This window comes from Setaria viridis, chromosome 2, assembly GCF_005286985.2.
Source record: "Setaria viridis chromosome 2, Setaria_viridis_v4.0, whole genome shotgun sequence".
Lineage (NCBI taxonomy): Eukaryota > Viridiplantae > Streptophyta > Magnoliopsida > Poales > Poaceae > Setaria > Setaria viridis.
In genome coordinates, this window is record NC_048264.2 from 3,270,843 (window position 1) to 3,322,504 (window position 51,662).

General features: G+C 43.9%; 1 protein-coding gene across 1 annotated transcript; it reads left to right on the forward strand.

Moving 5' to 3' along the window:
• Positions 1 to 4,513: 4,513 nt before the first annotated feature.
• On the forward strand, positions 4,514 to 13,103 carry LOC117842193 (uncharacterized). The gene is made up of 3 exons (XM_034722562.2): positions 4,514 to 4,833; positions 10,692 to 12,147; positions 12,358 to 13,103. Exons 1-3 carry the CDS (start codon positions 4,631 to 4,633, stop codon positions 12,865 to 12,867), a joined length of 2,169 nt encoding a protein of 722 aa, XP_034578453.1. The 5' UTR covers positions 4,514 to 4,630; the 3' UTR covers positions 12,868 to 13,103.
• Positions 13,104 to 51,662: the final 38,559 nt, after the last annotated feature.

Sequence of the window (51,662 nt, forward strand, 5' to 3'; positions counted from 1 at the left end):
ATAGTTTTGTACGGTGTCTATTATATTTTCTTTTAGTGGCCCACAAATTTCTTATGCAATTTTCATATTTCCTAACAATTTTATCAAATCATGAGCAACGTAGTTCCCTACAGTGATGTTGACTAGTTATCCAAATATATTAAAAACCATTGACCATTAGCCACTTGTAAAATAAACTACTCCCTTCGTCCCACAAAGACTGTTCGTTTAGCTTCCAAAACTTGTCCCACAAAGAGTGTTTACGTAACTTCCAGACCATCCAATAAAGACCCTCATAATACCTTCTAGCCCAGTTAACGAATCGATCTACTCATACCATCGATACCCGAGCCAGCACTACAAGAAATAGTAAATTTGCCGAGTGCCGGGGCACTCATTTTGCCGAGTGTAGTTAAACTCTCGTCAAAAATTAACCCTCAGCGAAAAAAAGCTAACAGGGTGGCACGGTGACGGCGAATTTGCTGAGTGCATGATGGAAAAAACACTCGGCAAAGTTTGATTCCAAAACACTCGGCAAAATTTAGACTCGTTGCCGAGTGTCACCCCCAGAACACTCGGCAAAGTTTCTAAACTTTGCTGAGTGTCAACTTCAAAACACTCGGCAACGTTTAGACACTTTGCCGAGTGTCACCCCCATTACACTCGGCAAACAAGCCCGCAACAGTCAGGTTTTTGTGACCACTTTGCCGAGTGTCCAATAGGATACACTCGGCAAAGTCAAAAACACTCGACAAAGATTGTTCCCAGAATAACAGAAACTAGCCTCTTTGCCGAGTGTCATTGACAATACACTCGGCAAAACCTCTCTTTACCGAGTGTTATACTCGGCAAAGTGACCAATACCCCCCTTTTTACTAATATGTCACGTATAATGGATCCCTCTCAATTCACAATAAACCATCACAATTCACAATAAACCATCATCACAGGCATAATCACAAGCATAATTCACAATAACCATTACTAGCATAATTCATAGACATCACAAAGCATAATTCATAGTAAGCATCAAACAAGCCATAAATGCAAGTGCAAGTCACAACTAAGTTTCATACAAGCCACAAATACAAATGCAATCACTGTAGAGGCCCTTGGAACCACTGCGACAAATTCGGGTCCTGAGGCTGATTATTCGAAGCCGCCGATTGATTCTGCACACAGGAGAAGACATGTGTGAGACAAGATTGATATCATTTAAGCTAACTAAGTCATTTGAGCTAACATTTTGAGATAACTAAGTCATTTTGACCCTTGCAAATGCCCATTCCAAGAAAGCATCGGTCTTCTCAATCCATTCATCGGTCAACGAAGTCTAACTAGAGCGGCCCATGTACATCTCCACTCACGGTCATCCATCCTCTAACATACCAGCGAGTAATATAAAAATCACGTTGCATCTACACGTTCCTATACTGTTTGATAGGTGAAGATAGGTCCTAATCCCACCCGAGGATGTATAGGTGGGGTTAGTTTCCATGCTCTACTCTGATCCGAGATAGAATTTCGGCAGCATCTCCCCGCTGTTCTCCAAATACACGTCCTGGAAGGGAGATTGTGTATCCGAAGAACAACAGGGAGATGCTGCCAAAACTTTGTCTCGGATTGGAGTAGAGCATGGAAACTAACCCCACCTACACATCCTCGGGCTGTCCAAAAAACATGGACAATTCGAAACAGATACGGTTATAGATATGCAAAGATCTGCATATTTCTAGCCGTATCTCTTTCGAACAGGAGACGCCTAGCTAGGTTACGCGATATACGAATATCATACGGAAAGAAGAATCTTTTATGACTCACCTTGGTGTCCGGCAAAGTGGCGAGTCGAGGACGGTGCAGTAGCCTCTTCTGGAATAAAAGGAACATATTAGTGTCAAATCTAAATTTCAGCTGCACCTCCCCTGCATGGTGAGGTTTTCAAAACGTGCAACAATGAAATGGCACGATGGCCGATAACCCCATACACACCAAACAACCGGCACGATGGCTGACAACCACATACACATCTTATACCTTGCAAAACGATGGCAGCGGGAGGGCAAGGTGGACGACGGCGGCAGGGCAATGCAGGGAGCAGTGGGAAAAACCTGCAAGTTGATACAGGCATATATTCATTGTTTTAACAAGTTATACAGAGATTGGTCTGAATGCTTCCGGTTATAAACCATTTTCACTTGGATGCAAGAAAAGGAAGCTATCGCATAGTTACTACTATTGTTTCAAAAAAGAGGTCAAGTTTACAATTCCTATTCTATTTCTCTAATCTAATTCCTATTCTATTTCTCTAATCTATTTCTCTAATCTAATTCCTATTCTATTTCTCTAATCCTATTCTATTCTATTTAACGAGGGAGGGCGCTTTACCTGCAGGGGGATGGCCGGCGACCGGGAGGTCGGGGGTGGGGCGCCGGGGGCCAGCGACGGCCGGTGGAGGGGCGTGGCCGGCGAGTGAGGCATCCCGGCGGTGGACCGGGGCCACAGGGTGGCAGTGGTGGCACCCGGGGCAGTGGGCAGCGGTATGGGGCCGCGCGGAGGAGGTGGTGTGGGGCGGCGGGTGAGTTTGGCGTCGTGTGCGTGAGGCTGGCTTGGGGATGCGCGTGGCTAAGTCATATGAAAGATATGCCAAGAGCTCCTGATCTGGGCACTCGGCAAAGGAAAGGTATGCCGTGTGCCCTGATCTGGGACACTCGGCAAAGATTTTTTTTTAATTTTCATAACGGCCTGATGCTACGCACTGGGCCTGTTCGAGAACTTTGCTGAGTGTCCCTGCACGATTGTTGGCAACTATTTATTTTGCCAAGTGTTCTCTAGGTGACACTCGGCAAAACAATAATTTATATTTCATGCTACACCGTCCGCCTTGTTCATAGCGCGTTCTACTTTGTTTGTTACAATGTACTTTGATAATACCCTATCAAATTCACTCAACAATGCTTATTAGATTTTTCTAAGAATATTATTCCATTATTTCATACACTTATAGCTCATATTTAATTTATATCAATTAAAATTCTATACTTACAGTTAATAAATTAAAATTATCAAACGGATCGGAAAAATTCCCAAAATTTGACATAAACCAATCTATGTTTTCTATTGCCTATAAAAAAAGTTTTGAAGTCAAACCCCAATTTGACCGTCACTTTGACTCCAAATCATGTCGGATCCTTCTCAACTTCTTGATTCTTCTTCGGAGATGCTTCCGTTTCTAAGCGTCGTACATGACAAATTGTGCGAAACCTTCTCATTTTTTTCCATAGTCTCCATGTATGATATCATGAGATATTGACAAATATGGTGATTTTCAGACTTTGTTTGCTTTTTTTAGAATTAAAAAAGCATTTAGCCACACGTTCGTGGTTGTATTTCCTGAACAAAATGTTCGAAATTTCTTTTCATTTCCCGGGTAAGGTCCCAAAATGGACTCAATAACATGAATATGATTTTTCCACTCAATTTATTCCATTATTTGAATCACTTGCGGTTCAAATTTGACTTAAACCAACAAATTTCTCTAAATGAAATTAATTAATTAAATATAGCAAACAGACCGAGAAATATACCAAATTTGAACATGTAGTACCACATGTTGTACATGGAGAGTAGAAAAAGTTTGGAGGGTGGAGGATGGAAATTTTTTTTTGCTTTGCCAAGTGCCTATACAAAACAATCGGCAAACTTCTAATTTTGCCGAGTGTCGGGGAAAAATACTCGGCAAACTAATAATTTTGCTGAGTGTCACTAACGGACACTCGGCAAAGGTCTAACGGCCGGCATGCCGTCAGATGGCCGTTGCACGTGCCGGTCACATGACATCGTTTTGCCGAGTGTCAGATTTATGCCGAGTGTCAGGAGGTCATTTGCCGAGTGTCTTATGCAAAACACTCGGCAAACGGCAAACAGGTTTTTTACCGAGTGCATTATGTTTGCCGAGTGTCTTCTTAGAGGCACTCGGTAAATCGCCTATTTGCTGAGTGCCTGATGGAATACACTCGGCATATCTACTGTTTCTGGTAGCGCAGACTCACTACATAAGAAATGCTAGTAGGTCCGACCATATTGCAAGCATGCATGCATAATTAATTCTACTCGGTAATTCATCCGATTAAGACGAGTTATTAGGGGTATTTTGGACTTTTAGTATTGCTACTATCTAGTCTAAAATTTTTCTAAACGATCAATCTCTGTGAGACGGAAGGAGTATGCGGAAATGCTAGAAGTTTCATACAGATGATGTGGCACCCTCAGAAACAACTAACAAAATGAAAGTTGACATTAAAATTGTCCTGAGAGCATATAATTTGCAAATATTTTTGGAGGTGACAGAAGTATACGTAATTCTTGACAGCTTTAATTTGGGATGGCGGATTATTGCATCTCAAAACTTAATTTGGGTGGAAGCTATTGCCACTTGTGCTCCCTCGTCATGTGCTGACATGTACATGTTGTGACAGGCTGACAGCATCTGCTGAACTAACGCGACCCAGAAATGGAGCGGTCAAGCTATCTATTACTCGGGCAGCATGAGCAGTACGAAACCATTGCCAAAGGCAAACCAGACATCGGCCTCCTCCATTATTGCAAACGTTCGTTTGATTTCTTTCAGAGTTTTGACAAAATTTAAGGAACCATGGAAGAGGACGTCGGAAGGCCGGAGGTGCTGATGATCAATCGCTACCTGGGGCTTTGGACCGCCACGGGGAACATTGTAAGCGCTCTGGGATTCCTGGCGTTGATGTGGTCCACCGTCGTGCTCCTCGGAGGCTTCATCGACGATCTCCTGTTCAAGGAGTTCTGGGTCCTCACTGCACTCAGCTTCCTCTTGGCATTCAGGTAATATATATATATATACATTAGCTTTTCTTATAAGTGAACCTGCCATCCAAGTTCTTCGTTTTCCTTCTATGTATTCCTGTCATTGCCGTTGCGTCCGTCAAAACTAGTGTCGCCGTTAATGTCAAATTTTCACTCTAATGGCATATTCTTACCCCTCCGTTGACTGATCGACGTGAGACAGAGATAGATCACCAAAACCCCATATGCAAGTGAGAGACTGAGAGACCAGAGAGGAAGGGAGCGAAGACGGCATGAGCAGGATAGATAGGTGGTGTCAGCGAAACGGCACTAGCGGACCTCAAAAGTCATAATCGAGCGCCAATAAAAATAGAGTACCTGTGCACGAACTCGGCCGCGGCGGATCTAGCTTGAAATCGAGAGACGGCTGGCAAACTTGGCGCCAGCTTACCTCGAAATCAAGTATACATCCGGAATCTTAAAAAACTGAACAGCTCGACATATGTTGCAATAGATAAACATATATGTTGCAACTATTATTTTTGTATATTTCATAATGAATATTGCATGAAACATAGTGTTCAGATTGCGGTGGCAATTTTGTATCCTAGAGTCGAACAACGTAGTTATTTTTTCATGTTGCAAAATGTGATCGTTGATATTGCACTAGGTAATTTTTATTGTTACGTGAAAGCATCCGATGGGAAATTTCCCATCGAATGTGCACTAGCAGCGCCGAAATGTGCCGATCTAGGTACTCTTACCCTCCTTTATATACTCCAGGGGGTGGGATAACTAGTAAGTTACAAGGAGAAGTCCTAGTAGAACTACATAGTATGAGTTGTAGTAGGATTATAAAATTCTGAGTTCATCTTTTTCCTTCCTTGCGGGTACTAGGGATCTATCCACGACAACCCCCGAGCACTTCATAGTCAATCCTCATTGAGTAGTTCTAATACTCTTCGAGTATTTTTTTGGCTGAATCTTCAAAGTGCTTCAAAGATGCCACAAAGCTATTGTGTGCTCAAGCCCTTGATCATCTTGATTTGTAATCTTCATCTTTGGAATATGATATGGAGGGCGATAAAAGTTGTACTCCAAATGGAGTAGCCCCGAGCCTTAGGTTGAATCGATGAATCAAGCTGAGGGTCAATAAAATCTTGAATTTTCTTTTTTTTTTCATCTTGAAAAAATCAATTGTTGGGTGTGTCAGTGTTTTATACCCGACAACCTACCAAAGGGTGTCCCGAGGTAGCAGACTGGTTGGTGGGGATCGTCGGACCTGGAACTTGCAGGTAAAAGCGAGGACACAAGACACAGAATTATACAGGTTCGGGCCGCCAAAGTAGTGTAATACCCTAAGTACTATTTGGGGTATTGTATATTGCGCCCTGCGCTTGGGTGTTGTTTGGTGTTGAGAATTTGGTCCTCTGTTATAGTTCTATGAGGTCTTGGCCTACCGATCAAGGGACCCCTGTCCTCTTTTATATAATCCAAGGGGCGGGATTACTATTTGGTTACAAGGAGGAGTCCTAGTAGGATTATATGATATGAGTCCTAGTACGATTACATAGAAATCCTAGTAGCAGTCCGTCTTCTTCCTTCCTTGCGAGTAATGGTGATCTATCCCTGACAGGGTGTAGCTTATCAACCCCTGAGCCTTGGAATGATTAAATAGTCAATTCAAGGGTCTAGCAAGCTTTAGTCTTCACGCCAATCGTCAGAGTTTTGCGGTGTCCAGCCCCTGAGCTTATGCGCCAGGTCAGCTTAAGGAGCCACGTCGAGTAGTTATTTGGCGCTTAGCCCCCGAGCTTGGAACCTAGCTTAGCCATTGGAAATATTTTGAGTAGTATCTGGGGAGCTAGCGGAGCCACTGGAGATACGCTTGGTGTCATGGAAAGTCATCGCTGAAGCTTGACCTGCACAAAGAGATATATACATTATGTAGTATATTTGTAGAATTTTGAAGATACTATTGAAATGTATTTAGTAATGAATGTAAATGTTGTGTGTCATGCTCTTGTTTTGGCCATATTTCTCTCGAGTAGTTAGCATGTTAAATTTAGAATATTAGTCCCTATTTAGCTACTGCCACTGCATGTGAGATCTTTGTCTCGTGTACGCGTACTCGCACTTCTGCTATGTGTCTGAGATCTTTATCTCGTGTACGCGTCCTAACATTTAGGCATGATAGAAGATCCGAGGCTTTCACGTATTGAGGCATGTTTTCCTCAAGGAGATTAGTGATGACTAATAGGAGACAGCAAAAAATAAGTAGTCGACATTGCAACAAAAAGAGAGCGCGATTGCGCGTAAAGTAGTCGATGAGACTTTTCTACCTTTTGGCAAGAAGAGCGTGCGTTGCTGCGCATAGGATTTGTGCCTCCTTAGGGTGTAGCCACTGCGAGCCTCCAGTACTCAGTGCACCAAACCCGTGGCCATAGCCTCCGTAATTCAATTTACCAAGCCTATGGCACTCAGTTAACATACCCAGGAATAATCGACAAAGTATAGCTCTAGTGGGTAATTCCCGTTGAGAGGTGTACACAAATAAGTACTCAACGCATTGCCCATCATGTGGAAAACAAGCTAGAAAAAATATATGAAATAATCAAAAATGTGACTTAGCTTGATTCGTGGATGATTGTCGATGAAGTCGTGGCGGTCGTCGTGAAGCCGCGACGGTTGTTGATGAAGCTAACTAGTCGGAATTGATTCCGACTAGTTGTTGATTAGTATAGGATTCGACAACCAGAGGCAATTAGCTTAAGATGCATCCTCGGTGACTTTGACTTAGAGACGGAAAAAACGTTGGTATTGTTCCTTCTAATCAAACTTGAGCAACGCATGGAACCACGGAGAATGATCAGTTATAGCAGTGCGACCAATGCTACAGCATTTTGCATGCACACGAGCTGACAACCGATTGATCTCCCACAAGCTTCCCATATCCACTTCGAATTGAAACTCGGTGACTTGCTTCTTGTCGAGTAGATTGATTTTTAAAATGAGGTCCTTCAAGCTCACCCGATGATCTCGAGAATCACCCCTACCTGGCGTGCTAGATGTTGATGTTTTATACTCGGCAACCTACCAAGGGGTATTCTGAGGTAGTAGATTGGTTGGTGGGGGATCATCGAACTTGGAACTTGACAGAAAAAGCGAGGATACAAGATATAGATTCATACAAGTTCGGACCGTCACTGTAGCGTAATACCCTACGTTCTGTTTGGGGTATTGTATATTGCGCCCTGGGTGTTGTTTGGTATTGAATATTTGATCCTCTATTGTGGTTCTGCCAATCTAAGTACCTTGCCCTCCTTTATATACTTCAGGGAACGGGATAACTAGTCGGTTACAAGGATGAGTCCTAGTAGGATTACAGAATTCTAATTAGAGTTCATCTTCTTCCTTCCTTGCGGGTACTAGGGATCTATCCCCGGCTCATAGCATATAGCCTTCATGTTTTTAGACAAAGTTTATATGCATGTCAAAAAAATATTCTTGTAAACCAAAAATATATAGACAATGATAAAACATCGGCCATATGTTGCGTCTGTGGGAAAATAAAGTTACCTGCTTTGGTCTCGACTCCTTGATTTTATGTTGACCTGGCTGGTTTAACTGTTTGCGAATCCATTGTTATCTCCTCTTTTTCGTGTGAGATAAGTTTAAAGTTATATGGACCAAAATGGCTTTTAAAGTTATATAACTAACCTTTAACCTACTCCTGTACAGGGCTGGTTGTCATAGTCGGTATCTTACTATTACTAATTGGAGGCTCCTTTTGAAGCCTTCAGGTGAAGCCACCTAGGATTCCTAGGTGGACAGTCTAGAAAAAAAGAGAAAATCTAGAAATTCTCACAAAAAAGCAAAACATCCGACCATCAATCGATACATTAAAATCATCATAGCCTTTGGATCTATTATGTTTTCTAAACAATTACCCACCTATGCCATTACGTAAATAGCCTAAAGTAACCCCTTAAATCTACATATAAATTACCCACCTCTGCCATTATATAAAATAAACTAAAGTAACCCCCTAATCTTTATCCAAATTACCCACTTATGCCCTTATAAATAATATTTAAAATAACCCCTAATTTGCAATTGAATTGCCTACCACTATTACTTTAAAAACTTAAAGCAACCCCTTAAATTTGCATCTATATTACCCACACATGTCATTATTAAAAATAACATGGGGTAACCTTACGTTTGAATCAAATAACCTTAATTAAAAATGTATAGCAATATATGATTCTAAATTGTCTATAACTTTCACTGTTGGTATACGATACGATGTGTGACACCATTTATAAGGATATAAAGTGATGGGAATATAGATTTCTGTGCTAAAATTGTATCTCAAACTTAGAGTTCATTAAACAAATTCAAGCGCATACTTGCGATGCAAAATGAAAAGTTAAAGATTATAAATGTGGTTGAAAATATTATAGAGTAATTACCAACCATTTATAAGGATATAAAGTGATGAGAATATAGATTTCTATGCTAAAATTGTATCTCAAACTTAGGATTCATTAAACAAATTCAAGCGCATATCTACGATGCAAAGCGAAAAGTTAAAGATTATACATATGGTTGAAAATATTATAGAGTAATAACTAACTAAAATCTATCACAATTGGATGAAGATATTAAGTATATATCTACATAAGTATTGTATTCGAATATTTAACATACGAGAGGTAGCTTATGGTAATAGTTTTGTAGCAATGTAGTCTTATTTTTTTCCATTGGAGACTCCGCATTAGTTCCCACGAGACAAGCTAGAAAAAAGAGATAAATTCTCATAAAAAATTAAAACATCAAACACCAATCCTGTAAACTCTAATAATCATAGCCATTGATCTATTATATTTTCTAAAAAGTTACCCTCCACTGTCATTGTGAAAATATTCGAAAATGAGCTCTAAACCTATATCTAAATTACCGAGCTCAGCTATTATAAAAAATAATCTAAATTAACCCCATAATCTTCATCCAATTTACTAATACACATCATTATAAAGCATAACTTAAAATGTCATTCTAAAATTTTATCTATGTTACCCACATATGTCGTTATTAAAAATAACCTAAAGTAAACACCTAAATATTAATCTAATTATCTTCGTGTGCATCATAAAAAAGTCAAAAAGTAAACTAATATATGATTATAAATTACCTATTTATATCATTATTAATATAAATATACTAAGTTAAAGTATATGCACATGATAAGTACCACCATTTAGACCATTTATACATGTATGCGAGAAATCGATGAAAAATATTAATTTGTATGCTAAACATAATGTATGGAGGATTGGAAGTGTGATACAAAATGGAATAAGTACGAATATGGATGAAAACGTGCATAGAGTAATTATTAATAAAAAATCAATCACAACTGGATAAAGATAAGTACATATCTGTATAAGTATTATGTTGAAGTATTGAAAAATAAGAGAGCAGTAGGTAAACAATTTTGATTATTAGTTAGGAGTTTAATTTTTAAATAATTTTCAAATACAATAGCTTCTAAAAAATATTAGCCCGTGCGGGAGTACGGGTTGATGGACTAGTTTTTGTTAAAAAGGAACTTGAGTAAATTTTACAAGCAGTCCTTAACCTTGTCCTGGATTCTCATCCTGAGCCCGAAACTTCCAAAATGCATAGTAACGGTTCTTGAACTATGTTGTGGCTGTCCTGTCTACCTTCCAACTCCTAAAGAGAAAAAAAAAATGTCTTGTAATTAGCCATGGAGTGGCTGCCGCAAGCAGCTCAGTCCCAATTCTGTGTGACACAATATCCTGAATTTTAATGGTCATATCGATAGACAAAAGACAACCTTAGCTTTTCCCTCGCTGACCCAACATATTACGCAGGATGGCGAAAATTGCTCACGCCGAGCTCACTAAAGAGATTTATTTGGAAGAGCTGGACATCATTGATACTCTCTCGAAACAGAAATGGTTCGAGGCGCACCTGAAGGTTTTAATCGTGCTGCTTGTGGTGCTAGTACTGAAGGGGGTTTTTATCATGTGTTTTTTCTTGCTCTATTATCTTTCGCCATTTGTGAACCTGGGTGTCGCAGTGTGGCGTCTTGTACAACGAGATTATGGCGATGCGGGTGGAGATATTGGCAACAGATCAAAACTGAACGCCGCACTAGACATCTTCTATGGCCTAATTCTGTTCCAGAGTTTATTCGCCGTCTACTACATAGTCATAGAATTGGTGGATGTTGGAACATCACGAACGGAAAAACACTGTGGGCTTGAAGAAAGGCGTGAAGATATCGTTCGCATCTACTTTTCAGAAACAGCTAGGAAGTTTAGGAAGGACGGGGAGCTGCCTGACAATTGGAACTTGATCACATACGGTGTAGAGAAGCTCCAGTCTGCATCTGGGGATGACGACCATCTATGGGGAGCAAGGGTGTTAGACCAGTTGTTCTGTAAGGATAAGTCTGTAAGACAGAAGCTACTGTCTTCCAGGATCTCGGTTCAGAATCTGATCGGCATGATTGGTCTGAGAGGCACAGCTGATAACGTCGAGAACAGAGAGCGTGCCGCAAGGATTGTAGCACACCTTGCCAGTGACCTCAATATAGCTCACTTCCCGGATACACTGCAATGCATCTGTTCCCTACTTGAAAGCTGTAATAAGCAATCTTGTGAGTCACAAGCTACCGGTCCGTCGGAGGAGCCAGAGGACCAAAATGGTGCTGACACAGTACTGCAGATCAAGGACCAAACTGAATATGAATTTGGAGGACCCAAAGAACTGGTTTCTCAAGGCCTGCTGATTCTCGAGGGGCTCACACAGGACGAAGAGAACTGTGCAGAGATAAGCAAACACCGAAGGCTGCTCTCTAAGATCACATCACCACTGAGCAGCCCTGACTTTCTCAACATTGTGCGGGAGGACACAATGGTTGTTCGAATGCTAAGTAAGTCACTCACAGCGTTAAGCAGGATACTTGCCTGCCCTGGAGATGGCGCCACAAGGCTGCGCCAGGAACTTGCGAGTACCACAGAAGCTGTCAGCAATCTGATGGCTATTTTGGAGACTGGCAGTGGAGCTGCCCAAGAACTGCATAGACAAGCCCTGGAGATCCTGACGGAGTTAGCCTTTGATGATTCTTTCAAAAAGCTGGAGTTTAACAAGCTTCTCAAGGCCCTGCTATGCATCTTCCTTGATGAAAATGCCACCAGACTGATAATGGGAAAAGCAGGGGAAGCACTGGCCAGATTGCTTCCCGTTAGCACTGCAAGAGAAAGAGAAGTTAATGTTGCTGATATAATTTCCAAGCAAGAGGCGATCAATCTATTGACCAAGGTAACTAGCTACCTCTGCCTATTTTTGTTTAGAACAAAAGAAAAATTGACAACAACTCTCGCTTCTTCTGCCTCTGCATCATGCTGGATCTTATTTCCAATTCTCAGATGTCAGTTAATTTCTCTTAATTCTGTAGTGTAAAAAACTTGCCACTAGAGATGAGTTGCATCAATATTGCTGATCCATTGCATTAAATCATGTTTGTTACAGGTGCTCGATCAAATATTATCTAGTAAATTGGGAACAAGTGCAGATGCAGTGGAAATTTTTCTGAAAAAACAGCCCCCAGAAAAATCCGAGGAAAGAAACTTTATGGCAGCCATGTTATCCCTCGCCGTGGTGATATGCAACGAAAATGTGATCAGTAGAGAAGATTTTGCTCGATCCACCCCTGAAGATGCAGCACTTGCGGAGAAGCTCAAATACATACTGGAAGTAAACAAGCAATGCACGGCTGAGTCTGAGTGTCTGAGAGTAGTGAAACTTACCTGCCAGATGGTGATAGCTATGATTCAAGCCAAGCCCAGCTGCATCCAATATTTCAATGAACATAATTTCAAGGAAGCACTGACCGAGACTTTGGGAACCATGTCGGAGGTTGATAACTGCATGCTCTTTGCTGGGAATGATCATGAGGTGATCAAGCCAGCGAGGTCTCTCGCTTCTCTAGTGAAAGAAGCACAAGAACTCCTAAAGACAGCACAAAAACAGGGTAATTGATATCTCTGTCTGACAAAGGGGACATCGTTAAGTAAATTATCTTGTTTTTATCAAAGATTTATCTTGGATCGTCTTCTAGGCTATTTGTTTGACAAAATAAAAAACTTGTATTTTTATTCTCATTCCGAGCTCTTTTACGGTGCACAATACTACTTAAAGGATGCGAACATGAAGTTACTCTTGTGAAGTGACTATTCAGTTGGGCAACGGTGCTGCAAAAGATTATTGGGCTTCAAGTTCATTGGTGCGAATGCTCTTAGCGTCAGGCATCAAGCTGTTTTCCACCTTAATTTGATCATTGCTCTCCAGTTTTATTGGGCCTGTCCGTAAGGTGGTAAGACCTGGATGCTTACCCCTGCACTCCAATCTGCAACGCAAGCGAAGAATGGATGCGGGCCCTTTGGTGTTTAAGTAGCAAATGAGCATTTGAAACTGAAACACTAGAAACCTGCACGCTATTCCGCCCAAATTTTAGTTGGGGTTCAACGATCTTGTGGCTTGAAATTTGGTTGCATTGCATAATCTGAAACCCTGCTGGCTTATGTTGACATATATCCTTTTACACACAATATGATATGCATCCAAATAAAACCATGCATGAGCTTACAGGATCTTGTGAATCCTGAATCAACAATGCATTGAGGAAAAGATCATTCGTTGGACGGCTGTCGTCTTTCATACCCACAGGAAAACCACAATGGAGAAATGAATTGCCGACGTCACCATCAAGAAATGGCTGTTCATCTGAGCTTTTTGGCTACAACAAAACACTCCGTCACCTGTCATCTTGATTTCTAAGTAGAATGGTTTATTCGAGTAACATACAAATGGAAGTAGTGTCTTGTTCATCAGTGTGCCAGGCTGACGGCGGCCCTGCGGGCACTCCTATCTATCGATACAAGTTAATGTTGTTTCAGTTCCGATCAGGTAGCATTTGTGGTAAGCATCCATTATCACACTGAAAAATCAGGAACTCCTGTTGGATCACCTAAACAAAATATGAAGTGGTGGGCTTACAGGACGCGAACATGAAGTTACTCTTGTGATGTGACTGTTCAGTTGGGCAACGGTGCTGCAAAAGATTATTGGGCTTCAAGTTCATTGGTGCTCCCGCGCCCAGACTCAGGCGTCCCACCCCTCCGAGCTCTCGATTTCTTGCCGGCAACGAGCGAGCGAGAGAGCAGCGGGAAGGAGAAGAAAAGATGGGACGGTCACCGTGCGTCGCATGTGTTAGATAAGTCTAGTAGCTATATTAGTTTCTTCCTATTTTACCTCTATCTTATCTCTATATGCACCTAATGAACCCCTTTGCAGGCTGTGTGGAATGAGAAAGAGATCGTTTGGGCCAACACCCACCCCTCTCTCTCCCGTGCACCCATGCTCCTCAACTCCGAAACCCTAGCCCGGCGGCCCCACCTCCGGCGCGGCGGCGCACGCTCCCGGCCCAGATCCGGCGGCCGGCCGGACTCCCCTACCCTCCCCGCACGCGGATCCAGCGCGGGAGGCGGCGGATCGGGCGTGGGCGGCGGCGGATCGAGCTGGCGCAGGCGGCGGCAGGCTCGACTTGCGGCGGCGCGGCTCGGTACGGGTGTCAGCGGCGCATGGCAGCGAGCGTGCGGCAAGAGGCGGCTGTGTGCTTGGTTCGGGCGCGCGGCAGGCTCGCGCGTCAGGCCGGGGCGGAGCAGGGCCAGCAGGCGGCGGATCGAGTCGGCGCAGGCGGCGGTTTAGGCGCCGGCGCACAGCAGGCTCGGCGGGCGCGCGAGCGGACGCGTGCGCGAGGCGCACGGGCGGTGGCGCGTGGACCGCGGGCCAGCGCGGGAGGCGCGTGCGGCAGGGAGGCTCGGATCGGGCCAATGCAGCAGCGCAGCTGGTCCAGGGCGACGACGTGCAGCAGGCCAGGGGCGGCGGACGCGTGCACGGAGGCCAGGAGGTGCGGTGGCCAGGGGCGGCGCCGCGCGGCAGGCCAGGGGGCGCGGCGGCCAGCAGCAGTCGCGCAGCAGCAGGCTCGAGCCCGCAGCGGCCAGCAGCAGGCGCGCGAGGCCAGGGGGCGCGGCGGCCAGTAGCAGTCGCGCGTGGCCAGGGGGCAGCGCTGCGGAGGTGCTGGGCTCGCACGAGCGCCGGAGCTGCGCGGCCAGGGGCAGCAGCGGCAGACGCGCGAGTGCAGGAGGCTCGGGCTCGACTGCGTGCGGGCACGCGGCAGCCAAGGGCAGCAGCGAGCGGATGCGGCGGTGAGCAGGAGGTTCGAGGCTTCTTCCCCAACCCCTTCCTCATTTTCCAGGCGAGCATGGCGGGCTCCAGACGCTCCAGGAGAGCACCAGCCGCGGGTGGTGCGGGCGGCGCTGATGCGGGTGGCGCGGGCCCGCAGACGCCGCGACTCAGGTGGCCAGCGTGGTGCCGGTACTTCCAGGCAGCTCTCGGGGCTCCTTCCGTACCTCCTTCCACCACTCACCCACGAGTAGTGCGCGGCGCCGCGGCCGAGGAGGAGCGGTGTGAGGAGGAGGGCGCGGCGGCACGGCGTGCCCTGCGCCAGGAGCAGGAGCAGCGCATTGCGGCTGAGGAGGAGGCCGCATCAGAGCGGCGCCGGGCACGGCGTGTGGCTGCGGTGTGCAAGGAGGAGCAGCGGTCACAGGCCTTGAGGCGAGAGGCTGCGGTGACGGCAGCACGGCTACACAACGTCGAGGTGCGAGATGCGGCTGCAGCTCGAGCAGCACGCGCGGCGGCTTTGAAGGTCACGGCGGCATGTGCAGTCGAGGCAGCCTGCCTAGTGATGGAGGAGGCATAGGCGGCCGCTATTCAGCAGCGTTTGGAGGCCGACCGCCTGCGCGAGGAGGCGGAGGCAACACATAAGATGGCGTGTGGTGATGAGATGGAGCTGAGGCGCGCGGTGCAAGGCGCCGGTGCCGAGGTGCACGGCGACCGTTCTGAGTTGGAGGATGAGGACCGACGGCGAGACATGGGAGTACATTGGTGGGTCCACGATCTGCATCGAGGCACGGACGATGGGTGTCCTCCGAGTAGGAGGAGCTCCGTCCATGACTTCGGCCTCGACTCTGACTACGACTCCGATGTCGGCTCCAGGCGCCGACCCCTGAGGGTCATGAAGACCGTCGTTCGGGAGTCCTTCGGCTGTACACAGTGGCCGATGTTGATGAAGACCAACTACATGGAGTGGTCTTCAGTCATGAAGGTAAAGCTTCAGGTGCGGGACGTGGGATGCGGTCCGGTACGACGATATCGACAGGCACGAGGACTGGCAAGCGCTCGAGGCGTTGCTCGCTGCGGTCCCAATGGAGATTGCAGCGAACCTCTAGGGGAAGAGGACTGCCAAGGCTGCTTGGGACGCTATCACTGTGGCCCGAGTCGGCAGCGACTGCGCCTGCAAGTCCACTCTACAGAAGCTTCGGCAAGAGTGGGATCGTCTGGCTTTCAAGCCAGGTGAGGACATCGACGACTTCGCTCTCCACCCCTCCAGCCTGATGCAGCGGCTGAAGCGGTATGGCGATGACGAGATCAATGAAGAGAAAGCCATGGCAAAGTTCCTGCGCGTCGTCCTGAAGAAGTACTCGCAGCTCGCGATCTCCATCAAGTTGCTGCTAAACATCTCGATGTTGTCGATCGAGGAGCTGACGGGGCGATTCAAGGTGTTCGATGACCCCGACGAGACTTCTTCTGGTGGGGAGATCATCTTTGGCGGTCAGCTGCACCTCACTGAGGAGAGGTGGCTCGCCCGCTAGATGGAGCGGAAGGAGGGGGAGTCTTCGACAGGTGGCCACAAGCGTGGCAAGCAGCGCAAGGCGGAAGGAGGCACCGACGGCGGGGCGCAAGGAGGTGCCTAGGACGGTGCCGCCAGCGAGGTCAAGGCCGCTCAAGACAACACCTGCTACAACTGTGGCAAGACTGGCCACTAGGTCAGGGAGTGCCGCCAGCCAATGCGCGGTCAGGCCCACGTTGCGCAGGCTGTGGGAGGAGGAGGAGGAGCCAGCTCTGTTCCTGGCTCACGGGACGATCGAGCTTCTTCCCACGGCACCGGCCGCGACAGCTCTCCTCCACCTTGACGAGCCATGCGCACATGTCTCCCTCGGCGACAGCAGCAACGATGACAAGATTGACCTGTGGTTCCTGGATAGTGGTGCCTCACACCACATGACCAGGCCTAGGGAGTACTTCTCCAACTTGGATGTCAACGTGCACGGCTCCGTCAAGTTCAGCGACTCTTCGATCGTGGAGATCAAGGGCGTCGGCTCCATTGTCCTCGTCGCCAAGACTGGCGAGCACCGGCTCCTCACCGGTGTGTAGTACATTCCCGCGTTGAGGAACTCGATCATCAGCCTCGGGTAACTAGATGAGAACGGGTTGCACGTGGAGATCGACAACGGAGTGCTCCGCATCTAGGATCGACGCCACCGCCTCCTTGCCAAGGTGGATAGGGGGAAGAACAACCTCTACGTCCTCTACGCGGAGGTGACACAGCTCGGCACCAAGGAGATGGTGCGGGGCAAGATGGTTGACCGTGGCTCAGCTTCGACGTACAACTACTACGTTCATTTTGAGGGAGCTAGGGAATGGGCAGCTCTTCTTTGCTGAGCATGCCTACCCCAGTCCCCGGGCTTCCACGGGTGTCGGGATGGGACGGTACCGGTACCGTGGGTGAGTCTCGCTCTTTCGCAGAGGCTGAGGGACACGCGATCTGACGCATGCAGATGGATGCTGGATAGCAAGTCTGCTTAAGTTTGCTGAGGAAGGAGCGTCAAGGCAATCACATCAACGCTCAGGAGGAGTCTTTAGAATAATATATATTAGTAGTGTCTGTTGTGCCTGTGAGCACTAGTGTCTGTGGGTGGTTCGTGACTACGTACACCTTATCACCAATTATGCTTTCCTTTCTTCTAGACTTAGGGGGAGAATGTTAGATAAGTCTAATAGCTATATTAGTTTCTTCCTATTTTACCCCTACCTTATCTCTATATGTACCTAATGGATCCCTTTGTGGGCTGTGTGGAATGAGAAAGAGATCATTTGGGCTAACAACATGAATCTCAAACACTGGAAGATGATGAGTCTCTTTTCTTCCGGAAGATGGATAGGATCTCTGCAGAGTTGCCGCGTGCTCTCCCACCACCGTGTTCGTTTTTGAATAGGGGACCGCAAAACGCCCACCACGGGCGAATCGTCGCGGCACATCACCGCGCGGCCGCGTATCGCGCGCTCCCTCCCCGCGTGAATAAAGGATGTTTACTCAACAGCTTCAACTTTTTTTTAATGAAACTTGCAATGCACGTGAATAAAGGATGTGGTTCCTTTCTTGTTTAAGATAAGAAGCAAATGAGCGAGCATTTGAAACTAAAATACTACAAATCACTGCGTTATTCCTGCCTGATTTTAGTTTGGTTCGACATCTTGTGCCTTTGAAGTTTGGTTGCATAAGCTGAAACCTGCTGACTTTTGTTGATAATCACAAAATCCGGTAAACATCCAAATATATATTTGTGAATTCTGAATCTACAATGCAATGGGCAAAAGATCGTTGGACAGCTTCAGCCTGAGGTCTTTCTTACTCAGAATAGCAGACAAAGAATCAGACTGCAATGTGGGCTAGAAACCTTATTGGGCCATGAATGTGCGCAAAAGCCCATGAGCCGGCAACTATATGACCGTCAGCCGCCGCGCTGCCATTCCGCTTCCGGCTACCGCCATGTGGGTGGTCACCAGAGCCAAGCAGAGGAGACTGGAAGAAGAAAAACAAGAGTGTCTGGAGGACTGCATCAGCCTCCTCCCTGATGGCATCCTCGGCGACATTGTCTCCCTCCTCCCCCTAAGGACTGCGCACGCACGCAGGTCCTCTCCTCCCGGTGGCGCCCTCTATGGCACTCCGCTCCCCTCAACTTCGACTTCTACTGCAATCCTGTCAGCAAGATCTGCAGCATCCTCTCCTCGCACCCAGGCCCCGGCCTTAGAAGCATCGGTGTGTGTTCTCGTTGGGGAGATGACAGGTTGAGGCAGCTCATCATCGAGGATGCCCCGTCTCTGGAAAGATTACTAATTTTCAAAGACATGGAGATGGACAACTCGGTAATATCTACGCCGAAATTGAAAATTTTGGGGAATCTTTCTACCATATTCCCCAGGCTCCAGTTTGGCACCACAACTTTCCAGGTTATGCATCATATTTTTTTGAGGGTGGGGTGGGGGGGGGGGGGAATCCCCACTACTAGAATCTTGGGTAGGCCTAAACCAGTACAAGATTTTCAGCACTAAAATACAGGTTACAACTAGAGTACAACAAGAGGGAGAAGCAAAACACCCAATCACACAAACACTTCGAATTGACGAGCCATCATTCAAGTCGAAGGAACAACCACCGTTTGCTAATTAGAGTCACCATTGAACAACATACTCGCCAGGTGCGTCATGGCCATTGTACATCCAGTCCACCTCTCGTAGCTACGTCACAGTGTTACCCACGATCTAAGAGCTAGGCCAATGGAATGGGGACTAAAGGTGGCAAGAGGTGTGCAAACCAAAAACTCATCGGACACGACAATCTCCCTTGAAGCTGATGGTAACACCATTCACCGCACATCCGAACTCCACGTACCACCATCCAACTCCGTACAAGGGGAGGAAGCCTCGAGGGGAATGAAAATAGAGGTGAAAACATCACTCGGCATAAGATTTGATGGCACCATCAACAAGGAGACAACCGACGGAGTAGAGGTGCTAGATGGGGAAAACTTATTGAACCATGATGGAGGTCAACAACATTAGCTGCTAGATCAAAGAAGTGTATGGGTGAAGTAGAACGAGAAGCACCAAAACTATTTGCAGTCATGAGTGGCGGCACAGGGGGATCTACAAAAACGATGCTTTCACTAAAGTGGTGCACATGGCCTCAACGGGGAGTGGTGTCTCGTCATCACCTCCAAGAAGGACAATGGCACTCGAGGGCGTCATCGATGATGACACTGGTGCAAAACCAGGGTAGGATTTCTCCTGACCAAAACCTCCCACACCAGTGCAAATGCATCCAAAACATGTGGTTTTGTGGGCAAGGACACCTCAAAACAACGCCTCCAAGGAGGAAGAACGGCACCTGAGTGTGTCGCTATTGTCTGCACGGCACAAAGCCAAGCTTGGATTTCTCCTGGCAATCCCTGGGCCACCGGCTGCCATGCACATGCTGTGTAAAACCCCCAATCCCCAGCCTGACTGCATTGCCCTTGCTATGCCACAGGAGGCACCAAGCCTTGTTGCTAGACGCTGGTGGTAAACGCAGGCATCCCTGCTGCCACTAGACGCCACCACGTGCGCCAAGGGCATCCCCTCAGCACACGCCAACGAGAGCAGCAGCCTTGGGTGGCTCCCGCCAAGCCGTTGCAGCGCACAGGGTCATAAGCCCCTAGCTGCCGCCACCCATGGACCACGCGCGAGCAGCCGGCACGCGCACTGATGAGCGGAGCCCCTAGCCATCTGCGTAGGGCCCCAGGCCCCGCGCCTGCTGACAGCGCCACCACGCGGAGACTACTGGGCCATGCAAGACCTGTCGTTGCCGCCTCCACGCGAGGCTGCTGGGTTGTGGCACCACCGCACGGGCCGATGAGCGGAGGCCCCTAAGCCACCTACCCAAGGCCCCACGCATGCTGACAACGCCACCATGCGGAGACCCCCGAGCAGCCTGCTCAGGGCCGCGCACGAGCCGCCAACACCGACGCCGCCGCGCGAAGGCCCCGAGAAGGAGGGAGGAAGGGGAAGGGGAGAGGTGGCCCTGCCGCCGCCATCCTCGCCGCTCTCCGGGCTTCCGGCAGGCGTAGATCTGGCTGGCAACGCGGGGTGAGAGAGCCGTCTGAGTCACCTGTTCGGGACGACGTGGGGGATGAGCCATAGAATCTTGCCCTTTACCAGCATCATTTTAACTTCCACCTTCATAAGCAATCCAAAGTCCCTGTGCCTGATCATGATGTTAATTCTGTGCTTAACTCAGGGATCAAGCATTGTTACCTTGACGACGGTGGTGTGCAGTGTAAATGTTTTAGCTTTGACCAACGTGAACTAAGATGCGGTTATTAACTTAATTAAATGTTTTCCCTGCATGGAGAAGTTGTACATCCAGGTGACAAAACCTACTCTTTAACTGAGCGTGCATTTGCACTCTTTTGTCACTTGCATCAATGATTGGTCAAAATTTAGGTTTACAATACTAGGGTCTAAACTTTAGCCCCTGTCACATCAAATGTTCAGATACTAATTAGAAGGATTAAACATGAGCTAATTATAAAACGAATTGCAGAAATCCTGGACTAATTCGTGAGATGAATCTAGTAAGTCTAATTAATCCATCTTTAGCAAATGGTTACTGTAGCAGTACATTGTCAAATCATGGACTAATTAGGCTTAATAGATTCTTTTCGTGAATTAGCCTCCATATGTGCAATTAGTTTTGTAATTACTTTATATTTAATACTTCTAATTAGTATCAAACATCCGACGTAACAGGGGCTAAAGTTTAGCCCGTGGGAGCCAAACAGGCACTAACACCAATTTTATGTTTATTCAACGAACAGATGGGTGAAATCAGAAAATAAAATCTTATAATAAGGAGGCAGGGACAACATCAATGCTAGCAATATGTAGGACTCATCTCAATATATAATGGTGCAACATCTAACCTGACAGAGATGGAAGACAAATGAAGAAAAGAGGACCAAAGGACTCAACTCGCTAAAGACGGCAAGGCCAAAGCAGAGGCCCCTCCGGGAACATTAGCAGCAACAGGAGCTGCGGCTTAAAACCTAGACATGAAAATGGGAAAGTTAAGAAACAAAGGGGAATATATATATATATATATATATATATACACACACATAGTTATATCCTTCAGGTCCATAAACTGTAATTATAAGTTCAAGATGTACGAAAATTACTGAATCAATATGCCATGTTTTAGTATATAATACTGCAGTCCATTTTGAAAGAGCGAATTCTAACCAGAGCCAAGCCGAGGAGACTGGAAGAAGGAAGAAAAAGAGCACCTTGAGGACCGCATCAGCCTCCTACCGGACGGCATCCGACATCGTCTCCCTCCTCCCCCCAAGGACGGCGCCCGCACGCAGGTCCTCTCCTCCCAGTGGCGCTCCGCTCCCCTCAACTTTGACATCTACGGCAATCCTGTCAGGGAGATCTGCAGCATCCTCTCCTCGCACCCCGGCCGCTTCACTATCGACATGCGCTACGTGCTGAGCAAAGACTCCACCGCCACCACTGCGACCCTTGACACCTGGCTCCGGTGCCCCACCCTCAACCGTCAGCTCACTACTAGAGAACTGGGTATTAGTATCAGTTCGTAGGGTGCATATCTCCCAAAAATGCATCTGGGATTAACCCGTCGAGATAAAAGGGGGCAGTCTTTTATCACGGGTCCCTGAACCGGGATCTAAGACCATCTTTTAGTCCCAGTTTGTAAAACCAACCGGGACTAACGGGGCTGCCACGCCAGGCGCTGGACAGACCCCTTTAGTCCCGGTTTGTAAACAGCGCCATGCAGGCGCTTGCATGGCACCTATAATTTCGTGCATCACATACCCTTTAGTTAGTTGAGAGTTTTTTTTTATAATTAGTGAAATCAATCAAATTATATATAGTATTTAAACGAATCAATTTAACTATTACATACTTATATAGACAATTCTTATACAATTAGCTAGTATATGTACAATTCTTGATTAGTATATATATACAGTACAATTAATTCCTAGCTCGCTAGCTATATAGCTCTAAGATCTTCGTCGAGGTCTTCCTGTTGAGGTGTTGCTCGGTTCTTCTTAATTTCATCCACCGTAATGAAATTCTCCTTGTGGATTTATCACCTCGTCCAGCAGGAATCCTACGAGACTTTCGCATATTGTGTCTATTCTTTTCTTCTCCAAGATCTTGTCTTGAATATTATGCATCTGTAATTTGGAAGTGAATAATGTTACACGGACAATTAAATATAAGGAGATAGAAAACAATTTACTATTAATAGTATTATTATATATTACGTGTTTTTCCTGCTGTGTCAAGCTGGCCTTGTGTGACAGAAAACTTTGCATGTTCTCACAACATAGTAACCACATAGATTATTTCCTTATTCCTATCTTAAGCACTTTAGTGGGAAAAAACTAAGTTATAAAATATTCGTCATATAGAATGTACAAAATATGCAAACTTCATACGCACCGGGAAGTCTGTGTCCCACGTAAGTTTTTCTTGAATGCACCTTGGCGTCGTTTTTTGATGAACTGTTTCCATGCCCTACGGATTTAAATAATCAATGATATAGTGTTAGGCGAAAATTTAGAAAACACACTTTTGTATTGAGATAAAGGTCCAGAATTATTAATTACAAGCGTAGAATGTCTTGAATCTCTTGGTACTCCGCTAATGGTTTCCTCAAGGAATCGAGGATGATAACTCGGCTTCTATCAGGATCAATTACTATTAGGATCTAGTGGTAACTGTGTGCGTAAATATTCATTAGTCAGATAAGGAAAAGGATACTAAGATAGACGGTATACGTATGTACAAACACTTACTTGAAGTTGTATGGAAATAGTATGTAGCTCTTGCCACCTTGAAGGTCCAGCATATTGAAACATTCCACCAACGCTTTATCTATAAAATCTCGTAGTTGGGTTTGGTTAACTATGGATGGATCCATGAATCCAACATGCAAGTATCCTTCTTGTCGGCACTTCTGAATTAGCCGCCTACATAAAAAGGAAGACAAAGTTAGTAGGGCGACGCATGCATAAAAAATAATGACGAAGATAAATGGATACTTACAGAGCCCAGGCGCTGATGAGAGAGACGTCTAGAGCATCTTGATGGTATACTTCGTATATATCTTTGAATTTCAGCCAGAGGCATTTCTCGCCTTCGCTGTAAAAATCTATCGGTTTTACCTTAAGGGCGAACATGGAAGTCTGGTCGGCGAACGTCTTCATGTACCATTCATGGAATTCGTACATGTTCGGTGATAGGCTCCCTACCAACTCCGGTCTTACCAGAGACTTTCCTAGCTCAAACGTCCATCTCGGTTGAAATGGCTGTGAAGCTGCTGGCTCGTGACCACCTAACTCTATACATTGATCAAGTCCCACTCCAAATTCTTCCATGAGTTGCAATACTTGATCTTGTTGAGACTTGGGCATTGCTGCTATCCTTCTAGCATCTCCTTCTAGTAGATGACGAAGGTGGCGATCAACAACAGTTGAAGATGACTTCATCGCCCAAGTCGAATCCGCCCAATGGGCACGCTATGGAGCGCACATATGTATTAGGAACCGGTATTTGTATTTCATTAAATATGAATAAAACGTGTGTTAATCTTCGTCTATTTATTTTTGTGTACTTAGTACACTGGCATGCCCGCATTTCCTTTTTCCACGTGGAGAAAAATCTTTGTGTGATTTTTCTCCTCAAACAGGCCTTTGGCCCGAGTTAATCGGAGCCATAACTCAACAAATGCCTTGGGGCCAGCCAACTATCTTCCTCACATTCAGTGGATAAGGGCCAAATGGATTTTTTTACCGTTGTTGTATATGTCCTTGATCATTTTCCCTGTGCTGTGTATTCAGCCTCTTATAAGCCCATAAGAGTTCAAGAAGAAACGCAGGTGGTTGATATATATAGCTTGCGCAGAAGAGTAGATGCCTCTTATATGTCATGAGTAATGAATATGGATTATTGCAAGTATTACTGACATTATACTGTAATAGCCTGTATTCATGTGATGAACCCTTGTGGATTGGACGTTCTCACAATAATTTCAGTTTTCCTTTGATCTGAGAAACTGAACCTGAAGCATCAAACAACGAAATAATGCTGTACTATCTACAGACATGGTTCCAGAAGCAGAGCTGGGAAGAACTTGGCTGTATTCTTGTAGTTACAGAGAATGGGAACAAGCTATTCCTGTTGTTGCACTCAGGACTCACCACAGTAAGGCTATCGGGTTCTGCACGAGACGTCATACTGCAAACGGAGGACACTACAGAACAGCCGGCTCCAGAAGAGCGAGAGGACTGTCAGGACTCGCAGGTGAAGTTAATCCAAAACTTCTTGATGGCTGATTGCTCCGCGTCACGCTGTACGCTGCAGTTCCTGTAAAGAGACGGTCACTAGTGGAACGAAGCTTCAGTACCATCGAGGTACGGATGCTCTGCAAGCCAACATCACATTTCCTGATGCTTCCCAATCCTATGTAGTTGTCATCAACAAATGTCATAGCATTTCCTTCAAGCCCCACGGATGCAATGAGCACAGTACCAACGGTAGCCAGGGAATGCATGAGCAGGACTACCTTCCTTGCGCTCCAAGTCCAACCAGATAGCTTCCAAGAAGGAAAGCAGATGGCTACAGGGTAGTTTGTGCCGTTTTTATCGCTCTTGCTCACCCTCTCTTTTATATGCCACAGAGGATGGGAAGCACACATGTAAGTATGCAACATTGTACAGTTCACTCTCTGCAGGTAGGGTCCTTCAAGTGTTATCTCCCTGTAGAGAGGTTCAAATACTAAAAAAGTCGCGAACTTGCAGCTGTCAGAAACTCATTATGAAATATCTACAATTTGTTCAGGATTTTTTTGCTCGTCGTACAATTACCCCCAAAACGCACTTTTTTACCATGGAGTTCACTGTTCATCTATCCTCAGTGTCTTGAGTGATCACTGATAGATGCTGATGCACTCAACTAAAATTTTCGGAAACTGCTTATTCAGTAGGCTGTATTCATGTAATGAACCCATGTGGATTGGACGTTCTCACAATAATTTCAGTTTTTCGTTTGATCTAAACCTGAAACATCAAACGCAAAGTCTGTACTCTCTGTCTCCCTACATCGTTGAATTGGGGCCTCATGACAGCTCTTCTCCTGAAGAGGGATTTAGCTGTATTCTTGTAATGGCAGATTGAGATTCTAAAGCTCGCAGCCTTTGGTCAAGAGAGTCTCAGCATACATTCCGGGTTGGTGTGGTCCATTACTTACACCGAGTGGGCGCACCCTGCTTGCAAATGCGGTGCTGGGTGCTCGTGCTATCTACGCGATGGGATCCATTCTTCTTCCACAGGGCACAGTACAGGCAATTGATTCCACTCGTCGTGCCTTTCTTTGGACTGGTGAAGACTCTTGTAACGGTGGTCAGTGCAAGGTTGCTTGGGAAACTGTTTGTTGGGATAAGCAGCAGGGAGGTCTCGGCGTCAAGAACCTGTCAGTCCAAAGCTAGGGCCTTCTATCCAAATTCCTAAGCAAACTACACCAAGAGACAACCACTAATTGGCAAAGATGGTTCCACCGTTTCTATGGAGAAGGTGCCAACCGTGATGTTGGTGAGCATCATTTCCTTGACACACCGGTCTGGAGCGCCCTTCTACAACTCCTGCCGCAGTTCCGACAATGTACCCGCACTCACCTGGGCAATGGTTCCTCCATCAGTTTCTAGTATGATCACTGGATCGGTCCACTCCCTCTGTTAGAATTAATCCTGTGCTTGTATCAGTTGTGTGTTAGAGGTCAATAAGCCAGTCGATTAGCCAACGGCTGTGCATGTGTTTAGGAGCTCCGCATGCAGTCATGCGCTGAGCGCGTCTTCAGGGAGTGGCGCGGCCTGTTCGCTGGACGTGGGATGGCATGTTCAGTAGCTGCGGTTTGACCGTGTATGTAGGAATCAGTTAGAGTCTTGTAAACTCTTTATATTGGAGAAAGTAAAGATGAAAACGCTGCCAGTTAGCAGCCCAAAATCAGTGTGCATTTTTCTATCCTTGCATTCATCTAGTATCACCGGTGGCTGGAGGTCACCGGGATCCCCAACACCCTCTGGCTGATACCTTCCCGGCCCTTTTCTCACACTCGGAGCGACCTCATATCTCTGTCAGTAAAGCTTGGGCTGGGGGACAATGGAACCTTCATCTTGTTTCCCGCCTCTGCTCTGCTGCCGCCACTGATCTTGCCACTCTGAGCCAGGCGCTGCAGCAGGTGCAGCCTAACCCTCTGGTTCAGGATCAGCGTGGCATGGGCCCTAAGATGCTGCCGTTCTCCTCAGCAGCTTTCTACCACTGGAGCTCAGTTCACCAGCCGCAAGACCTGTTTGCTCCTCAAATCTGGAACAATGTCGCCATTCCACGTTGCAAGCATTTCCTATGGTTAGTGCACAGACACCGCCTCCCACAGCTGCCCTACTACATCACCGCAACATCATCGACTCCCCGTCTTGCGCCTTCGGTGGTGCTCATGAATATCAAGACCACCTCCTGCTTCGGTGCAATCGTGCCACGAGGATCTGGCGCCTTCTTGGATGGCCATCCGTGCCGTATCTCAGTTCCTTCCGGGAACTCTGGACTCTGCCGGAGTTACCTGACGGAACTGTGCCCAACGTATGCTCGGCAATCCTCACTGCCGTCCTTTGGCACATCTGGAAGGGGCGCAACGCCGCAACGACTTGGTCTTCAACGGTGTCCATGTACCCCCAAGAGCCACCATGGCATAGGGTCAAAGATGTGTATGCTAAGACATCACTAGTGCTGTGGAGTTTGTCTTTTAGGAACATTGTAAATTAGACACGTTCTACTTTAGTAAATCTTGTATGCAACAACTTCGCATTAATATAAAAGTTCAGGCCGGCTTCTTGCCTGTAGCACCCCTAAAAAAAGATTCTAAAGCTCCTCTTCATCTGAAATTTCTTGGTTCACTGAAGACAGCTTATCCGGTCCTGCACGAGATTCTTCATGTCTGCCGGCTCCAGAAGAGCGAGGTAGGAGGTCTTCTCATGGCGGGTGGCTCCGGCTAGCACTGTTTGCTAGAGTTCCCGTAAAGAGACAGACTATCAAGAGTGGAACGCGCTCTTATCACCCTAGAGGTACAGATGCCCTACAAGCTAACATAACATTCCCTGACGCTTCCCAATCTTATGTACAAGCAGTTTCAATCGACAGACACGTCACTTCCAAACCGACCCAGACACGCACAGCACCAATGCAACTACAGTAGCCCGTGTATGTATGAGCATGGCTACCTTCCTTGTGCTCGAACTAGATAACTTACTTTAAGGGATGACAACGGCTACCAGAGTTAGTGCAGGTGCTATCGATATTCCTCTTTTGTGGATTCAGCTTCTTATAGATGCCATGGAAGAGGAAGGGAAGAAAGAAACACACAGATGCAGGGCAACTTGTAGTTAGGAGCAGGTGTTTGGCATTTGTGGTCGGGACTGAAGATGAGTTAATGACATTACTACAAATGTCCAAACATGTACTATTTCTGATAAATTAAACCATCCAAATAATTTCATGGCCAGTCTCAGTGGGAACTAGATAATTGTGCGTGTTGAGGGTTATGGGGATGAAACTCCTCTCACGTGATGAAACTCCTCCTTCTCTCTCCTCGTAAAGACATTGCCAAGTCAGCAAAATTGCTAATGTGGCATGAAATTTAATGACTATGAAACTCTCCATGAAACTTTCAGTAAAGATATTGCCAAGTCAACAAAATTGCTGATGTGGCATAGAATTTAATGACTATGAAACTCTCCATGAAACTCCCACCGAGACTGGCCATTCACCGACTCTGACTAATGTTGGAATATTCAAAGTCCAAAGCCCGTGGTTAATACATCAATCCGTTGGTTCCTATAACCTACGGAATTTATGATCATTGTTTTACTTTCTTTATTCGACTTTACACGACCCTGTTGAAACGATGAAATGCTGTCCTGTCTACATGCATGGTTCCAGAAGCAGAACTGGCGGAGCAGATTCTCAACAACCACACTACACAACAGCCGGATCCAGAAGAGCGAGACGACAGACAGGACTCGCAGGTGAGGTTGATACAAGGTTGGCTGATGCCTGATTGCTCCATGTCACAGTCTGATAAATTTCGTCTAAAGAGACGGTCACTAGTGGAACAGAGCTTCGTTGACATCGAGGTACAGATGCTCTGCAAGCCAACATCACATTTCTTGATGCCTCCCAATCGTATGTAGTTAACTAGTTTTCATCCGCATACGCGGCACAGCATTTCCTTCCAGCCCCATGAATGCAATGAGCACAGTACCAACAAGGTAGGCCAGACAATGCATGAGCATGACTACCTTGCTTGTGCCAACCAGATAGCTTCCAAGAAGGGAAGCCGATGGCTACCAGGGTAGTTTTGTGCCGCCGTTATCGCTCTTTCTCATCCTCTCTTTTATATGCCCAAGAGGAGGCTGGGAAGCACACATTTCGCTCCCTGATGCTCTTGTCCTCTTTCTTACAGCTCACGAGAGCGTCATAGGGCACAGAAATGGCTTGCAAGCCAACATTTCACTCCCTGATGCTTCCCAATCCCATACGGTATGAATGTCATCGACACTGACCCAACTATCTATCTTCCTCACGTGCATTGGACAAGGGCTACATGAATTTGTTGTACCCTTGTTCTTTTATGTCCCTGACCCTTTTCTCTGCTGTGAATTCAACCTCTAATAAACCCCATAAGATAGAGGGCAAGAAGACACCCAGGTTGTTGCTAGAAGTAGCTTGTGTATAAGAGTAGATGCCTCTTTTTATGTGCACGTGTTCAGTGCTAAATAAGGGTTATTGCTAGTATTTACCTGCATAATTTTTTTATAATGGAAAATTGTTTCCAGCTTATATATTGACTACAACAATCATTCAGCATTAAGCTGGGGGAATGGATCACGAGTGAAAAGGAAGAGCAGAAAATTAAACATTGACAATAGTTTCAAGCATTGCATAGCCTATTATTATTAACTTTCCATCTGCTGTAATTATAAGGGAGAACTAAACCTAATGACATCACAGCTAGCTTGGAAGCTTAACACTCACAGTTCCCTTCCACAGCTAGCTAGCTTGCAATATGATGTTTCAAGAAAAAAAAATGTTACAGTCTTTGCAGGGAATGTCATTCTCAAGTTACAGCGGCAGTTTCCTACAGAAAGAAGGAAAAACAACGTCAAGAAGCAGGAAAAAGAAATACACTCCAGCGATGGACCGGAAGCCCCTTACCAAGCTAATAAACGGAAGTCAAAGTGAGAAGTAAAGCGTGAAATCTGCTTACAATTGTAATGCAAATGACAAGAGAATTCACAATCACGGCTGGACCACCTGGTTCATCGTAACAGATCCACTTCACTCATCCGGCCGGGCAGCTCTAAAAGAACCAACCGATCATGATTAAAGCAGCCAACTTCAACTGTGAAATTGATGCTAGTCTTCTAGTTTGACACACAAGACAAGACTTCATACTTCAACCAGCGAAACGCCATAGCACTGACTCCTGCTGCATTCTATCTGGCAGCATTCCATATCGCGGGGCAGAATCTCAACGTGTTGCTCTTTGACGGGCCCGTGAGCGGCTCCAAGCTCGAGAACCTGACGTCGCCGGCTTCGGAAGACAGTGAACTGGGGACGTGCAACATTCTATTCCCGAATGATTCCCAATCCCATATCGTCGTTATGACATGCATTTCTTTCCATCCTCACTCCATGCATACCCAGCACCAATAATTTATTTGACGAGGCAATCCTAACATACCAGCATCGTACGAGAACATGGTATGCTTGGGAGTGTATGACTATCATCCTTTTATCTCACTGACTAGCTTCCACAGGACACCGTTGTTATCCTCCCTCTCGCTCATACCTTACGTGCTACTCCCTCCGTTCTAAATTGTATGTCGTTTTGATTTTTCTAGGTTCATAGATATTATTATGTATCTAGACATACACTATATCTAGATACATAATAATATCTATGAATCTAGAAAAGCTAAAACGACATACAATTTGCAACAAAGGAAGTACAAATTTTACCTCTTATTATCCCGAGTTTGTCCTCGTGAGGTACCTGTGTGCTATACGGTTGTAAGAAGGAACAGCAGCCCCACCCTTGGTCAATGCGGCGACTGGTTCACTACCGGAAACAGTAAATTCGCCGAGTGTAAAAATTTTACCGAGTGCTTTCTTTCGGGCACTCGGCAAACAACCTCTTTGCCGAGTGTATACAAGGGGGCACTCGGCAAACATATTACACTCGGCAAATAGGTTGTTTGCCAAGTGACAGAAATACGACACTCGGCAAACCACTCCCAGACACTCGGCAAAGTTTCGACACTCGGTAAATCAGCGGCGCGTGCGGCGCACGTGCACCGTCCGTCAGCGGACTGGTCCGGCCGTTAGTCCTTTGCCGAGTGTTGGTTACTATTTCCGGTAGTGGTTATATATCGACAATAAACCCAATCACACAAAGTAACGCTTCCTTCCAGTGCCATCCCATGCGCGACTGGTTATATATCGGCTGAAGAGGATTTCCCTATGCATTGTGTAGCGGATTATACATGGCCATTTATTCATTTGGCTCATTTGTTCACTTGGCTAGTTTTCTCTCCTTCTTCTCCTCTCTATTATCTGTTCAGGATTCCTAATCCCAACACATGTCAATTAGATTTGTCCAAACTAAGTCAAAGTTATTCAACATTGATCAAGTTTATAGAAAAAGATAAAAACATATATAATACCAACTATATACACAGTCAAAATATATTCCATAATGAATTTATTGAAATGAATTTGATATTGTAGATGTTGCTATATTTTTCTATAAACTAGATCAAAGTTGGACAAATTTGACTCAGGCCAAACCTGATGTGACGTAAAAAAAGAAGAGTATTTGGTCGTGAACCTGTTCATCTCTCTTTTTTTTCCAACACTGGTCACATGTTCAACAAACAGACAGACTTAATAAAATAAACTTCTAAATGCTTGTAGCTTATTGAATTATTATATCATAGTGTCAAACATGTAGAAATAAAATGGAAAAAGTTCATTTTACTCCCGTCACTTATTAACTTTGTCCACTTAACCCTCTAAGCAAACTTTAGACTTACTTTACTCCCCCGAACTATTTCATTTGGTCCAATCTACCCTCTAATTCTTCACACACAAGTTGATTTTTAATTTCAAATTTTTTCAGTTGACTTATAACATGATGCTCTACGTTAGAAAAATACATTAGCAATTTTTCGTTATTACTTTTTTACAGTTTTATATATCTAAGATCAATTTCGTATTAAATATTCCTAACCTATGAAAATAACATGAAAAAATTGTAGAATAATTTTTTAACATAAGGCATCATGTTTTGTATCTGCTCATAAATTTTGAACCGAAAATTCAAGTCATACACAGAGAAAAAAAACAGAAATCTAATTAGGAGTAGATTGGACCAAACGAAATAGTTCAGGAGAGTAGAGTGAGCCTAAATTTTGTTTAGGAGTTAAGTGGACAAACTGGATAGGTGAGCAGAGTAAAATGGACTTTTTTCAAATAAAATCACGCAGGCTACACGATCCATGAAACCAACAAAATGAATGGTTAATACATGATCTTGGTGCATCCCGTTGCAGAGCGGGTTCTAATCAATGAAATGTTTCTTGATCTGCATGTGACTTGTGAGCAGCTTGAAGGTGGCACACAAGCACCACGGCAGCCGGCTCTAGAAGAGCAAATGGTGCAGACGTGCTATGCTTCTCACCACACTCGTGTTAACTAGGATGGCTATTTTTGTCCATTCAAGGAGTAACAAGACTGTCAAGAACAAGATTACACTCAGTACCCGGGAATTGCTGATTTTTATTAGATTATTCGAGGGAATTAAAAGGAGAGTGTTTATTTCTAATGTCCAAACCGGGAGGAATTAAAGGGAAAAAACAATATGGCCTGTACAATCTCTGCTTGTAAAAGGAGGGAGCTGTGAAAGGAAGATAAGAAGTCAAGAAAAACCCAGCGAAACGACATGGTACCGGAGGCGTTCCATCACAGCAGAGCCTCAACGACGTTTGTTTCTGTGAACGGCTCCAGAAGAGGAAGTGAACTCCATACTCATGTCCGGTCAACATTCTATTCCTGAGGCTTCCCAATCCTATTTAGTCCTTATGACAAGCATTTCCTTCCATCCTCGCTCCATATATATGCATACCCGGCACCACTATTTTTTTTTTATGGAACAGGAGGGGGAATTCCCGTTATATATTATATATTTAAAAGGGTTTGACGAGGCAACCCTAACACCAGCTTTCGTACGAGAACATGGTAATAAGCTTGGGAATGTAGTATGACTAATCATCCTTTATCTCACTAACTAGCTTCCACAGGACACCCTAGTAATAGTATGCACCCATGTTATCCCTCTCGCTCATGCCTTCTGTGATGCAAATTTTGCCTCTTATAGATAACCCAAGTTTGTCCTCGAGAGTCGAGAGGTATAGTACCAGTGTGCTGTACGTACGGTTGTAATAAGGAACAGCTTTGTGTCACCCTTGGTCGGTGCAGCGACTGGTTATAAAATCGACAACAAACCCAATCACACATAGCAACACTTGCTTCCAGTGCCAGGTATCAGTTCCAAATCCAATTTAATTATGAGCACTGAATACAAGGTTTAGGAGACAAGGATAGCTAGTTTCGCTGTTGCAAATTAAGTCACGTGAAAATCATACTCGTATAGTAGTGTGTAAGTGTAAGTGTCGCAATTGTGACAGGTCAATTATTACGTAGATATCGTGAGAGAATGTAAAAGTGAAAGTAGACACTATCATAAAATGATATACATTTATGCATATTCAAGTTCAGCCTCTTTACCGTTGCAAAAAGTATCCCCAACCCACACACACATTCGTGCTAGTGTTATTTGGTCGTGAAAACCCTTATTTGTAAGTGAATTTGGCCTCCTGTTATCCGAAGCTTGTCTTCAAGAGGCAGCTGCGTGCTGACGGTTGCAAATTTGGAACGGTTTTAATTGTGCCCCTTTGGTTGGTGCAGCAACTGTTTCTATATGGACAAGAAAACCAACCACACGCAGTAAAATTTTACTACCTCTGTTCTCAAATATATGATGTTTAGCTTATCCTGAATGCCATGTATTTAAGAATGGAGGAAGTATACGTAGCTAAGTCATGCCATATCCTTCCAGTGCCATGTAACACTTCCAAACCCAATCTCACCCACGAATGCTTGGGTTCAGGAGACAACGATAGTTTCTCTGTTGCGAATAAGTCACTTGAAAGTCATACTTGTATATATGGTAGAGTAGGTGCATCTGTGACTGGTCAATTATTATGCACATATCGTGAGAAAACTCATGTAAAAGTAAAAATAGATCCACTGCACTCATTCGGGCAGCTCCACTGGAGCTCTGAAAGAGCCAGATTACAGCCTAGTTACTTGTTACTCGTCTTTTCGGATGCAGTCAATGGCCCAAATAGCAAGGTGCTCATGAAAATGTCCTGTGTACAAGGACAGTTGTTTGGTTGATGATTGAATATGAGTTACTATGGTTTGGTTAACCCCGTGATGTTCAAAGAACATAGATAAGTGGTCAGCTCTTTCCAGGTTGGAGTGTCATTCTGTAGCAGCACTTTGGGTGATCAAGATAAGATACTAAGAACTATATATTTTTTTCTGAAGAAGTCCAAGTGACCAGTCGTACTTTGAATAAACATGGCACTATTTTTAATCAAACTGTTTGTGGGATTAAATTTCACGAGCTTTATGAATTCTGCCATTTGGTCGATGATGTAGTACTGGTAGCCTAACGAAATTAGAAGCAGGTTTTATTCCCTTTTTTTCCCCAACCCACAAGCCAATCCTCCAACTATTTGACGAAACAGACAAATTCTGTTCCGACCATTTGATCAGAGTTGTATAATGTTGATTTCACTCTCGGCTGGGATGCAGATCAGCAGATGCCCACTCTCTGCAGGTTTAACCCCTTTCAAGGCCTTCAATAGCAAACCTTGTGAAAACATGAACTAGTTTCATCATTTGGCTAAGCCGCAATGATGAGGTCTGTAACAAGACACGAGGTTTTTTATCTATGCAGGTCCTGTTCAGAGGAACTCATTGATGCCGCTTTTGGGAGCTACTGCAGCAGGAACTGGGGGTTTCGTGTGCTTGAGATGGCGGTGATGGAGATCTTTGCTTCAAATGGCTGATGTTTTAGTAATAGACTACAAACTTTTTGATATAATTGTGATGGATATTATGAACGTTTCCTTTTCTTTCAGTTGGTCCTTGGTCTTCCTTGTAATAATGGACAGCTATATGTATCAATCGATACAGAGGCTGGAATATTAATACATATTCCCTTTTCTAAAAAGTTTAACCCTGGACTGGATCCGAAACATGAACTGGATCCTCGTCGTGGCCTCAGACTCTGGATTCACAGCAGCTAACATATACTTAAGTAGAGAAATTTGTTGCTCTATTGCTGGGTTCTGTACGAGACAACAACCGCCAGCAGCGATATTAGTTGTTGCGACAGCCGGCAGAAGAGGATTACCCTGCGCATCCCTTGCGTGTTGTGTAGCGGATTATCAGGGACTTTCTCCCCTACGTGCTCGTGACCGGCTTCACAGTAGTGAGGGCAACGTCCGCCGGCTCGACAAGAGCAAGAGGACGGGCCGAACATGAAGGCCAAGTCTCGGACCCTAAGTCGACAGATGGATCAAGCTTGCGGTGTCCAAATGCCTTGCAATAAAGCGACCGTCTAGTGAACCTTGCCTTCACAGTTTCCCAGGTGCAGATGCTTTGCAAACCAACACCACATTCCCTATTGCTTCCCAATCGTAGGACTATCATCCTTGTGCTTCCCAATCTTATCGCTCTTGCTTATCTTTCTTTCCCTTCCATAGATTCAGCTACTTATATGCCCGACAGGAGGATGGGAAGAAACACAAACAGGTCAGATGATAACTTCTTGTGCAAAAGAGCAGGGGCGTCCTATATATTTGTAGTCAGTACCCTAGATGAGTTTTTTTTGTTTGCAAAGGTATCTTAGATGAGTTACTGTTGTTACTACCCGGTAGGATTGGAAATCTTGCTTTAATAAAATCATATCGATGCAAGTGTAATACAACAAACAACCTGTCCATTGTTTTGTTTTGAGAACATGTGCTCTTGATCATGTTTCTCTCTGAGTACACGTGCTTCTGTCGTACTTTGGTTTGTCAATCTCACTACCTAAAAACTGAATTATTTTACATTATTAGGCAAGAGCTACCTCTACAAACGCACCCTTATCAGGATAAACTGCCTAAGAGTGGAACTTAATATACCTTGGTTCCTCAGTCTTCAAGATGCATCTGGCAACGTAAAACATAGATCTGTACAATCTCTCCTTTATTAATGGTCAATCTGGTCTCAATGGAAACTATTGACATTTGTTTCCGGAGCAGGCTGTTCACGGGTGCAAGCAGCTTCATTACATACGTTGTTCTTCCTGAATAGGTTCCTACATTATCAATCGACGAGGTGGCTGAATTTTCCACATGGTCACGGAAGCAGAGAAGGGCACATATTGTTGCAAACGCAGCTCTTCAGCTGCAGAGGGATTCGTTGTGGTCGTGAAGCTGATCGAACGAACCAGCTCTATTCGTTGCTAACTTCGATGCGGGTTGCTTCTTGTATTTCACCAACTGTTGTTAAAAGCAGCTAACTTCAACTGAAATTCATGCTGGTCTGCTGGTTCTGCACGAGATCGAACGAGATATCATTCTTCAACTTTCGAGACGCCATGCATGACACTGCGGCGTTCCGTCGCAGAGTAGAAGCTCAAGGACGTCCTCTTCGGTGTGCCCGTCAAGAGCTCCGAGCTAGAGTGTTGGCAGACGTGGATGGCTCCGGAGGAGCCAGTGAACTGGGGACGTCCTCTAGTTCCCATCACGCATGTTTTTTGCCAACATTCTATTCCCCAATGCTTCCCAAACCCATATAAAACACCAGTATGCATCCTAGAAGAACACAAGGTACACTCGGGTATGTATGGCTATCATCCCTTTATCGCACTAGCCAACTTCCTCTCATGCATCACCCGTGACAACAAAACTCAAAATAGACATTATAAAATGATATACATTATATTTATGCAAGTTTATCCCTTTTATTGTTGCACAAAAAATTCTTGTCATCGTTTATGGATCAGCAATTCCATTGACCATCTTTTAGACATTCATAATTAGTGTACTTTGGTTTCTAAATCTGCACATATTTTCTTCCTTGTAAAAACTCCTATTTGTAAGTGAATCCTTGAAGAGATATACTCCGTCTCTCTCTTTTTCCAACACTTGTCACCTGTTCAACAAACAGACTGACTTAATAAAATAAACTTCTAAATGCTTGTAGCCCAGTGTCACATATAGTCTGGACTGCAGTGTTTTTAAAGATTATTCCAGGGAATTAAAAGGAGAGCCTTTTATTTATAAAAATGTCAAAACTAGGAGAAAAAAAGGAAAACAACAAAACGAGCTATCAAGCAAAACAAGACGTCAGGAATTGGCTCATGCATGGTGCCATCGACTTGCGCTCTCTAAAAAGAGATTGGCAGGCGTTTACAAGATCATTGTGTTGAAGATGCCTTGTAGGCCAACATTCCGTTCCCTAATGCTTCCCAGACCTATAATGTTGTCAAAGTTGATCCAGTTGCACAGATTCCTCAAAAAGATGCTGCCTTAGTTTGCACTGTTTTTATTGCTCTTTGCCACCCTCTCTCTGCTGGGGATTCCTTCAGCGCCTCTTATGTGCCCCGGAGGTAGTAGGATAAGAGAACCCAGATGGGTAACAACTCATGCATAACAATCCTGTGAAGTTAAGAGAAGTAATATACAAAGAAAAAAGAAGAATAAATTTTTTTTGTACTTTCACCTTGCTCTTGAACCATATAGAGTTCCTGACACCCACGTGAGGAGGTGGAGAAATAATTATTTTTTGTATTTATTTATTTATTTATTTATTTCAACTAGAAGGTTTTCTGTGAAAGTTGGAATCTCACTACCGCACTGCAGTAGATCAAAACACGTAGGAGGTTTTAAAAGAGCCTTCTTCCATGACAGTTGCAGCATATCCATTGGAAGCTTACACGAAGAGAGGACGATGTTGCTAGTCGCATCGGCGCACTCGATCCACTCCTGTTGTCCAGTGGATCGGCAGGGACAAGCGCTTGGCTGACGAGGGATTGCGCATATATGCAACAGCATCATATTGAACCAGCGAGACGCTTTGGCACTCTCTAGCGAATTTCTGCGGACGGAGCAGAATCTCAATGTCAATGGCGTGCTCTTCAATGTCTCCGTGAGCGGCTCCAAGCTAGAGGACAATGTTGCTGCCTCCAGGAGAGCCAGCGAAATCGTGTCTAGCTAACATTCTATTCCCTGATGCTTCCCAGTCCCATATCGGCATTACGACATGCATTTCCTTCCACCCTATGCATACACAGAAGGTAGAATCTTTGACGAGGCAACCCGAACACCAGTATGCATCGTGCGGATAGAACACAAGGTAGGCTGGGGTATCGGCCTTCATCCCACTAGCTAGCTTTCTTAGGAATTGAGGGACACCCTACCCCAGTATGCAAAATTGGCCTCCTATTGCCCCAAGTTCGTCTTCAAGAACGCTGTATGCATGCTTGGTTGGTGCGGCGACTGGTTAATTTTATATAGACATGAAACCCAATCCCACATGGCAATTGCTATATACGTGTACTCCCTCTGTCCCAAATTGTAAGTCATTCCAAGAATCTTGGAGAGTCAAAGCATCTCAAGTTTGACCAAAATTATAGAGAAAAATATAAAGATTTATGACATCAAATAGATACACTATGAAAATATAATTGATAAAGAATCTAATGATACTTAGTTGACATCATAAATGTTATTATATTATCATATAAATTTGGTCAAAGTTGAGATACTTTGACTCTTCAAGATTCTTAGAATGACTTACAATTTGGAACGGAGGAAGTACATAGCTTCCTTCAAGTGCGATGTATCACTTGAATTCCATCCCAATTGATGAGCACATGAACGTTCGGGTTCAGGTGAGACAGCGGCAGTTTCTCTGTTGAAAATTTATTCGGCCACATGAAAAATCATACTAAAGGATAAGAGGAAACAGAGTTAGGTTATGACTCGTGGTAGAGTAGGTGTAAGTGTCCTATTTCTGACCGGACAAAATTATTACGTGCACATCATGCATGAGAACAAACTCCTGTATAAGTGAAAAATAGACATAATAAAATCGTATACATTCTTTTTTCGAGAACGTGCGACACACATGTTTCATTAAGAAGAAGGAAGCGACCATTACAGGTATTTTACATGATCTCAGGTATTACCCGGGAATTAATCTGAATACATTATAAAATCGTATACATTATTCATGCAAGTTTATCCCATTTATGCATGCTTGATGACGGTATTATATATTTTTTTCCTCAAAATGCCATGACTTATGGATCAACAATACCATTAACTACGTCCTTCTTTTAGGACAATCTTGCTATTCAACCAGTAAAACGCCATGGCACTCCGGTAACGTTCAATTCCACCGTAGCCCCTGATGAACGGCTCCATAAGAGCAAGTGAACACTACTGGAAACGAGCATATTTCTGTCGGTGAAAAACCGACTAGGAAATGGTAAAACCCGACAGGGAAAATGAAAAGTAATTTTCAAATTGGTTTCTGACAGGCAAATACCGATAGGGCTAGCTTGACAGGGAAATTAAAATTGTCTGATGGGCAACCGACAGAAATGGTTTTCCTGTCGGTTCCAACCCTGTCCAACCCTGTCGGGAAAATAATTCTGCCACCGAGCCTGTACTCATATTCCTATCATCAAAAACCCGACGGGAAAATAAAACATAATCGACAGGGTATGTCAAAAGCGTAACCATCAGGAAAATTAGTATCACTGCACAGGGAATTGGTATTATTCTGTGGGCTCTCCCCAACAAAAAAATGGCACCAATTTTCCTGTCGGGTCACACATGAGAGGAAAATTATTCGCTTGTCAGGTTACATAATTCAAACCACATCATATAGAATTGAATCTGTTACAAGACCACATCTATCATTCAGAATCAATTTGCAATGCTCAGATCCCACCATTACATATAACATCATACAAACATATTGTTCAAATGTTGGCATTGGTAGATGTTAGCAAAATAAACAGCCCACAAAATCATGAACCTGTAGCACAACACTAGTTAGAGATGAGCAAATTCGGTCATACTACCAGTCCCCTACCAAAATAATTAGCAGCCAACAAAATTAGCTATGAACTTCTAGCTAACTACCAGCCACAGATGGGCAAATGGAGTCATACTATCATCCTCCTACCAACTAATTAGTGCATGCACATGTATATAGGCACAATACTACAAAAGATGAAGCTGTCAGCTGCCAATTCAAAGTACTTAAGCTGCACCATCACACAGATGAACCGGTCCGATTGTTGCTTGTACCAACATTGTTCCTTTGAGCTAAGAAATTGAAACTGTGGTGCCAGCAGCAGACTGCACACCAGCAGGTGTCGAGATGCTGGATTCTCGAAATGGTCACAGATAGCAGAGTAGGCAGCAGCGGCGATATTAGCTGGGTTCTTGTAATTTCAGAGAACGGGATTCTAAAGCTAACACAGCAACGAGCTAGCTCTAGATTTCTTGGCAGCTGATTTTGCACCATGGAATCAAAGCTGCTAACTGAGAATTGTGTTGATCGGTTGCTGGGTTCTACACGCGAGGCATAATCCACAGAAGAGATAGATATTAGCTGTTGCTGACCTGCGTGTCCCTTGCCCGTGCTCGTCGACGTGCTCGTGACCGGCTTCACAGTAGTGACGACAAGGTCCGCTGGCTCCACAAGAGCTAAAGGACACGCCGGACGTGCAGGCCAAGTTGGAGACTGAGTAAGCGCATGGCTCCAACTTGCGGTGCCATAGTGCCCCCCGGTAAAGCGAGCGTCTCTAGTGGAACCTTTCTCCAAAACAATCCAGGTGCAGATGCTTTGCAAACCAACACCACATTCCCTATTGCTTCCCAATCCTATGTACTATAGGATAAGGCCGCGTATGCGTGACTATCATTCTTGTGCTTCCCAATCTTATTGCTCTTGCTGATCTTTCTTTCCCTTCCGTAGATTCAGCTACTTATATGCCTGAAAGGATGATGGGAAGAAACACAAACAGGTGAGGTGATAACTTCTTGTGCAGAAGAGTAGGTGCATCCTGTGTATTTGTGGTCAGTACCCTAGATGGCTAGATGAGTAAATGTTGTTACTGCCGGTAGGGTTGGAAATCTCGCTTGAATAAATTATATCTATGCAAGTTTAATACAACAAACAACCTGACCTATCAATACCTATAGTTCAATGTACCTATCGTTTTGTTTTGAGAGCATGTGCTCTTGATCATGTTTCTCTCTGAGGATATTTGCTGCTGTCATACTTTGGTTTGTCAATCTTACTGCCTAAAAACTGAATCATTTACATTATTAAGCAAGAGCTAACTCTATAAAACGCACCCTTATCATGATAAACTGCCTAAGAGTAGACCTTAATATCCCTTGCTTCCGCAGTCTTCCTAGAAGAGATCTGTCGCTAAGATCATCAATAGACGAAGTGATGGCTTCTCTCCATAGTTGCAGGAACAGAGTACAGCACATACATATTTCGATTCCTCAGACGATGTAGACGGACTAGTTGTGGAATAACAGCCGCCGATGTTGGTCGCATCTTGTCTTTCACCTGTACTGATGATAAAGCAGCTAACTTCAACTAACATTGATGCTGGTCTGTCTGCTCTGGTTCAAGACGAGACGGAGATATCATACATTCATAATTGAAGCAGCAAAATGCCATGCCACTCCGTCGGTGTTCCGCTGCAGAGCAGGTTTGAAACGACATGCCCTTGGGCGTGCTCATGAGCGGCTTGAATGAAAGGTGGCTAGGAGCAACGTCAAAGATAACAACGAAACAAGGACAATCGATCAGCACTCCAAACCTCCAGGCTCCAGCTCTGCTCATGGCTCCACCTTGCAATTCTTGCCTTCCGGAGTTCCGCGATACTTTCCAATCCCATATATTCGTTACGACATGCATTCCAACTAATCGCCATCGCACTTGCGTTTGCTTGTTCTTCCCATTCTTCTCAGTCCAGCAATTTCAGTCCAGCAGTTTTAACTGCGGTTTTGCCTTATAACCATGAATGGTCTGGTCTTCATTTGTAATGTATCAGAATCAGACTAATGTCTAGCGCCTGAGCAGAATGGCTATGAGTTGTAGCTGGTACAGTTTATAATTGGTTTCCCCAATACTTCCCAGTCCCATGCATGTCTACATGTATGTCAGTAGCCTAGGCATCCATATTGAGCAAGCCATCACCCTCAAGGTCAAGGGACTATGACCCCCTAGTTTCCACCTTCAGTAAACCTTTACCATTTATATCTTCTACTCCGCAGCGAATTTGTCATTATTAAATTGCACAGAAGAGTAGGTGTGTCCCATATGTGATTAGTATTCAGGATGAGCTATATATTGCCATTAGTAAACAGACATCATGACACAGAGCTAAGAAAATAATTTTTTGCTGTTTCCCGTCAGTTTCTTGCTACCGACAGAATGACCTTAGTTGCTGTTGGTGCGTCGTCAATAACCGACAGGAATATAGTCCAAGCCAACAGGAATTAGCCGGTTTCTGGTAGTGATTATTCAAGACGCGATTCCATAATCCTTCCAATCACACTTAACAACTGCTACATAGTACATACAATATAATTTGTGTTAAGATAAAACCAGAACAGAGCGTGGATTTTGTGGACACACTCTATCTGCATATAACCAATTTTGCATTTTTATTCACATTAATTCTTATAGCAGCTTAGTTCACGAGTTCTTGTGTTTCCTCAAGAGATGGAGTACAGTGTGGAGCAGCTGCTTATCTGAGAATGTGTATTTGCATGTGACTTTTCAACCAGCCAGTTGCTTGGAACTTTCTTCATAGCCTACACCCCTCCTGTACCCAAGTGCTCAAAAATTCCAAAGAGCTATCTTCCTGAACATCGTCCCGTGCCTTTTACAGCAAAGTGCCTGCACGCACCGATTTCGCGCTTTTGGAAGTTTGAATAATACCATCTCTTCCGTGGATGCCTCCCAATCCCAAACATTTGCAGAAATGTTAGGAGTATCTCATTCATGTAGGACAAGCTCAAACATTAAGCATCAATACATCACGATGAGATATGACTCACTTGTCTACCTTCTCGCATTTGTAATACTACCCACATTTATACGCCTCCTCTCGGATGTGTTATGGAATTTGTTTATTCAGCACTCGAAAGACATAGTAAGAAAGGATATTAGCCGGACATTCGTCCTGTTGATGATTGGAGACGAGTTAACATACTTAGGATGACGTCGCGATGTTAAGACTTAAGAGACGAGAGAATTATATATCAATTTCGTTTTTGGTTCCAGGTTGGAACAATAATAAGCAACAGCACCTACTACATATTGTACTAAGAGCTTTGGGATATAGAATAGCCAAAGTAATTTCCACAAAAAAAAGAACAAAGTAATAACTTGCGATATTCTGTTAAATACTAAATAAGACAAGGGATCAAATTGCGCCGAGAAATGTGAAATAATAACCATGGTTAATTTTCTGGTACCTGCATAAGCTGCCCAAGGCAATCCTCCAACTAATGGTATGCTGAAGCAGACGTCCAAAGACTGTCCTACTGATTCTAATTTTTTTAATCCCACAATTTGCAGGGATTTGAAAAGCCAGGATACGAGACGCGACAATAATTTGCACAGTGCCATGGCACATTATTGGCATTGAAATCCAGTTCCGTTTTGACGCCAGGGGCCAGTATTGATACTGTGGACATTCTTTTCTGTACCGGACACACTAAGGCCTAGTTTGGCAGTAGAGGCAAATTGGCCCCAAGGAAGAAAGCCCTGACGCGAATTTTTCCTGCACAACAGAACCACCTTCCACCCATAGGGAAGATACCCCGTATGGAAAATTGCCCTACCGCTGTTTGGAAGCTGGCCTTCCCGCATGGGGATTTTCTGTTTGCTGGTGGTGTTTGCTACGCATGGAGAATTTCTGTTCGCTGGGAGGCAAAAGAGAAACTGTAGGGCCTGTTTCTACTGGTCCATATAAGCAACAATTCATCAGGAGATAAACAGAGCAAAAATATAATCTCATGGCCTTCAGAATAGCAGGATATACTGTCAGGTATGCTTAATGATGAATACTCCTCAGTGATAACATGATCATCATGGATAACATGGTCCTAAATATTGTTACCCATTGTTGTGAGCTGCTCCCGTCAACACACCTGCTGGTGAGAGACTACCGTCCAGTGCTCTTGAGTCTCTAAATCACACTATGCCTTCCCCTGATGCCACCCAATCCAGAAAATGTAGGCATGTCCTACATAACATCCTTCATTTGATAAAAGTTCACATGGGAAGCATCTCATGGCAAGTCCATAAATCATCTGGATAGCCTGCTATTTTCCCCTCGCTTATATAATGTTGAGCATGCCTCTTCTCAACTGCGTCCTGACATTTATTATATCGCTGGTGCAATCAGGACAAACTACTGGTTCCCTTATCATTGGCATTGGAAAACAAATGAAAAATGGATTCATTTTCGCTGGTGCAAGGACAACGTGCTGGTTCATGATCGCAATGTGAGTTACTATGGTTAGGTGACATCATCACATAATCTTATCAATGATATATGTAGTACTGCTTAAGAATAATTTGGTTTATTGCAGAAGTAATGTCAAAAGTGGACAAATGTTGCAAAACAAGCATTATTTATTCACACTCCGTACTGCTCGGACGCTTGAAATCAGCAAAGCTTTCAAAGACGGTCAAAGAGAGGACATGTTCAAGTCAGGGGTAAAATTCGGTCAGGGGAAGCAAGAAGATGATGCAGTGTGGCCGCTGGTCGGTGTTGGACCGTCAATGGCCGCTCGGATGTCTCGATAATTACCTGTGCCAGCTCGTATTACAAGTCATGCATCATAGATAGTTTCCACGTTTATTTCAATTTTAACTTGTTTAGAAAATTTGTAATTTTTTCGTATGAATTTGGATGGACACACAAACTTTATTATACATGGACATGAAGTGGGCTTTCATCTCATCATAGACTTCCCTTAGGAGAAACATGTTAATTCATACAGGGACAGAATAGGCATGCTCATCGTTGGAGGCAACATGTACGAGTACGGGATTGTTCCACTAGCTCTTAAATGTCCAATTTCAAGCAAGGTAGTCCGGCGCACTTCAGAACGCCGCTGCAGATCCCCTGAACAAGACGGTCCTCTACGGTACCATCTCTGCCTCGGCCTGATTTTTAGAAAAAGGAAATGTTTCTGGCCTCTGCAATCGCACCTAGCCAAATTTTTATAGCATTCTCAGCTCAAAAGCTGATATTTGTGTCGAGTGCAAGAATAATAAAATACAGATCTCCACACTTTCTTCTCTCCTTAGTCGTTCCAACTTGCTCATTGCAAAGAAGAGACGAGTGCGCCAAATGATCAAAGGCAACTCTCATAAAGACAGAGGCTTTGCAGGATAACATTCTATTCCCTGAATCCCTGATGCTTCCTAATCCCATGCCATGCATGTACCTGTTGCTATACGTACACAGGCAACGGAACTAACATATTTCCTTGCAGCCCCATGTTGCACCTAACCAACCCAAACGCAAAGATATGTATAGCAATGCCACGGTATGTTTCGTCGGGCATGTGTAGGATTATGATCATCCTTGATCAAAATAGCTAGCCTCCTCAAAGGGGAAATGGCTACCCGAGAGTTTGCACCACTGATTCAGCCTCTTATATGCTGCATTGCTACCCAAATGGTTGGTAAGAAGAGCATCGTATTTAATGTGTAGCTAAGCTACTCGACGAGTTATTATAGTCGTTACTAATATATAGCACAACATGTGGAAAAGAGATGCTTCACGTGTCACCAAAATTGCACAGTAGAAGGAAGAGCTAATGCAAAGGAAAAGTGAAAGGGATCTTATTACAAAGTCGTATCTATGCAAGTGTAATATGCTCTCCGTCTCTCTGCTAACAATTTGGCCTCTCATTATCTCAAGCTTGTCTTCAAAAGGCAGCTGTGTGTGCTGACGGTTGTAACAAGGTACAGCTTCGTGCCCTATGGTTGCGACAGGTTATATATGGATAACAAACCCAACCACACATAACAATTGTTATTACCTATGTTCTCAAATGGCAAAATAGATGTTTTGGTCCCTAAACTTTGCCCCGAAGGTCAAGTTCGTCCCTCAACTTTCAAATAGGCCAATCTAGTCGCTTGACTTTCTTTTTTGTTCAAATTCGTCCTCATGCTAATATGGCTCTCTATGGTGGCATTAAACTGATATGAAATGTCTTTTCTGCCCTCAGCTTCTTTTATTTTCCTTCTCAATTTTCTTTTTGCGTGCTTAAGTTGCTTGCCTCATAGTAAAACTTCGGAATTGTGGTCTTCGATCATATGACTATGGATTCACGTATGAATAACTTGCCATGGATCTATCACACATCCGCACCGCTACGAATGCTACTTGCTGAGAACTAACTCAGTCAAAACCGGATGATGCCAATGCCTGCATGCTAATCAAGTCAAATATATGACGTTTAGGGAGTATATGTAGATAAGCCATGACATGTCCTTCCAGTGCCATGTAACGCATCCAAACCCAATCGATGAGCACATGAATGCTCGGGTTTATTTAGGAGACAACGGTAGTTTCTCTTTTGCAAATCAAGTCACGTGAAAATCATACTCGTATGGTAGAGTAAGTGTAAGTGTCGCATTTGCGACCGGGAAATTATTTTGTACACATTTTGAGAACAAAACTCGTGTAAAAGCAAAAAAAAAATATAGATCCGCAGCACTCATCCAGGCAGCTCCTCTACAGCTCTGAAAGAGCCACACCACTGCGTAGATACTGTTACTCCATGTAATTCAAGATGCAGTTGCTGGCCTAGATAGCAAGGCGCTCTTCAAAATTTTAATCATACCATCTCTTCTCCCAGTTGCTCCCAATCCCAAACATTTGGAAGGCAAGTATATATGTACTGAGGTTTTAAGCATACTAGTCCACAAGTATCCATAGATTGACGAGGCTTCCTGATATTGTGCAAGCCTCTGTTACATACTCTACACTGATCTACATTCCTATAACAACATTTATATTGCACAGTGCTGTGGAAAAGAACAAGAGAGGATGCTTGTACAAGGTTAGTTGTTTGGTTGGTCATTGAATACGAGTTACTATGGTTTGGTTAACGCCTTGTGGTAAAAGAACAGAAAAAATATGAGTGGTCACCTCTTCTAGGTTGGAATGACATTCTGTAGCAGCACTTTGGGTGATCAAAATAAGATACTTTTTGTGTCATAAGAACTATATTTTTGTTGCGAAGAAGTTCAAGTGGCCTGTCTTACTTGGAATAAACATGATACTATTTTTAATCAAAGCGATTAAATTTCACTGAGCTTTATGAATGCTCCCATTTGGTCGACGTAGTACAGGTAGACTAAGGAAATTAGAAGCAGGTTTAATCCCTTTCTTCCCGAACCCACAAGCCAATCCTCCAACTAACAGACGAAATGGACACGAGGCCGTCCATCATCAAATTCTGTTCAGACCTATTTGTCATAGTTGTATAATGTTGATTTCACTCTCGGCTGGGATGCAGCATTGTGATGTCAACACTCTGCAGATTTAACCCCTTTCAGGGCCTTCATTAGTAGACCTTGTGAAAACATGGACTAGTTTAACCCCTTTCAGCATTGTGAAACAGATAGGAAGCTGATACGCGTAACTGAACTTGTGAAAGTAATTTATATCGTGGACTAGATTAATGCGATGAAAATTGTGAAAATCGGCATTCTTAGAAGGATATCAGCTTATTAGGAGAGAAGCATTGCAAGTTCATAAGTCGTCTAAGGCTCTAAGCTGGGAAACCGAAACCGTGGTCTCAGCAGCAGATGGCACACTGACATGGTCTCAGAGTTAGATAGCAGATTAAACACGGAGGCTGAGACATTAGCTATATTCTCGTAATTTCAGAGAATTGGATCCTAAAGCTAACAATGTAACGAGCTAGGTTTTCTTGTCTGATTTTTCAATCTGGATTCAAAGCGGAGCAGCTAACCTATGCTTAAAGTGAGAATCCGCTGAAGCAATATTAGCTGTTGCGCCGGTGATGGAACAGCTCCTCTTTGCACAGTCCATGCGCATCGCCTAGCAGATTTTTTTTGAAGAAACAGGAGGGGTTTGGGAACCCTACTGATTATATATTACTAGTCCATCAACCCGTGCTCCCGCACGGGCTAATGTATTTAGAAGTTATTGTATTTAAAAATTATTTAGAAATTAAACTCCTAGCTAATAATGAAAATTGTTTACCTACTACTCTCTTATTTTTCAATACTTCAACATAATACTTATATAGATATGTACCTATCTTTGTACAGTTGTGATTGATTTTTAATTAATAATTACTCAATGCACTTTTTCATCCATATTCATATTTTTTCCATTTTGTATCGCACCTCCAATCCTCCATACATTATGTTTAGCATACAAATCAATATTTTTCATCGATTCCTCACATACATGTATAAATGGTCTAAATGGTGGCACTCATCATGTGATTATACTTTAACTTAGTATTTTTATATTAACAATGACATAAATAGGTAATTTAAAATCATATATTAGTTTACTTTTTGACATTTTTGTATGATGCACATGAAGATAATTATATTAAGATTTAGGTGTTTACTTTAGGTTATTTTTAATAACGACATACGTGGATAACATAGATAAAATTTTAGAATGACATTTTAAGTTATGCTTTATAATGATGTGTATTAGTAAATTGGATGAAAGTTATGGAGTTACTTTAGATTATTTTTTATAATAGCTGAGCTTGGTAATTGAAATATAGGTTTAGAGCTCATTTTTGAATATTTTCACAATGATAGTGGTGGGTAACTTTTTAAAAAATATAATAGATCAATAGCTATGATTATTAGAGTTTACAGGATTGGTGTTTGACGTTTTAAATTTTTATGAGAATTTGTCTCTTTTTTTTGGCTTGTCTCGTGGGAACTAATGCGGAGCCTCCAATGGAAAAAAATGAGACTACATTGCTAAAAACCTATTACCATAAGCTAGCTCTCGTTTATTAAATATTCGAACACACAATGCTTATGTAGATATATATTTAATATCTTCATCCAATTGTAATAGATTTTAGTTAGTAATTAGTCTATAATATTTTCATCCACATTTATAATCTTTAACTTTTCACTTTGCATCACAGGTATGCGCTTGAATTTATTTAATGAACCTTAAGTTTGAGATACAATTTTAGCATAGAAATCTATATTCTCATCACTTTATATCCTTATAAATGGTGATACACATCACGCGTATAGACCTTAATTATTATATCGTATACCAATAGTGCAAGATATAGACGATTTAGAATCATATATTGCTCTATATTTTTAATTAAGGTTATTTGATTCAAACATAAAGTTACCTCATGTTATTTTTAATAATGGCACGTGTGGTTAATATAGATGCAAATTTAAGGAGTTATTTTAAGTTTTTTAAGTAATAGCGGTAGGCAATTCAGTTGCAAATTAAGAGGTTATTTTGAATATTGTTAATAATGGCATAAGTGGGTAGTTTTGATGAAGATTAGGGGTTACTTTAGTTTATTTTATATAATGGCAGAGGTGGGTAATTTATATATAGATTTAGGGGGTTAATTTAGGCTATTTTCATAATAGCATAGGTGGGTAATTTTTTAGAAAACATAATAGATCCAATGGCCATAATGATTTGAATCTATCGATTGATGGTTGGATGTTTTGCTTTTTTGTGAGAATTTTTAGAATTTCTCTTTTTTTTAAGTGTCCACCTAGGAATCCTAGGTGGCTTCACCTGGAGGCTTCAAAAGGAGCCTCCAATTAGTAATAGTAAGATAGCCGAGAAATAAAACATGCGGAGTTACAGGATTAAAAAATAAAAGGGAGGGGGGATTGGATGGTTACAAGAAGTGCTACTGAAGTTACAGCGTGTGGAGCCACACCTCCATTGATTGTACTAGCCTCGGACGTGCTTTGCGGAGGAGTAGAGAGAATTCAGAGACGAATTTGTCCCTGCAATTTTGTGGTGAGGGGTCGACTGAGTTGAACATCCAATTGTTTCTTGTGGTCCAAATACTCCGTGCCATCAAAATTATTATTTTCATGTAGAATGGGACTCCCAGCTTGTCTTTAATCTGTCTGATGATATTCCTTTGTGTTCTGGAGGATATGTAGCTGACCCTAATGGAGTTCCAACATGCTTTGGCAAAGTTGCAGCGAAAGAAAAGATGATTGACTATTTCCCTGCGCTGCAATATGCATAGTTCACAAGTATAAAAGTCCAGCTCTATGTGCCTTCTTCTTAAGAGGTCTCTTGTGCTGATCCTGTCCTTCAGCAATAGCAAAAAAAGACCTTGTGCTTCATCTGGCACCTCGACTTCTATATCCAACGAAAGGTTGGATGTACTGGTCTTTGGCCTATGATGGCTTTGTATGCTTTGGCTGTTGAAAAGAGAGTTGTTCCCCGGATGTATGTAGGCCCATTTGTCACAACCTGTTTCCGGGTTCATGGAGGTGAGGCGCTGTTGTAGGTCGCTAAATTGGGTATATGCCTGTGTGGAGAGGGGCAGGGAGAAATTCTGGATGAGTTGTGGCTTCGCCAAGACTGCTTTAAAAGAGGCATTGCAGTTTTGAGCAAATGAGTATAATTTTTGGTATGCTTGAGACGGGATTATTCCATTCCAAAGGTCTTGCCAAAAAAGGACTGTGGAGCCATCTGCTATTGAAATAGACGCAATTCCTTTATATTTGTCTATCAGCTTTACTACATCTTTCCACCAAAAGTAACATTTGTTTTGCTGTCCTGACAATCTGTCATTGTTATAATAATTATCCCAAACTAGCTTTACCCATGGAATATCAGCCCTTGTGTAGAATTTGTGTAAGAATTTGAGCAGCAGTGCTTCATTGTGTGCATTGGTGTTGACTACTCCCAACCCTCCCTGTTTTTTTGGGAGGCAGACCATTGGCCAGGCCGCTTTAAATGGCTTGCAAGAGCTTAATTCTGAGCCCCTCCATAAGCAATGCTTCCTGAACTTGTCCAACTACCTTATGATGCCTTTGTGGAGTTTAAGGGTGGAGGTGTAGAAGACAGGAGGTGTAGAAGACAACAGAGGATGATAGGACCGAGTTTACCATTTTCAATTTACCTCAATCCTCTGGACGTGGAGCCAAGTCTCTTTTCAATCCTCTGGATGAGGGGTAAGAAATTCTCAATTTTAGGTTTGACTGTTCTCAGAGGCAACCCCAAGTATGTGAAAGGGAGTGTTCCTTTTTGGCAGTCAAAAACTATGGCTAGGTTCTGCAAAGTTTCCTCAGAGATGTTCAATGGCACCATTACTGACTTTGGTAGTTAACTTTCAAACTTGTAGAAGCAGCAAAGGTATTTAGCAATTCTTTGAGTAGTAGTAACTGCCTGGGGCAGGCTTCCATGATAAGGAGTGTGTCATCTACATACTAAATGACAGGAAAATCTGTCCTGCCCTTTCTGGAATAGGGAGATTTATATTCCCCTGGTCTTTTTCTCGATTGAGAATTGTCTATAGCAGATCTGCTGCTAGCAAAAACAGAAGGGGGGATAAGGGATCACCTTACCTTACCTCTCTTTTGCAATGGAAAACTTTCCTTGAAACTCCATTGAGTAGAAGTGATGATGTAGATTCTAGGATTCTCTTGATCCATTGGAGCCATCTCTGCCCAAATCCTTCATGCTTCATAATTTCCAGA

Excerpts from the sequence above, each read along its gene's own strand:
- LOC117842193 (XM_034722562.2), top strand. The coding sequence starts at position 4,631 with ATGGAAGAGGACGTCGGAAGGCCGGAGGTGCTGATGATCAATCGCTAC. Across the intron at positions 4,834-10,691 it reads AGCTTCCTCTTGGCATTCAG|GATGGCGAAAATTGCTCACG; the intron begins GTAATATATATA and ends CATATTACGCAG. Across the intron at positions 12,148-12,357 it reads CGATCAATCTATTGACCAAG|GTGCTCGATCAAATATTATC; the intron begins GTAACTAGCTAC and ends TGTTTGTTACAG.